This window comes from Macaca fascicularis, chromosome 1 (assembly GCF_037993035.2).
Source record: "Macaca fascicularis isolate 582-1 chromosome 1, T2T-MFA8v1.1".
NCBI lineage: Eukaryota > Metazoa > Chordata > Mammalia > Primates > Cercopithecidae > Macaca > Macaca fascicularis.
Window position 1 is genome coordinate 149329288 of NC_088375.1, and position 72089 is coordinate 149401376.

Below are 72089 nucleotides of genomic sequence, written 5' to 3' on the forward strand. Positions count from 1 at the left end.
ACTGAGAAACAAAAACAAGGGTGTCATTCAGAGAGAAGTGAGCCACATTTCCCTGCCCCCAACCCCCTAGATGATGGCTCAGAGATTTTCCCCAGGGGACAATCAGGCTGTGGAAGGAAGAGCGCTGAATCCCTCCCTAGAGAACTGACTTCATTTGCAACAGAGTGTGAAGTTCAAGTCTAAGTGTGCTCTCAAAAACAGTGGTGGTTGTGGTGAAAGGCAGTTGAGAGGAAATTGGTAGATTCTTTGGAGATAAAGGCTAAATTGGAGGCGTCCAGATCAGAGAGGAAGAGATAAAACTATCTCTATTTGACATGCTCGTCTATATGGAAAATCCTAAGAAATCCACTAAAAATATATTAATAAATGAGGCTGGGCACGGTGGCTCACGCCTGTAATCCCAGCACTTTGAGAGGCCGAGGTGAGCAGATCATCTGAGCTCAGGTTTTGAGACCAGCCTGGGCAACATGACGAAACCCTGTCTCTACTAAAAATACAAAAAATTAGCCTGGCATGATGGCGCATGCCTGTGGTCCAAGCTATTTGGGGGGCTGAGGTGGGAGGATGGCTTGAGCCCAGGAGGCAGAGGTTGCAGTGAGCCAAGATCACACCACTGCACTCCAATCTGGGTGACAGAGTGAGACCGCATCTCAAAAAAAAAAAAAAGATTTCAGCAAGATTTTAGGATAAAAGATCAATCAATATATTAAAAATTGTGTTTCTATACATTTGCAGTAAACAAATCCAAAAATAAGATTAAGAAAACAGTTCCATTTATAATAGCATCAGAAAGAATAAAACACTTAGCAATAAATTTAGTAAAAGTCCAAAACTTATTCTCTGATAATTACAAAACATTGTTGAAAGAAGTTTAATATCTAAATAGATGGAAAACCTGCTTATGTTCATGTATTAGAAGACTTAATATTGTTAGGATGACAACACTCCTCAACTTGATAAACATTAAATGCAAGCCCTATTAGAATCCCAGCTGGCTTCTTTGTAGAAGCTGACAGGCTTCTACATTTAGAAACTGAGATTCTACATTTCACATGGAATTACAAGGGGCCTCAAATAGCCAAAACAATATTGAAAAGAAGAATAAGCTTGGAGGACTCACACATCCCAATTTCAAAACTTTAAAAGCAACAGTAATCAAGACAATGCAGTACTGGTGTAAAGATAAACAGATAGATGAATGGAATAGAATTGAAAGTCCAGAAATAAGTCCGTGTCTCTAAGGTCAACTGATTTCAACAAGAGTACCACCACTATTCAGAGGGGAAAGGACAGTGTTCTCAACTGCTGCTGGGACAACTGGATACCCACATATCCAGCAAAAGAATGAATGAAGTTGGATCCTTTCTTCACACCATATACAAAAAGTAACTCAAAATGAATCAAAGACCTAAATATAAGAGCTAAAATATAAAACTCAGAAGAAAACTTAGTGATAAATTTTCATAACCTCAGAATTGACACTTAGATATGACACCAAAAGCACAAGCAACAAAAGAAAAACTAAATTGAACAACATCAAATTTTAAAACTTGTGCTTCGAAAGACACTATCAAGAAAGTGAAAGACAGGCACGGTAGCACATACCTGTAGTCTCAGCTTCCCCGGAGGGTGAGGCAGGAGGATCCCTTGAGCCCAGGAGTTCGAGGCTGCAGTGAGCTATGATCTCACCATTGCACTCCAGCCTGGGTGACAAAGTGAGACCCCATCTCTTAAAAAAACAAAAAAACTGAAAAGATAACCCACCGAACCAGAGAAAACATTTGCAAATTATATATCTGATAAGGGACTTCTATCTAAAATACATAAAGCTCTTACAGCTTGATAATAGAAAAGACAGTTTGAACATAGGCAAAGGATCAAGAGACATTTCTCCAAAGAACATATACAAATGGCCAAAAGCCACATGAAAAAGATCACGTCATACCCACTAGAATGGCTACAATCAAAGTCAGGTAACAGCAAACACTGGTAAGGAGGTGGGGAAATCAGAACCTTCATACCCTCCTGATGAGAATGTCAAATGCAGCCACTGTGGGAAACACTCTGACAGTTCCTCAGACACCTACACATTGAGTTACCATATGATCCAGCAATCCCAGTCCCTGGAATATACCTAAGAGAAATGAAAGCATATGCCCCCACAAACGCTTGCACATGAATGTTTACAGCAATTATTTAAAATAGCCAAAGGATGCAAACAACTCGTGTATACCAATGAATGAATGGATAAATGAAATGGATACCAACTGATGAACACATGAACAAAAATATCCATACAACGGGATATTATTCAGGTGTAAAAAGGAATGAAGTACTGAACATGACATGAATAAACCTTGAAAACATTATGCTAAGTGAAAGAAGCCAGTCGCAAAAGACTACATATTATACAATTCCATTTATGTGAAATATCCAGGGTAAGTAAATCTGTAGAGACAGAAAATAGAATAGTGATTGCTTTGGAGGGGAGAGTGCAAGAAGGGAGGAGAGGGAGGATAAGGGAGTGATACCTAAAGGGTAGGGGGTTCTTTTTGTGGTGATGAAAACTGACGTGATGATGGTTGCATATATCTGTGAACAAGCATGAAATCATTGAATTGCACATTTTAAATGGGTGATGTGTTTGGTATATGAATTATATCTCAATAAAACTGGTTTTTAAAATGACAGCAATAATTCTCCTTGTCCTCTTCATATCTCAAAGGGTGGTTGGGAACATCAAATGAGAGGATTTATATAAAAGTACTTGGCACTCTATGCAGTGCTATACAAATGTAGCCTATTATAGTATTGAATGGGATTAATCAGCTTTTCACCAGCACCTGTCAGTACAAAACTCGGAAGCTGCCATTCCTAAAACTACCTTCGCCCCCAATTAGAATTCCTTTTCTTTAGCGGTTAAAACTCATTGACAGAGCCCAACCCTTGAAATAGTGCTGCATAATAATTGCTTATGGAATGCTTCTTACCTTCATAGCCTTTAGAAATAAAGAAAATAACGTTTCTTTTATATGTTTGCCTAAGACTCAGCTCAAGTGTGTGTAATTACCACACATACCAAGCTCCTCATTATGTCAGCCCTGGAACCCACGTGGCCATTATAGTAATTTGCTAACTGGTAATTGTTCCTTTCCTTTCACAGTCCCAACCCCAGTCTTACATTTTGACCATTGCTCTGCCCTTCTGAGCTGGTGTGAGTAGCAGTGCGAAGCCAAAGGGTATGAGAACGAAATATGCTGCAAGTGGCAAGTTTGAGAGTAGTGTAGACAGAAGCTGGTCCTTGGCCAGGTGAGCCTATGAGCGCAACACCAACGCGGTACTTACACATAGGACAAGGAGGGGCAGAACAAGTCCCCTATACAAAACTGAGGCCCAGAGAGACTCAGTCACCAGGAAAAGTCACACCGCTAGTGGGTGTGGTACTGGGGCTCAAACTCTGATTGCAGCATTACTCTCTACTGCCCATTGAAAAACAGGTGCCCTGCGAAAGTTTCAAAATTACTGCACATCAAAGTATTTTCAAAATGCGTAAAATGTTTCCTACCTCTGCTTTTCCATATGAATGCCGATCTGACAGTGCGTGTTGCCCCTTTTCCCCAGAGGCATCCTTTGATTTAGCCACAAAAGCAAAGGAAATCCGAATATCCATGTTTGCCGACCTTAGTTTTTGCAGAAAAATTGTGGAGTAACAGCGCCCTCAGGTGGTCACTCGAGTTTTCTCAGTCTGCCTTAGAGCGCGAAGTGGGGCTAAGAATGCCACTGCTGCCCCCTGGTGGGCTTGGGACGCCTGGGACCTCCTCACTGAGTAAAGTGCGTCTTCCAGGACCCGTGGGCCTGCGGAGTCACCTCGGAGACCCATTCCCAGCCCTGGCCTGGGGCGATCCTGAGGCGTGGCCTCTCCCACCTCAGCTGAAACCAAAATTGGAATCAAAGCCCTTAGTAGGGGGTGTTTTAAGATCCACACACGCTGGGACCTGGAAGGGCCTGAAGGCTTCGTGGCCAGAAACCCCTGCTGCCACCTATCTCTGGGCCCAAGCCTACGTTTCCTCCCCTGGAGCAGCGGCTTATTAGCTAAGGGATTGTTCCCGTTTTGGAAAAAAAAAATCACCAAGCCCTAGGGTTGGGGTATGGATAGCAACACTCTAATTATTTCTATCTTCGTGTGAAATACGTTCATCTGACCCTTACCTGGTAGCAGGTGTTTCTGGGAAAAAGAAAGATCCTAAGAATAATGAGAGCCCGCGATAGGCGTGGAAGGCAAGAGGAGAGAAAGGGAGAAGAAAGGGAGGAAGGGCAATGGGGAGGGGAGGACAACGGAAGGGAAGTGAGGGGAAGGGAGGGGAGAGGAGGGAAGGAGAAAGGAAGGGAGGGAAGCAGAGGACAGAGGAGGAGAGAGGAAAGAGGTGGGGAGGAGGCCAGCTAGACCCTTCTGCAGTCTGACTCAGTCTTCATTGCCCTAGTCCAGGCTTCAAATGCATAAAGAATTTGCAAGTGCACTCTTGTTCAATTCGCAAGACATTTCAGGGCTCCCATGGACTCCCACCATTGCTTAGTGTATTACTCTGAGTTCTCCAGAGAAACAGAACCAGAACCAACAGAAAAAATATATATCATATATATATGAATTACTATATATGCTATATATATGACTTACTATAAGGAATTGACTCATGGGATTGTGGAGGCTGACAAGTCCCAGATCTGCCATCAACACACTGCGAATCCAGGAGAGATGATGGTGTAAGTTCCAGTTCGAATCCGAATGCAGAGGAAGACCAATGTCTCAACCCAAAGGCAGCCAGGCAGAGAAAGAAAATCCATCCTTACTCAGCCTCTCAGTCTATTCAGGCCTTCAACAGATGATGAAGTCCACTCACACTGGGAGTGGGAGGGCTCTGTTTTCCTCAGTCCACTCATTCACAGGTGATCTTAACCAGAAACACCCTCACAGACACACACAGAAATCACCTTAATCAAGTATCTGGGCACCCCGTGGTCCAATCAAGAGCACACGTGCAATTACCCTCCCATTTGGCAATGGCAGCACCTGTCGGCCACGCTGCCTTCTGGTTGCTTGTGCCAGGCTGCTCTCCTACTAGAGAGTAGAGGCTGAGGACAGAAACAGCCTCTTCTAGCACAAGATCCCAGGATCTAGCACAAGAACTAACACAGGAAATGGTAAGTGCTCAGGATATTTTAAAAGTGCAAAAATGGAGAAATGAACAAATGCACATACCTGGGTCCAATATAAAGAAAACATAGGCCAGGCACAGTGGCTCATGCCTGTAATCCCAGCACTTTGGGAGGCCAAGGTAAGCAGATCACTTGAGGTCAGGGGTTCAAGACCAGCCTGGCCAACATGGTGAAACCCTGTCTCTACTAAAAATACAAAAAATATGGGCATCATGGTGCATGCTTGTAATCTCAGTTACTTGGGAGGCTAAGGCAGGAGGATCACTTGAACCCAGGAGGCGGAGGCTGCAGTGAGCCAAGATCGTGCCATGCCATAGAGTAGTTGTCTCATTATACACCTATGTCCTTTATAGAGGACAGAGAGCTCCTTGAGTTAGGGGCCGAGTAGGTCACTGCATCCCCAGTGCTAAGCATGATGTCTGACACATAGTTGGTGCTCAGTAAATATTTGGTCACCCAGGGATGAATAGACCAGCCAATGAGGGAGAGAATGAAGCCAGCCGGCCATCTCCCCAGAGATGAAGCAGGCTCAGATTCTCATTTGGAACTGAGAATCACTCTTACCTGTGGTCAGGATCAGAGACAGGCTTTTACAAACTGGTATCCTGATATTCTCTTCAAACTGACTTGAGAAACCTTTGTAAAATTCCAACCTTGCTTCCTGTCACCACAGTTATCCAGAAACTGTCAAAACCAACAGGACTCCTTGGAGGAAAGCCAGGAAGGTTGTACAATTACTGCTGTCTGTCAGGAGACTATGACAGCACCTTGGGCCCTTCCAGGGGAGGATGAAAGTTCTGATTTCTTCCTACTGGGGATAAAAACAGGAAGAAAAAAAAAGTTCTGATTAGGTGGACTCTGTCACACCTAGCAAGCCTACTCTTCTGACTGGAGAGCTGCCCTAATGCTGGGAGGCAGGTTTCCAGAACAATCTGGAAGAGAGTGAAGAGATCCGGCTCGGCTTCATTGTACTTACCTGCTAAAAAGTCTCTGCTGCTCAGAAAATGCAAGAAAGAGAAATCCACCTTTTGGGTTTCTGTGCCTCCATTTTGCTTGTAAAAATGTTAACGATGGGCCAGGTGCGGTAACTCATGCCTGTAATCCCAGCACTTTGGGAGGCCAAGGCGGGCAGATCATGAGGTCAGAAGATCAAGACCATCCTGGCCAGCATGGTGAAACCCCGTCTCTACTAAAATACAAAAATTAGCCAGGCGTGGTGGCGGGCACCTGTAGTCCCAGCTACTCGGGAGGCTGAGGCAGAGGAATCACTTGAACCCGGGAGGCGGAGGTTGCAGTGAGCCAAGATCGCGCCACTGCACTCCAGCCTGTGCGACAGAGTGAGACTCCGTCTCAAAACAAACAAACAAACAAACAAACATTAACGATGGCCCCAGGGAGAGTCACAGGTGAGTGAAAAGAAGCTGTTAGGTAGGTACAGAGCTTTCACAGAAGTTTGGGGAGCACAGCAACCCCCAGCTCCTCAGGTCGGAGGGAAAAGCAAACCTGTGGTTAGCCAAGTCTTCTGCCAGCTCACAGAGACCATAGTGGGTAGCGATGAAGATGTGGGACCTAGGATCAGAACTGCTCTCCATCAGAGCTGCTGTCAAATCCTGGCTCTATCATTTACTTGCTTGGCCCATTACTGTGGTAGCACCAAAGGGAAGCTTGAGGGATGTTAGACAGCTGTGACCTCCATGAGTTCCCAAGCTGTCCCAAGTGATGATAACCATCATCATTGTGATGGACAGTTCTCACGCTTATATAAAGTATAAATATACCCACATGAGAATGTTTTGGTATTTTTTATCACAATCTAAGTTAATATGTGTGCTTTTTATGCAAACACAGCAGCAAGGCAGTTCCCTGAGCAGTGCCCCCACCACCCCATCACCACCATAAACCCCTCCTCTATGTGAATTCTGGAGCCAACACTGGCAAATCTCCATTCCTCTCTAAACCTTGGTTTTCTTCTCTGTTACAACAATAAAGACTAATACAGTTATTGAGTACTTTCTGTTTGCTGGGCACTGACCCAGATGTTTTTTACGTGAATTATCCCATGTAATCCTTACAACAACAGTATGAAGTAGGTCCTTACCATTCTGTGCCTCAGTTTCTCAAAAGATAGAGACAATAATACCTACTTCCTGGGATTGGAGTGGGGGCTAGAAACAGAAGATGCATGTGGAATATCGGGCCCTGGTGGTGCTCAATCAATGGTACAGTTCTAACAGTTGTAATGATTACAATGATGTTGGAGAGGTTGCAGGTGAGGAAGTGAAGCAGGAAGAGGAAGATGAGGAAATGAAATCATGGTTCCCGGTGGGCAGAGATGCCAGCTTATACTTAGACCCTCCCTCAAGTGCTCATCCACAGATGCTGTCCCTCCTGACCATGAGACCTGAAATGTCTCAGCAGTGTCACCATGCATGGTTTTATTCGTCCACACTCAGCTGAAGTAAAGAGGGGGCCTGCACAGATCTATAGAGTAAGTGGGTCTGGCCTTGATGTCCCTGGCCTTGGCTGTCAACATCTTATTTCTCTCTTGGTGACACCCCCTCCCCTCGGAAGGGCCCCTCCCTAAGCAAGTTACTTACAAGGAGTTAGAGGGAGAGGGAAAAAAAGGAACAATCCAAAGTAGCCCAGGTCTAGGACTCCAGAGAGAGCCACCAGGTCAGGGAACATGGGAATGAGGTATTAGGTCTGAAGCCCAATAATGTAAGGACACAACAGTCTGAGTCATGCGAAAAGGGACTAAAGGAGTGTGTGATCGAAACTGGTCATTGTCCAGCTATATCCATTCTCCCCTTCTTCCTTTTAGTAATAGGTTCTTGAAATTTTACCGTGCACTTGGCCACTCAGCTGAAGACTACATTTCCCAGCCTCCCTTAAAGCTAATTTATAGTTACAGCTGTAAGTTCTAGCCAATGAGATGTGAATGGAAATGACATGAACAGTTTATAGGACACATCCTTAAAACAGAAGCCACATGCCCTTCTTCTCCTTTCCAACCTTCCAATATGCAGAAACCCAGACCTGGTCCTGGTAAAGCAGCTTCCGCCAGGAAGACAAAGGCAATCCCATGGGGTTGGCGAAACCATAAGGAATCAGGCTTCCTAGTTCCCCTCACCTTGGGATGCTCACATATCTTGGAGTTTTTTCCTTTAGGATTTTATAAACATCGACATTGTTTGTTCTTGCATTAAAGCAGCATAACACATGCTCATTTGCCAATTGTCCAAAATGAGTCTAACGTCCAGTTTCAAGAATGAGAATACTCTGGCTAGAATCCCAGTCAGCACGTTACCAAATCCAGAGAAATCTTGAGGGCTTCTCTGAGGGGACATAGGACTGGTTTTCAGGGTTTCAGGGAAAAAACATAAAATTCTGAGGCTCAGATGCAATTTCTGGGCTGAGGTGCAAGGGGAGGTTAGCCACTCCCATGAGAAAGGGCAGAGAGACCCTCCCTCATCCCTCCCCAGATTGCTGGGATCAAGTTCAGGCCATGCAGAGGATTGGCCTGTACGTGATCCGGCTGAAGATCCAGTGTGGCAACCATGGGACAGCTCATTCCTGGAAAAAGCAAGACCCAGCTTTCTCACCATTGTATCCTGGCTTGCTCACCATCATGTGGCCTGGCACACAGAAGGAGCTCAATAAATATTGATTTGAATATTGACTGAATGAATAATAAGAATTGTACATTTTGAGCTCTTCAAAACAAGAACAGTTCTGGCAGCAAACACCAAGAGTTAGACACTCTAAAGGAAAGACAAGGGTTGGCTCTGCTTGGCCAGTTTCTTCATGGAACATCCCTCTGAAAACCAAGGGACCACAAAGGCTCTTTAAAAAACAGACCTCTCTCTCTCTCTCTCTCTCTCTCTCTCTCTCTCTGGGAATCCCTGGGCCACTTCCCAAACTGTAGCAAACAGGGAGTTTGAGTACTTCAAAAAGTCTGTGGCTTTGGAAAAACTGATTTAGAAAGACTGACTAAATGGAACTGCCTTCTTTCACCACTCATTCATTCACTCAAAAAAACTTTATTGAGGATGTACTATATGCCAGCACCCAACCAAGCTCTGGTGTTAAAGAAAAGATTATAGTTTACAACTCTCTCCCCATCCTGAACGAGCTTAGGTACTGTCCCGGGCTTTTCTCACAATCACAGCCTCTGCCTATCTCCTAGCCTCCACCTCAAAGAGCGGGTGGGCCATGGGGAGCACAGCCAGGATGCAACAGCTAGGAGCTACTTGAAGATGGAAGCAGAGACACAGTAATACCACCATCCAGGGATAGAATGAAAATGGATTTCCCCCTGCCAGAATTGTCCTCAGCTACAAACCAACCTTGCCCCTTAGGCCTCCACTCCCCTCCTTCCCATCTGCTGAAGGATGAGTGGGGCTGCCCTTAATCTGAGGTGGCACAATTCAGAGTCCAGGCTGCTGCAAACCCCTGCACATGCTGCTGGCTGGAAAGTGGATACAGAGATCAGATCAGAAGGCTTTCCTGGTAGGAGCCTGGACACAGGTGCTCATACTACCCACTGCCATTTGGAGTGTAGTGGTTGTCTCTCAAACCCTTCTTGATCTTGGGCAGATTGGAACTGGGCAGTGAGTGATCTGGGGACCCAGGAAGGGGAAAGACTGGAGGGCAGGGGGAACTAGCCCTGTGCCTGGGAGTTGGGAGAGGAGTGACAGAAGGGGTAGGAATGGGAAGTAGAATACCTAGGAAACCCTGCCTATTAGGGAATTGGGTCTGAAAACTTTTTATCAGAAAACCAGTGTATATGACGATGATGATGGTGACCACGAGCAGGATGTGGGGCCATGTGTGGTATCAGGAGAAAATGATCATGATCCATCCCTCAGGATAGCCAGCAATTAGGAAAGATGAACTAAAACCCTCACTGGTTGTTTAAAAAAATATGGATTTAGTTCTTGCTGGAGGAGCTGCTTATTTGTGGTTGACTTTATATTTGCAAAAACCAGGACACATATTAAAAGAACACGTCAGGCTTTTGTTAAAAAAAAAAAAAAAATATTTTGAACTTGTCTGAGACTTGCAGAAGAGTTTCAAAAATAGTACAAAGAGTTCTCTATATCCCTCATCATGTTCCACTAATGATAACATCTTACATGACCATAGGATAATGATTAAGAACGAGAAGCTAACATTGATATGGTATTATTGACTACACCACAGGCCTTATTTGAATTCCACCACTTTTTCTGCTAATGTCCTTATTTTGTTCCAGAATCCTAACCAGGACCCCACATTACATTTAGTTGTCATGTCTTCTCATCCACTCCAGTCTGGAACAGTTCCTCAGTCTTTCATGAACTTGACACTCTCAAAGAGTACTGGTCAATTCTTTTGTAGAATGTCTCTTCATTTTGTAGAATGTTTTCTTATGATTGGAATCATGTTATGCATTTTTGGCAAGAATACCACAAAATTGATATTATGTTCCTCTCATCACATCAAAGTGTTCATAATGTTGATGTGTCATTACTGGAAATGTTTACATTCATCACTTGGTTAAGCTGGTGTCTGCTGAGTTCTCCACTGTAAACCTAACTATCTTTCCATCTGTAGTTGGTAAGTAGTTTGGGTGCAATATTTAGATTTTTAAAAATCCATCATTTTCTATTGATCATCCCTTTTAACCTCTGCAGGTGTCTGATTCTCCAGGGTAGTAGTCTGGTTAGCTTGAGTAGGTCACAGCCCCTTGACCCCAGATTGTCTCGAGGTCAATGGTTTTATCAATGCCCAATAAATATTCAATGGGTATAGGTGGAAAGTTCCACATGAGACATAACCATCAAATGCAATGTGCAAGCCTTGTCTGGATCTTGATTCAAACAAACCAATTATAAAAAGACATTTATAGCAAATTTTAATATAGATAGGATATTGAATGATACTAAGAAATTATTGTTATTTGCGTTAGTGTGATCATGGCATTATGATTATATTAAAAACATCTTTTTCTCATAGAAATATATAGTGAAGTATTGATAGTAAAAGTGATGTGATAACAGGGGTTTAAAATAATCCAGGAAAAAAACATGTGGAGAGACACATGACGTGAGAGTGGCAAATGCCGATCGTTATTGAGGCAAATAATTGGCACATGGGGCTGGGCGCAGTGGCTCAAGCCTGTAATCCCAGCACTTTGGGAGGCCGAGATGGGCAGATCACGAGGTCAGGAGATCAAGACCATCCTGGCTAACACAGTGAAACCCCGTCTCTACTAAAAATACAAAAAAATTAGCCGGGCGTAGTACCGGGCGCCTGTAGTCCCAGCTACTCGGGAGGCTGAGGCAGGAGAATGGCGTGAACCAGGAGGCAGAGCTTGCAGTGAGCTGAGATCGCACCACTGCACTGCGGCCTGGGTGACAGAGCGAGACTCCACCTCAAAAAAATAAAAATAAAAAATATTTGGCACATGGAATTCCATTATATTTTTCTAGTTTTATATATTGTTTTAATTCCCAAAGTAAAAAGTAAAGGTTTAGATACATTAAAAAGTGATTTGTCTCAGTTAATCTGCCTCAGAAAATACCACACTCATATATTAGTGTAATTTTATTCTGCATTCTGTGAAAACTGGACACTTCCCATACTACAACAAAAGCAAAAAATGATCCTATTCTCAGGATCTGGGTGGTTGCTTGCTTTGGGTTCCCAGCCCAGATGACACTGCCCTCTTGGTGGCTTTTTCTCAGGGGCACTCTTTCATCCTTGTCTTCAGTAAGTATTCATCTTTCTTGCTGCTAACTCCTTTCTTTTTTACTTTTTTCTATTTTTATAGAGAAGTAAGGTCTTGCTCTGTCACCCAGGCTGGAGTACAGTGGCGCAATTATAGCTCCCTGCAGTCTCAATCTCCTGGGCTCAAGTGATCTTCCCACCTCAGCCTTCTGTGTAGCTGAGACTAGAGGCACGTGCCACCACACCCAGTGACTTTTTTTTCTGTATAGACAGTATCCTCCTACGTTGCCCAGGCTGGTCTCGAACTCCTGGCCTCAAAGAATCCTCTCACCTCAGTCTCCCAAATTGCTGGGATTGCAGGCGTGAGCCACTGCGACCATCCACCAACTTCTTTAATTCATCTTAATGCTTGTCCTGTTCCTTCTAGAGATTTTAGAGCCCATTTAACCCCAGAGTTGGATTGTTAGCCTCTTTGAGGCTCAACTTCTTTATTTATAAAATGAAGCTAGCATAGACCTACCACACGGGTCATGAAGAGAACTGAGAGGATAACACATGTGCTCCTATTCTGTGCAGGTGTGGTACATTGCGGGTGCTCAAGAAATGGAACTTTCCTTCCACTGCGGTTATGCCTGCCCCAGAAAACCCTAGGAGAGACCCAGTCCTGGCACAGCAAGACACTTAGAACCCAAAACCTGGGCATGAAACCTGAATAATGTGACTTTGCTGAGTGGCAGAATTGTTGCCTTACTCGGTAGCCTAAGTTGTTTTGGAATTTGATGTAGTTAGAGATATAAAACACAATAATCTGACAATTCTATGCTCTTTCTGACCTGGCAGATATCTCTGAGACCACCGTAGATGATTGTGCAGTACATATACTTGTGATACACAGTTACACATAGTCATCCCAGACATCTGCCCCAACAGATGTAACTCGCTTCCTGCCTTCCTCTCTCTATCCCCTTCTATTCCTTCCCATCCTTCTTCCTCTTTTCATTCTTTCATGTAAATGGAAATCATAGTAACACTCTGAGGTTGTGACGTAAGTCAAAGTAGATGTGTCTAAAAGTGCTTTAACTCTAAAATGCTATATAGAAAGTTATGCTTTATTGTTTTATTTTTCAGGACAAGAACTATTATATATGTGTTAGATACCATCAGTTAAAGTGCTGGGTTGGTTTATTTGGGGGGTGTTGGTTCTGGTTGCTGTGCGCATTCCAGTCCCTAAGGCAATCGGTGGTATTTTGAGAACCTAGCTGGCATCCCTATATGACTGGGATAGAGACATGACTCTCCCGAGCGGTGACCCTCCTCCTGGAGCATGCTACCTAGATCCACACAGGTGAGAAGTGGCTCAACTACAAATTAACACCTGGCACTCAGTGTGTCTGCCCTTGTAATTTCTGGCGTGGGGATTGTATCAGAAACCATATGTGTTTCCTTTGTCCTGACATACAAGACTTGTCTCTCCAGATTGGCAGGTACACAGGCCTCTGGCTGAACCTCAATTTCAACAACTCTGGAAGGCCCTTTAAGGTGCTCCCCAGGACCCTGTTGGAGTCTTAGTAATAGGGTTTCACTTCCCACCCTGATTTCTGAACCTATTGAGAAGTAAGATAAAAGACCAAGTGGTTAGAGGCCAAAATATCACATTCACCATTGATAAAGTTTAGGTTGGAAGGCCTAGCTCGTATCTCTTGGCAAATGGAACCTCAGTTTTAGGTGTGACCCTTTCATGGGAGTGCTGGGCCAGGGAAAGCTTCCACCCTGGCCAGAGCCTGCCTGGAGGAGCTGAGCAGAGCCTATGCTCACAGCAGACGAGTGCTCCCAGGAAGAGGACACAAGGTTTCGAGCCACATTCCCAGTTTTTCCCTCCCAAATTCACCAGTTACAGAAGGAACTCTGACTGGGACCAGTGCTAGCCAAGAACCGTTTCTCTCCCACAAAGTCTTCTCAGGGCAAAATGTTTATAGAGTGACAAGTTCCCTCAAGAGGAACATCTGGTCACCCTTGAATCTATGCTATTCTGACAGAATAACTAAAACATGCTCTTCCATGCCCTGTCTGGTGTTTACCACAAACCAAAGCTATGTGCTGGCATTCACACCTCCCACCACCGCAGTCTCTTCTTCCATTTACCTAGCATCCAGCACCCACTCACCACCCGCTCTAGTCTGAGGCCCCACAGGGTATCGTGGCTTGAGCCTAGCATTTCCAACTGTTTAAGGGATGCAACCTGCTTCTCTTTTGTTCTTACACAGACACATTCTGTTGGCAGCTTCCACATCTTTGGACCTCAGTGTCATTAAGCATCACATGGCCCCACAACAACAATAAATGGAAAACCTAATCCTCGTGTGTGTGTTTTTAAAAGTCCGTTCCATTTAAATGAGTCATACCATTAAGTCAACACACAGTTTCGCTTTAAACCCTAAGGCACTTACATAAATCCCCAGGGGTTCACTGTGACCCTGTGTAAGGCTTCTTCCTTTTCTGTAAACTTTCGTTCTTGGATTACACATTTCCAGGGATGATTGCCAACTCCTCCTTTTGCCTTCTGTCCTCTGAGTGTGTGTGCGTGTGTGTGTGTGCGCGCGCGTGTGCACAAGCCCATGTGTATTTTATGTCCGCATCCTGGTCCTGCAAATAAAAGTCACCTTTCCTATTTTCTCAGCAACTTGAATCAATTCCACTTTCCCATTTTCCCATTAGTGTTTGGTGTGTGTGCTTTGCTGGATTGGTCAAAGAAGCTCCCCACTCTGCAGAATTTTCGAAGGCTCCTAAGGTAGAGAGCATTATATTGGAAAGAAATGGAACTTTCTGATTCTTCAGAGACTCAGCCTTCTCCTGTGAGGACCCAGTTGCTGGTCAGATGTTTAGGAGAACCCGGCAGGCAGTCTATGCTTCATGGTCTTCCTAATAACACTTTATGCTTCCTTCTACTAAGTACAACCACTATATTTTAATGACTTCTCTTTCTCCTTCCCTGCTCTGTGAATTTCTCCATGGCAAAAACTCTGTCCTAGCCAGTTATGATGGCTCGCGCCTATGATCTGAGCTACTCAAGAGGCCAATCACTTGAGGCCAAGAATTCAAAACCAGCCTCGGCAACATAGTGGGGCCTTCATCTCAAAAAAAGAAGAGAAAAAAAGTCCTGTGTTCTATTCTTCTTTTGATCCATTTCAGTTAGCTCCTGACTCTTAGTGCCAGCTCAGTTAATATTTGAGAAAAGGTAAAGGAAAAGAAAGAAGCAAGGGAGGCCAGAAGGGAAAGAGGTCCCAGCGCCCTTGAATATGCTGGCACTCCCTCTAGAAAGCTGCTCCTACATGTTTCCCTGTGGCCGGCTCCTTCTCTCTCTGTCATTCCTATGTCCATTCAGCATCACCCCCTCAGAATGTCCTTTCCTGACATCCTTCTTAAAGGAGCCACCACACAGTCACTCTCTATGTTACTTTCCTGTTATATCTACTTCACAGCTGTTTGTGATCTGAAATTATTTAACTGTATGTTTATTTATTACCTGACTCGCTCCACTCTGATGTAAGCTCCATGAGGTACAATAACTTTAGGATCTTAAACAGTGCCTAGCACATAAGTGCCTAACAAGAGTCAATTAAGGCTGGGCACAGTGGCTTACTTCTGTAATCCCAGCAATTTGGGAGACCGAGGCCAGTGGATCACCTGAGGACAGGAGTTCGAGACGAGCCTAACCAACATGGTGAAACCCCATCTCTACTAAAAATACAAAATTAGCCAAGTGTGGTGTCAGGTGCCTGTAATCCCAGCTACTTGGGAGGCTGAGGCGGGAGAATCGCTTGAATCCAGGAGGCGGAGGTTGCAGTGAGCCAAGGTCATGCCATTGCACTGCAGCCTGGGCAACAAGAGTGAAACTCAGTCTCAAAAAAAAAAAAAAAAAAAAAAAAGACCAGGCACGGTGGCTTACGCCTGTAATCCCAGCACTTTGGGAGGCCGAGGCGGGTGGATCACCTGAGGTCGGGAGTTCAAAACCAGCCTCACCAACATGGAGAAACCCTGTCTCTACTAAAAATACAAAATTAGCTGGGCATGGTGGTGCATGCCTGTAATCCCAGCTACTCGGGAGGCTGAGGCCAGAGAATAGCTTGAACCCAGGAGGTGGAGTTTGCAATGAGCTGAGATCATACCATTGCCCTCCAGCTTGGGCAACAAGAGCGAAACTCCATCTCAAAAAAAAAAAAAGTCACTTGAATGAATAAACAGAGAAAGAGAGAAAGGCAGGCAGGCTCTCCTCTCCTTTTGCCCACTTGAATTGACACCTTAAAATATAGACCACCACAGACAAAAAGAAGCTGTTCTTCTGTCCGTTGCTGACATGTCCACCCGGCTCTTTAACATGGACCGCAGGGCCCAGAAGGCATCTTTATTGGGAGAACAGTTCAAGATGCAAAAGAACACCGTCGGGAATGTGGTGGCGCTCGGGTGCAGAGCCCTTCTGGAAATGGTTCCAGCCACACCACCTGTGTTCACCATACAGACTGAGCGTCTGAAACTGTTCCCTTGGGAGGGAACACAGGTTTCACAGACACCCACAGGTATTTAAGCAGAGGTGAGGGCTACTGTTGATATGTCATGGCACGTGGGAACATGTGGCACTACAAGACCTCAGGGGAGAGCCAGACTTGGCCAGCCAGGGGCCAGGGGCTGCCGCGCTGCTGCTCTGCCAGCTGCACTGTCCTCATCCCTCCTCTGGGCATCCATTTCCTGCTCTCTCACTGCAGACCTGTGCACAGGAGCCAAACACGCTGCTCAAGAACCTCGGAGGCCCATTTCGCAATTCCACAGGGGAAAATCTGGTGAGTCCAGCTTGGGTCCAGTGTTTACATCTTGTCCACTCAACTATGAAGGGAAGAGGGTCACACTGTATGGGTGTGGCAGCTGGTACAGGGTTCACAAAAAGGGGTATGTAGTTGGGGATCACCCCAAAAACATCTTTACCTTAGTCAACAGATGGTGTGCACAGTCTCCAATATCTGAGAAGCAGTTTATGGTCATTGCCCTTTAAATGTCCAGATGTTTTCCATTTGTCTTTCCTGTCATTAGCCAACAATCACCTGGCAGTGGAAGCATAAAATATAAGAGGCTGCCCTCTGAAATATTTTCTGGGTCACTAAGGGCATTAAACACTTGTTTCCAGTGTTAGGGAAGCTAAAACAGAGGTCGTGGGTCAATGACAGAGAAATGTTTTAATGTCTACATTGGCCTGAGGAAGCCAAATGCTGCAGAAATCCTGTGGGCAGCTTTCCATCTTCCTCTTTCATCAATGTCAGGGCCTGAGAAAACAACTCTTGGAATGTATCCACTTGAGTCCAACCATTTCAACAAAACAAGATAGAGTATATTCTGAATGCAACGCAAACACACCTCTCTGTGGGTAATTATGAAACCAGCTCATGCAGCCTTATGCCTCCTGCGATGACTATTTCTGACTCATTCCATTGGTTTTTCTGGCTTTACAGCCCAGTTGCATGTGTTATAAGATGACACTAGGTGAGATCATACCCTTTTTTTGTTTGTTTGTTTTTAATACTTGGTAATTTTCAACCAAATTTATGTTTAAGAAACCGTTCCCTTGGAAGGCCGAGGCAGGCAGATCATGAGGTCAGGAGATCGAGACCATCCCGGCTAACACGGCGAAACCCCATCTCTACTAAAAATACAAAAAATTAGCTGGGCGTGATGGAGGCCACCTGTAGTCCCAGCTACTCCGGAGGCTGAGGCAGGAGAATGGCGTGAACCTGGGAGGCAGAGCTTGCTGTGAGCCGAGATTGAGCCACTGCACTCCAGCCTGGGCAACAGAGCAAGACTCCGTCTCAAAAAAAAAAAAAAAAAAAACTGTTCCTCTGTTGAGGGAATCCTGTTGATAGACTGGAAGAGAGACGGGAGGAAGAGGGGCATAAAATAATGTGGCTTCAAAGACAGATGCAGCTCTGCACAGTAAAGTAAGAAATTGGTTTAACTATGGACAGAGACACATTTCCAAAGATGATGTCTCCTTTGGAGGCATATTCCTACCCGAAGAATATAAGAATATGTAACCCAGTGTGTCCACCACTGCCTTGATTTATTGAGAGGTCTGGGGCCAGTTCTGTCTGGTCCCTTCTTGCCTGGGTACTATTCCATGAAGACCCTCTAGGAGACCAAGTCTTCAATCCTGGGGCTTCTAAGTGCCCTGGACCGCTGGGAGCAGGGACTTTTCACATGGTGTGCGAGGGGCAGAGGGCTGGACAAAGCCCTAGGGCACAGGGTTGTCTCTGGGCCTTGCTAGTAATCACTGTGACTGCAGGCCATGAGCAACGTTCACCACAAGCACATGGACATCTAATCTAGGTCCTGAGGACCAGTGGGGGTCTCCAGGAGTAGGGAGCTGATGGGCCACAGTCCATGTTTCAGTAGAGGACAACTATCTCTCCTTCTGCCCTTGGGGTCCTTACCATCTCCCTATCCCCAGCCTGTGGAATCCTCAGTCTGGAGAGCAAAGCTCTCTTTGCAGTTTTGCAGTTATGCAGCATGCTGTTTCTGTCTTCTACCTGCACTGGTGACTTTTGAACTGAAACGCTACAAATTTGGCTAATTCTCTGCTTCAAAAGCAACATCCTTCCCCTAAAGCAATGATAACTCATATCTCGTCTGGCCTGGGAGGAAGATCATCAGAGTGCAAGTGAAGAAAATCAGAGAACACAAAGCTGGAAGAGGTGTGCGGGGGGGAGGGTGGGTAAGAACACAGAGTGAATTATTTAAAACATTAACCCACTTCATACATAGGATCAGGCATTGTGCCTGTATATAAGCCTTGTTATTGTGGAGTTGTGTGTTCTCGTTCACACGGTTTCTTGCAGGGCTACAGGACAGACATGTGGACCTCACATGGAGGAGAAAGCAGAAAAAGTAGCTGGACTGGCTTAGTTCAGCAGAGTCTGGGCTGAACTGTGGATGTCCTCCTGTAGAGTTGAGTGGGGAACCTGGATCTTGGGACATGTACCAGGGTGAGACAATTCTGAGGCATGTTCTATACCAGCTCTGTCTGCTAGGAATATACTGAGAGTCACATATGTAATTTCACATTTTCTAGTAGCCACAGTTTGAAAAAGCAAAACGAAACAGATGAAATTAATTTTAATATTAATATATTTATTGAACCTTGTCTACCTAAAATACTATATCAATGTGGTAATCAATATAAAAAATAATACGTTTTACATTTTATATATATATATACTGTCATAAATCCAATGTGTATTTTACATTTGGAGCGCAACTCAATTCTTACTAGCTACATTTCAAATGCTCAGGAGTCACAAGTGGCTAGTGGCTACCATATTATAGGTCAGGGAAGCTCTATACTCTTTCTCACAGGTTCCCAGTGGGATTGAGCCCCAGTTGCCCACAGTGGTAATCTTCTGATTGATGTCCCCTTTCTAGATTTCCTTTCCTTCCCCGAAGGCCTCCATTCCCCTGCCAATGCTTCCTGGGATCATCCATCCATCAAATGAACTACTTGCTGTCAACTCCTTCCCTCAAAGTCAGCTTCTGGGAAATCCAACCTAAGATATGATTGTTCTAAGCCCATAAGCACTAAGGATAGCCACATCTTCTGTTAATTAACTTCTTCTCATTGTTGAACTTTCTATTACTTTTACATGGAGTAAATACTTGCTAAAGGTTACAGCAGGGTGTATTCTGTGTTATGACAACCTAGCGGAAAGGTCTGCCCATTCTGGAGCCTGAATAGCAAAGAAGAGAACAATGTCCCCTTCCCTCAGGCCAGAGTGGTGGGAGCAGTAGCAGTGCCCAAGGAGACAGCTGTGCTTAGCAGGGGGGTGACCTCTCGAGTGTCACCAACAGCAATGTGCCTGGGCAACAAGGAGACTGGGGCAGCAGAACACAAAGGACTCATCTTGCTTTCATATAAGATGGCCCTGGGGACCCTCAGATAGGCCAGAGGACAGTTTCCAATCACCAGACCAAGGGAAGGAAGTACTGGCTACCACAATTTTATATTTAAAAGGAAATTTAAAATTTTGTAGGTATAGATGGTAAGGTCAGGACACCCAGTCACAAGTGAATTAATTCTCTTTTTTGTTTTGTTTTGTTTTTTGAGACGGAGTCTCGCTCTGTTGCCCAGGCTGGAATGCAGTGGTGCACTCTCCACTCACTGCAATCTTTGCATCCTAGGTTCAAGAGAGTCTCGTGCCTCAGCCTCCTGAGTAGCTGGGACTACAGGTGCACACCACCACACCTGGCTAATTTTTTTGTATTTTTTTGTTGAGACAGAGTTTCACCATGTTGGCCAGGTTGGTCTCGAACTCCTGGCCTCAAGCGATCCATCCACCCGCCTCGACCTCCCAAAGTGTTGGGATTACAGGCGTGAGCCGCCCCGCCCAGTCACAAGTGAATTAATTCTCAATCTGCTGTTTCAGTCAGGATGACTTCAAAGAATCCTCTGTCCATGCCTCTGAGAACAACAAAGAAAAACAATAACCAGTTGAGATACAGATCAGCTCTGGCACTGTTCATAAATTCTCCTAGAAGTGCTTTCCAAGGAGTGGGAACCTGACTTATAATGATGCCAAACAACACCTGACAACACAGCCCTGAGGGGGTGTGGAGCAAAGATGAAAGAGCAGTTTCACGTCAGCAAGCACTAAAATATTTCTAGAAGAAACCTGACCCCAAAATGCTACATCTACATATATTAACAAAATATTCTGTGATTTATTTATCCAATGAAACTGGAAATTTCCTTCCTGCTCATTTGCACTTTGTCTCCATTTCTCTTATGCAAAATGGAATACCTTTTGAGAATCTAGATGATTATTGCCAGGCACATTTTCACTGGAGCCATCATCTCACCAAATAAAGACCAGTATATTTCAACCTCCATCAGCTAACATAATAAATGGACAAAACATTATACAGAAGATGAGTCTAACCTTGTGGCCTTATTTCCTTACCTTCCAAAACCATATGCCTCATCATCTTTTCCAAAAAGTGAATTTAAAATAACAATACTAACATTTCATTTTGGCTTCCACAACACACTCTACTGAAATTACTCTCTCTAAAGTCACCAGCAATTCCCTACCCTAATACCAGGGGTCTGCTCTCAGTTATCTTCCTACTTGAATTTTCTGCAGCATGCAACATATTGAACAATCTTTTCTTTGTTCACTCCATTGCAATAAATATTTATTAGTACCTACTATAAGCCAAGCACTGTTGTAAACATCTTCAGTATATTAGAAAATAAAACAAAGACCTCTTCCCTTCTGGAGCTTACATTGTGGCATAAGAAGACATCATAAACCATAACCCTAAGGAAACGATAATGTTAGAAGGTGGAGACCAAACTGCCCTGTGGTGTAGCAAGGAAGGTCTTGAGCTTTGAAAGCAGGAAAGCATGATTCAGAGACTGGAGATAACAGAAAGCTGTGGGGTAACATGAGATTTTCTGCAAAAATATTCCCAAACAGTCTGTGACTTCCTAAGCATCACAAAATGCCAATGTGACTAGATCTCTTATAGAAAACAGAGTTGGGGTGTTGCTTCCCAGCTGGCTCTGGCAAGTTCTATGGATTCCCTCAAATCCACCTCTCTGGGCTCTCTCACTCCTGCCACTGCATTGAGTTTGGGTCCTGAGTTCTGCCTGGATGACCGCCTTAGCCTTCAAGTTGCAGTCCTTTCTGGAGCCCCAGTCTTACTATCATCCACTTCACTCCCCATAGTGCTGCCTGGTGGACTGATTGTCCCCTAAAATACAAATCAAATCCTGGCACTAGCTTTTTCCTGAAGTGGACATCCTAAATTGGCAATATGCTTTCCAAAGAGCCCCTGATAATATAGACACTGAGAGACACACGCTCATCTGCTGAAAGAAGCATACCTAGAAAAAGCACAATGGAATCCATTTTTCTCACGAAACTAGAACAAAATGCTACTCCTATTAAAGAGGGTTGACATGCTTTTCATTGCTTTAGGAACTACCCGTAGTTGAAATCAACAGCAAAGATTCTAAGGAACTGCAGGTCATTGACAGAGGTAAACTAATTTCAACAGCAATCCAGATAATCACGAGTGGTTGGTTTGGGGGCTTTAGAGGTGTCACCAAGCAGTTTAAAGCACAGGAAGCAAGCTCACTGCCTGGAAGCTGAGGAGCTGCAGATTAATCCCTAAATTTAGCATCTTGATATGGGTGAAAGCAAACTAGGTACACGATTGCCCGATCAGAAACACAGAATCAACTCACTTAGCAATAGCGAGTTATGTTTCTGCTCTGAAGGTAGGTCAGCAGTGTACAGGCATTGCCCAGAGGAAACTCACCCAGGGAGGCAGTCTGGGGCTGAGTTTCCTCAAGGAAGCATGGTTGAAGGAAGAAACTGCAGTGTAGCTGAAATAAATCAAGGTTATCATCAAGAAGATGGTGCTGACAAGTTTCAGATCTAAAGGATGAATTAATAATGATACTAAGTCTCAAGAATAGTGAAATCCTGATCATTACTCCCATCTCCTGCCTGCATGGTATATGCAGAAACTAAGCACTCTCTAACCTTTACATGAATCAACGAGATAAGATGTTGCTATTTCTTTTTCTTTAAATGTCAGTGTTTCCCAATACTCCACCTTTACCCCTCTTCTCCTATTTAAGCTTTTTCCTAGGTGGATGAGGAACCTGGGGCATGGAGCATTCAGGTAACTTGCCTGAACCCAAACAGTGAGTAACAGGACTACAAGGAGTGACTCAACCCCAGGTAAAGTAAGTCTGAAAACCAGTGAATGAGGCGTGAGTCAGAAATGATAAAGACGGAGGTCAGGATGGAGAATGGGGCAAGGAATGGGTTGGTGCAAGCAGGTTAGAACCAAGGCCAGGAGGAACTACAGAACACTGAATTTTCCTTTGGCTGTTTCCTGGTGTATCCCAGAAGTAAGAATGGCTGTTGAGAGGAACCACGAATGTAATGAAAAAAGTATGCTGACATAAAAGGGGTTAAGAATGACCTCCAATTGAGGCCAGGTGCGGTGGCTCACGCCTATAATCCTGGGACTTTGGGAGGCCAAGAGGGGCGGATTACCTGAAGTCAGGAGTTCGAGACCAGTCTGGCTGACGTGGCAAAACCCCGTCTCTACCAAAAATACAAAAAAATTAGCTGGGCATGATGATGGGTGCCTGCAATCCCAGCTATTTCGGAGGCTGAAGCAGGAGGATCGCTTGAACCCATGAGACAGATGTTGCAGTGAGCCAAGATCACACCATTGCACTCCAGCCTGGGTGAAAAGAGCAAAACTCCAGCTAAAAAAAAAAAAAAGAATGACCTCTCAGTCACTCATTCAACACGTGTTTACAGAACACCTAGCATATGTCAGGCTCTGTTCTAGAAGCAGCATTGAAAAAGTAAATAAAATACTGGCCTCACTGGAGTTACACCCTAGTTGAATAATAATAGATTAAATATGAAACACTAAAAATAATAGATTGCATATGCCCTGTTGTCATAGCCAGCCCTTTCCAAGTCAAAACCCCAGTAAAACCAGATTAGCAAATTAGAGGAAGAATAAAGGAGAAAAATAACAACTTCTGACCCTTCAGGCCAAGCTCTTCCTCATCTAGCAGAGATGCCCAAGATACAAGTGGCTCTGGCAGTGTGAATAGCGGCTTAGAGTTGGGCACACTCAAAATCACTAGGCCAAGCCAAGCACCATGGCTCATGCCTATAATCCCAGCACTTTGGAAGGCCAAGGCAGAAGGATTGCTTGAGCCCAGGAGTTCAAGACCAGCCAAGGCAACAAAGTGAGACCCCCATCTCTAAAAAAATTAAAAAATTACCTGGGCATGGTGGTGTGCACCTGTGGTCCCAGCTACATGGGAGGTTGAGGCAGGAGAATCGCTGGAGCCAGGAGGTCGAGGCTGCAGTGAGCCTTATTCACACCACTGCACTCCAGCCTGGGTGACAGAGTGAGACCTTGTCTCAAAGAAAAATAAAAATCACTAGGCCAATCACATCACCTTCTGGTTTTGGGGGGTTTTTTTAAGAGACAGAGTCTTGCCCTGTAGCCCAGGTGGGAGTGCAGTGGCACAATCATAATCACTGTAGCCTTTAACTCCTAGGCTCAAGGAACCTTCCCGCTTCAGCCTGCCAAGTAGCTAGGACTACAGGTGCAGATACGGTCTCATTATGTTGCCAAGGCTGGTCTCAAACTCCTGGCCTCAAGTGATTCTCCTGCCTTGGCCTCCCAAAGCACTGGGATTACAGGCATGAGCCACTATGCCCAGCCAACTTCTCATTTTTTAATTACCTTCTATGACTCCCTCACCAAAAAAAAAAAAAAAAAATACACACACACACACACACACACACACACACACACACATATATACATACACACACACATACCCACACACATATATATAGAGTTTGGGTTATGCTTGCTTGAATACCTTGCAGGAAAGAAACATTACTTCCCAATGCAGCTCACTCTAGAGGAGTTTAGGTTTGGTTTGGTTTTGTTAACCTTATACTGACTCTGACATTAAATTTTTTTATAACTTAGGTGATAGGTCAACAGGTGCAGCAAACCACCATGGCACGTTTACCTATGTAACAAACCTATACATTTGGCACATGTATCCTGGAACTTAAAATAAAATTAATTTTTAAAAAATCATTTTATATTTTCAGTTTGGGGTTATCCACAAATTAATAAAAATGCTTTCTGGATAAGTGGCTTTCAAACAATGCTCTGTAAAGCCCTTGGTGCTTTGAGGAAGTTGCTCAGAAGTACTGGGGCAAGGTGGGTGGGCAAGAGAGAAAACTTCTACCGACCCAGTAGACAGGGCCTTGAGTTTAGTTTCCACAGAGAATTTTATTGGAAGAAAGGGTTGCATAGTTAGAAAAACATTTGAAAACCCCTGTTCCAGATATTCATCCCACAAGTCACTATTATAAATGTTGAATCGAATAGAGTTGAGAGCAGAGCATTAAGATACATTTCCCTGCATGCGGATGGCAATCACTGTGTCTTGGGTATGGCAGGAAAGCCAGGTGCGAATCAATCTCATTGTTCCACATGGACCCCCAAGGCTTATGAAAGACCCTGTAAATGTCTCCCTGAAGCTGTCAGAGTGTGCCCTTTTAAGTTTCATCATTCATCGGGATCATTGCTTTTCAGCCCTGGCTCTGCATTAGAATCAACTGGGAAGTTTTAAAACTACCACTGCTCCTCAAGAAATTAAATATCGTTACCACGCAACCCAGCCATTTCACTCCTAGATATATACCCAAGAAAAATGAAAACCCAAGTTCAAATGTCTGAAGGCCACATCCCTATATACCAGCTGGTGAATACTGGGGGAGGGATTAGATGTCCCAATTTGCAAATGAATTTTTATAATATTATTCATAACAGCCATATAGCCATACGAATAGCATTATTCATAATGGCCAAAATATGTGGAAATAATCCAAATGTCTCTCAAATGATGATTGCATAAATAAAATGTGACATATTTATACAATGGAATATTATCCAGTCATAAAAAGAAATGAAGTACTGATTTGTGCTATAGCATGGATGAACCTTGAAAACATTGTTAAGTGAAAGAAGCCAGACACAAAAGGCCACATATTGTATCATTCCATTTATATTAAATGTTCAGTATGGCAAATCTATAGCAATAAAAAGTAGACTAATGGTTGTCTAGGGCTAAGAAAGATGAGAGGATTAGGGGTGGCTACAGATACAACTATCCTTTTGGAGTGATTAAATATTCTGAAATTGATTGTGGTGATGGTTGTAGAACTGTGAATATACTTAAAACCACTGAATTGTATACTTTAAATTGTATATGTATAAACATATACTTAAATTGTATGGTATGTATATTATACCTCAATAAAACTGTTACCACAAAGATAGTAACTACCACTGCTTTGGCATCCACAGAATTTTTGTTAGGTAAAGTATTTTATTAAAGAACAATTTAAATATATATAAAACAAGTGTTATGGTTTGAATAGGTAGCCTTCAAAATTCAGGTGTTGCCAATATGACAGTATTAAGAGGTGGGGCTTTTAAAAGGTGATTAGGCCATGAGGGCTCCTCACTTAGCAATAGAACTGGTGCTTTTATAGAATGGCTTCATGTAAGGAATTCATTCCTCTTGCTCTTCTACCTTCCACCATATGAAAACTTAGCATTTCTCCTCTCTGAAGAATGCTGGCAATAAGGCATCATCTTAGAAGCAGAGCGCAGCCCTCATCAGACACCAAATGCTGGTGCTTTGATCTTGGACTTCCAGCCTTCAGAACTGCTTGAAGAAATTTTCTCTGACCCCACACCCTTGGGGCTAGTCTGGAATATAGGCCTTTCCTTCATATTTCCAAGACACAGCTCTGTTTGCTTCTGTGATCTTTGAGAGTGGAGGCACCTTTTCTTATTCATATTCATATTCCATTCTTGGTCTTTCTATATACAGTGTCCCCTTGGCAGTAAATACCTCCTTTAAATAGAGGAAATTCTCTAGCACATACACTAAAATCATGGCTTCTCCCTAGTGAGAGGGATGGACTCTGGAAAGCAATAGAGACGATGGTGGAAATAACAGCTCAGTACTCCTTCCATTCACTTTGGATTTTTCCAAAGAATTGTTTTAATTGCTCTAGGTGGGACTTGGATGTCCATTCCCAAGTGATTCTATTAAATAGCCTAGACTGAGGACCACTGACTCCAGTCATGGGAATGGGAAGGGAAATGACTGATTTTGAGGGATGTCACCCGCAAAGAATATTAAAGGAGTAAGTAGCTCCTGAAAGCCTAGACGCTCCCACTCTAGGCTTTCAAGAGCTGCTCCTTCAATATTCTTTTCTGAGGCTGGGCACGGTGGCTCATGCCTGTAATCCCAGCACTTTGAGGGACCAAGGCAGATGGATCACTTGAGCCCAAGAGTTCAAGACTAGCCTGGGCAATATGGTGAAACCCCATCTCTACAAAAAATACAAAAATTAGCTGGGCATGGTGGTGCATGCCTGTAGTCCCAGCACCTTGGGAGGCTGAGGCAGGAGGATCACTTGAGCCTAGGAGGTTGAAGCTGCAGTGAGCTGATGTCATGGGGTGGGTGTCACTTCACCAGCCAGAAACCTGTGTGGCCAGTGGGGCTTTTGTCTGAGCTTTTACTCGGGCCTGCTGGGCTTGTCCCACCCAATCAGCCTGGCAGGCTGTGCACAGCTTGCACTACTGGCCTGAATCTCATGCCTGCCAAGGGGCAGCCAGGCAGGCACAGAGCAGCGAGGGGTGTGTGAGTGAGCAAGTATGGGGCCCAGCCACTGAGCACAGCCAGGCACACTGGCTGCGGTGGGGCAGGCAGCTCCAAGCACCAGCACAGGTGCCAGCTCCCTGTGAGGCTGTGATGGGACCAGGTGTACTGCAGGCAGCTTCCATGGCTGGCACTGAGGAATGCAGTGGCACCCGGAAGCCTGGAGATGCCAGGAACCACAGAGTCCCATAGAGGGTGTCACAGCCCTGGCTTGGGGAGCTCCTAGGTCTGGGCTCCCAGAAGGGCTGCAGCTCTTCTCTCCTTCTTGTTGCCCACAACATGGTGAGCAAGGGGCGTATTTCAGACCCATTTGTGTTACAGCTTTTTTAGCCTAGGCATTCAGCATGTCCCAAGTTCTTGTCCTGTGTCTAGGAAGAATGAGGTACACAGACAGGTGGAGGGTGAGCAAGTCAAAGAGGAGCTTTACTGAGTGACAGAACAGCTTAGAGGAAACCACAGTGGGTAGCTCCTCTCCACAGGCAGATTGTCCCAACAGTGTTCAGCTCTCAGCAGAGGAGACCCTAGAGTGGGCAGCTCCTCTCTGCAGCTGGTAGTCCCAACTTATGCCCAGCTCTCAGCAGAGAGGAAATCCTGGAGCACATAGCTCCTCTCCAAAGGTAGGTCATCTGGTCATCGGAGTCTGGCTGAATCTAGGGATTTTTATGGGCTTCAGAGGGGAGGAAGTACATGCTGATTGGTTCATGGGTGGCCATGGGCGGGCCTGAAAACAGCACCCTAAGTTCCCATTCTGGCCCATCAGCCCCACCACCAGGCTTTAGGCCATCCCTGGCTTGAAGGTGAGGCTTCACCAGGGACCTGCCCCTTTCTGCCCAGGAGCCTGTTTGCCTCCTTCCACTGCCCAAGCTATTTGTGCTGAGGGGTGCCTGCAGGCCCACGCTGAGCCACCCTCAGTGCTCCCTCAGTCTCCCTCCTATGCTCATCAGTGCCCAAAGCCTGGAGGGGAGGCAAGGCGGCAGGGGGCTGGCATCTCAGTGCTGCTCTGAGCATGCGTACACCCAGCTGGGTTGCAACAGGGCCTGGGCTTGGCCTCAACTTTGCTCTAAAATCAGAGTGGGCACCGGGAGTTGGGGAGAAGCCAGGCAGCAGGAGCAGGCACTTCTGAGCCTCCAGGGGCAGGGTCAGAAGTCATCCCCCAAGAGATGCCTGGGTCCACAGCCGTGGCTGGATGGCTGCAGCTGTGCCTGGGAGGGCAGGGGACCTGCCTGATTCTGGCCCCCAAGAGCACAGGGATGTCCAGGTTTGGAGCTGTGCCTGGGCAGCTGAAGCTGCACTGGGGGAGCAAAAGGCTCCCACCCTGCCAGCTCAGAAGTGGGCAGGGCTTCCACAGTTCCCAGCTCCTCCCAGCTCTGTCGACCTCGCAGCCCTGGCCACGCCCCTCCCCACCCCAGCCACTGCAGCCAGTGTCATGACAGCAGTCACTCCAGATGGGCCACCCATGCCATCACTAAGATTGCAACACTGCACTCCAGCCTGGGCAACAGAGCAAGACCCTGTCTCAAAAAAAAAAAAAAAAAAAAAAGTTATTTTCTGGAATTATGCTTGCCATCAAACCCCACCTGGAGTTTGCAAATATCATCTTCCTCTTTCTGAGACTTGCATTAGTTAACATTGCCGGTCTTCAGCTACTCTCATTGTTGCACATTGCCCTTCATGAATCCTAAGCTGGAGCAGATACACCCATTTGTGAGGCTCAGGATATAATGATTCAGAGAATGCTCAAGCATCCTAGCTTCTTCTGAATCATTATGTCCTGAAGCACTTAGCTCAGTCTACAGCTAATAATTAAGAACACTGGCCTTATTATCAAGGCTGAACTGGAATCCCAGTTCTGCTACTTGGTGGGAGAAGGAACTTGGGCAAATCTTGTTTCTAAGCTTCAGATTTCTCATCTCTAAAGTGAGGATAATAAAGCCTACCTGTAATGACTGTTATAGGCATTAAATTCCCACCACAGATGTAAAGCGCTTGGCTCAGAGTGAATGTGAAATAAACTGCTAGTGATTATTTCTTCCCAGGGAGTTGTAAGACTGGGAGATCTAGCCCCTCCTCCAATATCCCCCTGCTGGTATATTGGTATACAACCTCCAAACATTCAGGATTCATAGCAGGTGCCTGCCTGCACTCTTCAAACTAGTCTTCTAGGGGGAAGGCAAAGGGAATGATCACTTATCTCTGGTTCCCTCATCAGCCCCAGCAATGTCCTAGTGTTGGGGTGCACTAGCAAATATTGTCAGAGCATTTTCTCAGGTCCACGCCCACCACCCTACACTTTCCTGGTCTTTCCTTCCCAAGCCGAGAGCCATTCCTAGAGACAGGACCCCCAGGAGTCTTCACAAAGTCCCTGTGCTGAACATCTGAATTTCACCACATAGTATCTTGCCATTAAAACCTAAGAGTGTCTGTCTCGGAATTGGCCACTTTTTTCTTCCAACCATTTACAGAAAATGGATAATCCATAATTTACAATTCCACAACCACCTGGAATAGAATTTGTTGCTCAATACAGCATCTGACATCTGACAGGAAGTATGGAATAAATAATCAACAAGCAGTTAAAGCTCCACGTGTTAAAATCCTCCCACCCAGCTTAAATACTGGGTGAACTCCTCTTTCATGTTGTTTTATCAGTCAGAATGGTTTCCTCTTCCCTACCTCTGAATTCTTATTATCACTATCTTTATTGCATACTTACTAATTGATCCAAGATCCTACAGCTAATAATCGGCAAATGTAGAATTCAGCTGTACTGACTTGAATAGCATCTCCCCAAAATTCACATCTACTGGAACCTGGAATGTGAACTTATTTCAAAATAGTCTTTGGCTGGCATGGTGGCTTATGCCTATAATCCCAGCATTTTGGGAGGCTGAGGCAGGAGGATCATTTGAGCCCAGGAATTGGAAACCAGCCTGGCCAACATAACAAGACACTGTCTCTACAAAAGTAAAAATTAAAAAAAAAATAGCTAAGCATGGTGGCACATGTCTGTATTCTCAGCTACTTGGGAGGCTAAGGAGGAGGACTGCTTGAGCCCAGAAATTTGAGGCTGCCATGAGCCATGACTGTGCCATTGTACTCCAGTCTGGGTGACAGAGAAAGACCGTCTCAAAAGAATAAAAAAATGTGTCTTTACAGATGTAATCAAGTTAAGGTAAGGTCATACTGAATTAGGGTGGGCCCTAAATCCAGTGACTGGAGTTTTAAAAAGAAGGAAACGTGGACACAGAAACACAGGAGGAGACACAGAGAGGAAGGTCATGTGAAGATGGAGGCTGGGGTGGGAGTGATGCCACCACAAGCTGAGGAATGCCAAGGATTTCCAGAAGCCACCAGAAGTGAGGAAGAGGCAAGGAAAGAATCCTCCCTCATGGCTTCAGAGAGAGCATGGCACTGCCAATTTTGGACTTCCAGCCTCCAGAACTGTGAGGGAATAAATATCTGTTAAGCCACCTTGTTTTTGGTAATTTGGTATGATGGCCCTAGGAAACTAATACACTGTCTGTCAGGGATCAGACATCCTCATTCTTAATGATATCTCATCTGTACCACGATGTTATGCAGCCTTATGCTTGTAGCACCTAAACCGTATCCCTCATAGCACATTTCTCAGGTGCCTTCTATTTCACAGTAGCAGGCAGATGGAGTACCGAGAAGTTGAGGTGGTATGGAGGCTGTGTTAAGGGATGAGGAAGAAGTAGGATTATTGCAAGGTAGTGGATGGGCAGGGCTGTTTTCTTGAAACTATGCCCAAACTTCATTGTTAGACAGACCCTGTGATTTAGCAGAAAGAGGAAAATTAGTTTACTAATGAAAGAATTGTGATGCATTAGAAAGCAAGAAGGATGGGGAGTTGCAAAGCCTGCCACAAACGAGCTCTGTGATTAAGCACGTGGTATTCAGATGTGGCTTTTTAAGCTAGGCAATCCATCTTGGGAACATTGACACATAGTCTGAAAAGCAAAATATTACTCTTTCAGCTATAAAAAACTCCTGTAATCCTCATTCAGTCCCACCCAATCCCTGATACTCATTCTGTAACTCCCAATTCTTACACAGAGCAGACACTTAACTTTTTAGTTGACTAAATAAATAAGGGAATGAATACTGAGAATAGAAAAGGGTTGGAGGTGTCAGAAATGAAATGATGGTCAAGGAAAGAGAAAGACTCAGATGTATAGTAAGGGCATGGAAGAATGTTCATGAATCAAAGATGTCTGCCACTAACATTTGATAATCAAAAGCCATAACAAGCAAATGTGGCAATATATCAATATCTGTTCAATCTTGGCAGTGAGCGTAGGGTGTTTGTAATATTCTTTATAGTTTGGTGGGCTTAAAATGTTTCCTTTAAAAAAGAACAACAGTGCAGTAGCAACCTCAAAATGAGTGCATTAAACTGGCAGCATTCAATTCACTTGCTTTGATGAGTGAATCCTCTCCTTCATCAGCAGAACTGATCTGACTGTGGTAAAAACAGTTCATTCCCACACACAGATAGATCAATACAACCCTTTTGGAGAGCACCTGCAAAAATATATACGAAAAGCCATAAAATATTCATTTCCTTGGGCTTTGTACTCCTGGTTCTGGGAACTTATGCAAAGGCAATGATAATTTGAAAGGAAAACTGATGAAAATATGTAAATTCTATGACAATTTTTTAGTAACAATGAACACTTGGGAACAATTTAAGGTGTCAGTGGTGAGTGCTCACCACTGCCCCAACCCCGGTCACGCCACCCTAAGCTGTGCCTGGATGGCTGTGTGTAAGGAACATGGCTGTGGTTTGGTCAAGGACAGGCCAAGGTAAACATCCACAGGGACTCAGCGAGTTTACAGCGCAGGCGTATAACTCCACTTGTTATCAGAGCTATGCAGTCATTACATGGGAAGGCCATCCCTTGGCTCTAAGCCACTATTGTCTGTAAAAGGTATAATTGCCCATTGACACTGTGCAGACGTGCTGGCACCCAGAGAGAGAGAGAGAGCCAGAGCTGTCCATCTTGGAGACTGACAGTGGGGAGCCAGGACACAGCTCGGCTTGCTTGTGCCCAGAGGGAGAAAGAGTTAAGCTGCTGACCCTGAAGGCAAGGGAGAGTCAGCCACGCAGCTGTGTAGGGGAGCCGCCAGACTAAGCAGCTGAGACAAGGTGGACAGTGTAGAGAGCTAGTGTAAGAAAGCTGTTGACGAGAGCTGCTGCTGAGTAAAATCATCTTTCACCTGCCTATAGTCCCCTGAGTGTTCTTTCTGCTCATCCACCCACTCCCCTTAGACCTCAGCATGGGCTGGAACCTGACCCCAAGCATGACATTTGGTGCAGTCATGAACCTGACATTGTGGTAGCCTCCACCCAGTCTCTGGTTCTGCCCTTGCCCCTGCCATCTACTCTCCACTTAGCAGCCAGGGTGATCCTTTCAAAATGAAATCAAACTGCTTCCTTGCTTCATTTCAAAATGCTCCCACCACCCTCACTGCTCCACCCTGGTCTGAACCACAACCTCTGGGGCCTGGATAAAGCAATAACTCCCTAAATGGTTTTCCCTCTTCCATCTTCTTTCCCCTTAGCACAAAAGTAAAACTGCTTCCTTTCAAATCACAAATCAGATCATGTCACTCTGCTCAGAACCTTCCAGTGGCTTCCCGTCTGACTCAGCACACTCATGACTCAGCACACAAGGAGTTCATCTCCTTCCAGTTACACTGAGCATTTTTGTTGGTTGCCGGCTGTACTCATAATGCTCTCTCCTTATATCCACACAGCTTACTCCCTCACTTCCTTTAAGCATAAATGAAATCCCTTATCTTGGTATTGACAAGCCGAGAGCAGACTCTCCCAAAGTGAGCAGTGAGGTCATGACCACTCTAGTTTAAATTTTAACCAATCCATACAGTCTCATCCTGCTTCCCTGTTTTATTTTTTCCTCTTAGCATTTATCATCTTCTAATAAATTAAATAACTTACATATAGGCAAGCATGGGGGATCACGCCTGTAATCCCAGCACTTTGGGAGGCTGAGGTGGGCAGATCACCTGAGGTCAGGAGTTTAAAACAAACTTGGCCAACGTGATGAAACCTCATCTCTACTAAAAGTACAACAATTAGCCGGATGTGGTGGCATGCGCCTGTAGTCCCAGCTACTCAAGAGGCTGAAGCAGGAGAATTGCTTGAACCCGGGAGGCAGAGGTTGCAGTAAGCCGAGATGGTGCCATTGCACTCCAGCCTGGGCAACAGAGTGAGGCTCCGTCTCAAAAAAATAAATAAATTAATTTTTTAAAATAACTTAGATAGAGCCGGGCATGGTGGCACATGCCTGTAATCCCAGCTACTCGGGAGGCTGAGGCAGGAGAATCACTTGAACCTGGGAGGCAGAGGTTGCAGTGAGCCGAGATCGTGCCACTGCACTCCAGCCTGTGTGACAGAGTGAGATTCTGTCTCCAAATAAATAAATAAATAAACTTAGATAAAATTTTTCAGGTGCCTACCTCTTCTGCCCCAAACACACATACGCTAGAATATAAATTCCATGAGGAAAGGGATTTTTATTGGTTTTGTTCACAGCTGTTTTCCTAGCACCTAGAACAGTGTCTGGCACATAGTGGACATTCAAAAAACATTTGTTAAATGAAAGGATGAATGGTTAAGCAAATCAGATGGAAGATGATGAACAATTAAGCAATCAGAAAAAATACTGTCCTTGTATAATGTGTCAACATGGAAACAGGACATAATGTAAACATCAGAATCCCTGTGCTGAGATTCCAGTTTTTGTGGCTCTGGTTACATTGTGTGTGTGTGTGTGTGTGTGTGTGTGTGTGTGTGTGTGTGTGTGTGTGTGTGTTTGCTTTCCCTTTCCTTAAACATTGGCTTTCCCAAGTTTGTCCTTGGTCCTCCTGTCATTTTTATCTACTCTTGTGGCTTCAAATACCATCGAGTTTATTTATAGTTTATTTAGCATGTTGTCCAAGCGACCATCTTGGGCCCAGGGCCCTACCTGTAGCTTGTCATCCACACTTCTCAGGTTGCTTTTTACACAGCACCATAGTAGTTAGAATATGGTCTGGGGATAGTCGTGTCTTCATCAGTCTCCCCCTATAAAATGGAGGACTCATAGTATAAGTTGCCTAGAACATATTAGTGAGGACTCAATAAATGTTTGAGTAGGATGAGCCGGGTGGCTTATGCCTATAGTCCCTGCACTTTGGGAAGCCAAGGCGGGTGGATGGCTTAAGCCCAGGAGTTTGAGACCAGCCTGGGCAACATGGCGAAACTCCATCTCTATAAAAAATACAAAAAAATTACCTGGGCTGGTTGGTGGTGCACGCCTGGAGTCCCTGCTACTTGGTGGCTGAGGTGGAAGGATCGCTTGAGCCGTGGAAGCGGAGGCTGCAGTGAGCCGAGATCGCACCACTACACTCCAGGCTGGGCAACAGAGTGAGATCCTGTCTCCATAAATAAATAAATAATCAGTTGAGTGCATACTGTGTGCCAACTATCTTTAAGAACTTTATATATGATCCCAGCAGCCCTAAAATGTAAGCATATCTATCTCCATTACACAGATTAACTAATGAGGAAAAATTACGTTTACAATGAACAGTGACCAAAAAGTATGCAAACATTAAACTAGGTGTTAAAGTGGTGGGATTGTAGGTGCTTTCTTTTTTTCTTTCAAAAATTTCTTTAGTAGTTAGGCTGTTTGTGTGTATGCACGTGTATGTGTATATGAGTGCGTTCGTGTGTGACCGAAACAGTAACCGGCAAACATAGCAACAGGACATTGTAGGGCAGGGTCTGGGAAAAGGGGAGGAACCCGAAGGTACTGACAAGCCCAGACCAGACTCCCCCGAAGTGAGCAGGCAGCAAAGGCTGAAAGTGCCAGCTGCCTGGGCACTCACGGACCCCACCCACGGAAACGATGCCTTATGAGGAAGCTAACCTGGGCCACTTACCGACGACCTGCGCAGGCGTGGCTTGAGGAACCGCCCATTGTGGGTGGAGCCACCCGAAAGGCTCCGATCGGGGGCGGGAACAGGATCGGCCCGCGGGCTGGCGCCAATAGGCTGCCGCAGAGACAGGGCGGGCTCTGCCAAGGGACGCGCTGCGGGGCGGTCCTGCGCCTGAGGCTCTAAGAGAGGGAAGGAACACTCCTCCGAGCTCCGCGTCGCGACGCGTAGGTTTGCGGCGCCGTCTACCCCAGGGGCGGGGCCGGAAGCGCTACGTTTTGACCCCCCGAGTCCCTCTGTTCCCGAAGGGGCTGCCGTCTTTCTCCCGACCCGCTCTGCCTCCTCTTTTCCCCCATTACCGGGAGACCGAAGCCCCCAGCCAGGGCGGGGCGGCGCAGCTCGAGCTCCCGGACCCGGAAGAAGCGCCATCTCCCGCCTCCACCATGGAGCCCACCGCGCCGTCCCTCACCGAGGAGGACCTCACTGAAGTGAAGAAGGACGTGAGTAACGCAACTGTGCCCAGGGTGGGCGGGTGCGGGCTGCAGCCCAGCGGGCGAGGGAAGCGGAAGCCTGGAGTCCGAGGACAAAGAGGATCCTCCAGGTCCGAGGAGCGGAAAGTCCTAGCACAGGAAGACTGTGGCGAGCCCTGTATCCGAGGGACCTTGGTGGCAGTGGTCCTCCAGTGACCTGTCAATCCAGGTTTTACGTCGCTAAACGCAGAGCTTGGGCTTTGTTGCCCAGTGGAGTTTTGATTCTTGCCCACTCCTCACCCATCCCCTCCTGCTTTTCCCCACACTGTGTTCTTGGAGCTGCTTCGTCATGGACCGGTGGCTCAGATTCATCCTTGAGTCAGGCTGCCTAGGCTGCTCTCTCAGCCTGGAGCGAAGGCTGTACCAGGTGAAGGATCCCAAGCAGTGGACCAAAAATGTGAAGCTCTTTTGCATAGGGGGCTTGAGGAAGCTCAACAGCTGAAAGCACAACCTGGAATTCCCCTAGTAAGCAGACGCCCACATATTTAAATTGGGGTTGGGGGAGTGAATACACGTAGCTGAGAATTAATGTACAGGTAAACGTCGACAATACTCAGTAGCTAAATTATGCTCTTCTCGGATGGTGCAGAACTACATAAACCTTCATATTTATTTGTAACGAATGGCTTTGTTGAGATAGGACATTCTTTTTCCTTTGCGTTTACTTGTTTTACCAGATGAGACCTGTATGAGTATCACTAAAATACTTTATGTGAATTCAAATTAAAAACAGAAACTCAACATGAAACGTGTTCTTACTGAACACTGCAGTACTTTCACAAAGTCATTTTGGTGAACTGGGCAGGATGGCAACTTTTTAAATGTTCATCCACTTCAAATCCCTTCCTCTTCCCTGTAAGCTTTATTACACTGTACTCACAATTGGTGTGACTCACCAGCAGAAGGAAACTGGATGTGACTGGGAGTTGTGCTTAGTTTCCTTATTCAACAGAGATTTATGGAGCACTTACTATATGGAAAGCACTGGCCTTGGGTCTGGAAGGATACAGAAAAATGAAGATCAGTTTCCTACTTTACATTCTAGTAGAGATAAGAATGGAACATAAATAACTACTGTAGAATAAATGTTGTCTTATTCATGGTGAGTGCCAGTAGAACCTTGAACTTCCAATAGCTAGTCCTCCTATGTTCCAGATGCTGTGTCACACAGTTTACAATGTTCCCACTTAACCTTCACAACAACCTCTAAAGAAGATAATTGCCATTCCCATTTTACAGCTAATAAAACAGGAACTGAGAAATTACAAGTGGAAGGAAATAAGATCTGTATATAAGTACAGATGTGAAGAGGGGCTTCCAGGTCTTTGTTTTTCTCTGTCAGTTCATTGATGTTATCTGTCTTCAGGATTTCATTTTACGCCTATATTAGAAATGCGTAACCTTGAGGAAACCATGGATGGGTTTCAAAAGGTCTATAAAAAAAAACTACGTGCATGCTTTTTTCTTTGAGATTTTTTTCATGATATTTTCAAAATGTTTTCTGATCTTAGTTTTAAAATTATCCACATATTTGGACTTCTCTCTCTCTCCACTCTAGGTCCTTATTTCCAAATGTCTACCGGAAATCTACTTTTACATCCTACAGATTGCTCACCTTGTCAAAAAATTGAGTTTTTTATTATCCTTTTCCCAAAGTTGCTTGCTATTGCTGCTGCATTGCCTTTCCTGATGAATGGTGTGCTACCACCCTTCGCCTTGGGACCTCCCACTTCTTTAGTGTCTCCCCCTTCTATCTAGTTATTTGTCTCATTGTGTTGGTTGGATTTAGTTCAGTTTAATAAATATGGATTACATGCTACTGTGAAGCTGATACTGTGGTTGGTTCTAACAGTTCAAAAATTAAAAATGAAGACACAATCCTAACTTGAAAAGAGCTCAGTTTCTTGAGGGGAATCGTTTTAAATCACAAAGTAAGTGCAGTGAGTTTTACATTCATCTGAAACATTAACCGCTTGGTGCTCTGGTAAGGACGGAATATACAGTGTTGGCTAAAACATACCTTGTAGCTGTCTGCTTCAAACAGAGATGTTAGAGTTTAAAACAAATAAATATATTTGTTTTTATTATGGCAATTACTATGAAGGAATCAAACAGTGCTAAGACAATAGTAGGGGAAATCGACTTGAGATGGGATGGTCAGGAGAGGTTACATTTAAACTGATTCCTGAAAGATTTGACAGAACTGAGGGAAGAGCATTCTAGGCAGAATAGAATTTGTCAAGGACCTAAGACATACAAGACCTTGGTGACTTGGGGAAATCGGAGGAAGGCAGAGGGTAATCTGAAGTGAAGTTAGGAAGGTGGGCTAGAGCCATTTTCATGAAGAGCCTTTTAGTAAATAAAGTATTTGGCGTCCCCCCCCCCCCCGCCAAGTAATGTAGAGACATGTTGAAGAATTATGTTGTTTAAAGATCCCTCTGCCTGTTTCATGGACTGAGGAGAACAAGAATAAGAACAGGGAAGCCAGTGAGCAGGCTTTTGGAATCTATAGAGATGAAAGATGATGATGATTTGGATCAGGGTGAAGGTAGTGGAGATGGATGGAGCAGGAGAATTCCAGATGCAATTTCTGAACTAGAAAGGATAGGACCTGGTGATGGATTGAACGTGGGAGTTGAGGAAGAGGATATAATTAGATTAGTACATGGAAATGTCCTATCAGCAATTACATCTGCAAAGTTAAAGATCAGAAGAGAGATCTGAGCTAGAAATGTAAGTGTGGGATGGAATGATTTTACCTAGAAAGCTGAGAGCTAGAAGAGAAAAATGATTTAAAAACCTTTAAAGAAAAGAGTTTAAAAAAGTGAATTGTTAGCTTGAAAGTAGGGTAACAAAAAAGAAGAAGAGAAAGTGATTGAAAACTTGTGTCCACAGAGATGGGAAGAAAACCAGGAGAGTGTGGTATTCATGTAACAATTTTATTGTTTCAGGGAGGGAGTAGTCAACTGTGTTTATGCAGCTGAAAAATAAAATGCAGATGGAAAAGATTTGTCAATAAGGGGGTCATTGGTGACTTCAAGAATAATACTGGGACAGGATAGAAGTATCTGGAAATGAATTTTGAGATAAGGTGAAATAAGTGGAGTCCTGGTGTATAGAAAGGTGAAATGTATACACAAGGTGCTACAAGGACAGAAGAGGGGGTGCCTAACTCATTCTGGGAAGTTAGGTAAACCTTTCCAAAGAAGATGACCACTGACCTAAATCTTAAAGGATGAATAGGGGCTTTAGGGTCTGATAAAAGAAAAGAAGACAAAAAATACCTAAGGAAATGTAGAGAGACAGATAGTTTTAGGTAGAGCATAAATTTTCAAGACAAAGGTAATGATAGATTAAGTTGGAGAGGTAGGCAGGAGCCATATTATCAATGAACCTTGTCTTCACTAATTAGTTATTATTACTTACTGTGTACAGAGACTATGCGTGACCTTCATATATAGTATTTGCATTTAGTCCTCCTTTATGTCCTGTGAGTTAAGTTTTTAATTCTTATTTTATCAATAACATACCTGAAGCTTAGAGTGGTGAAGTAACTTGGGCCAGCTCTCACAAGGGTGAGTACTAGATTCAAGATTTGAACTGAGGTTGGTCCAACTTTAGAGCCATGCTCTTAACTTCTCTACTATTCTGCCACGTAAAGGAACTTTATCCTTTAAGACAGGGCAGAACATTGTTTTTAAAATTGTTTTTAAATTAACAAAATTTCAATATTAGAATTTGCTGGGCACAGTGGCCCACCCATGTAATCCCAACAACTCAGGAGGATAAGGTGGGAGGATCACTTAAGGCCAGGAGTTCAAGACCAGCCTAGGTAATGTAGCAAAGATCCCTCCTCTACAAAAAAATAAAAATAAAAATTAGCTGGGCATGGTAGCTCACACCTTTAGTCCTAGCTACTCAAGAGGCTGAGATGGGGATCACTTGAGTCTAGGGATTCCAGGCTGCAGTGAGCTATGATCAAGCCACTTCTCTCCAGCCTAGGTGACAGAGTGAGATCCTTAAAACAAGTTTAGTAAAATTCATATAATACTCCAGATTTCCATTTTCTCTTGAAGGAGAAATGTTGAGGAGGGGGAAGGAGGTAGTAAGTGCAGCTAGGTTTCTATTGTTAATAATCCATGCCAGATATGATAAGGACCAGGTCCTGGACATAGTTATTTGCTTACTCTGTGCTTTTCCAGTATTTGACCTACAATCTTTTTTTTCTGGGCCCTATCTCGTTGTTTTATAATTATTGCCTGTGATATTTATCGTTTTCCCACCTAGACCATGAGCCCTTTGCATGTAGGATTCAAATCTTGTTCATCTTTGTATACTCAGTGCTCAACACTCGGCATATTAGGAATTAAGATATGTAAAATGTTTGTCATGTGAATAAACAAGTAAATGTTGAACTTCAGTAGACCAAGAACCACAGGAACCCTTCACTTAGCCTACTTTCCTGACATCATGTACTAGGGTACTTGGCCTTCCATTACCTTTGTCATCATTACTAACATATATTGATCACTTACTGTGTACCAAGCACTTTTCTAAGCACTTTGCCTATCTTTATTCCTCATATAACAGTCAGCGGAGGAAACAAGCACAGAGGAGTTAATTACCTGCCCAAGATCGTATATCTAGTCAATCGAGGAGCTCAAATACAGTCACCGATATCAAGTTATTAATGCCATTTATTGAGATCAACATGGGTTTTCTGCTAATTAAGCTCTCAGGCACTTCTCAAGTCTAGGTTTGCTTTTTTGTGGTGTCCTTTTTCTTTATTTCTTTCATTTTTCCAACACTATTCCCCACACATCTTTCCATCTCCCTTCCACCAAGGCCGGTTCACTGAGTTAGAGTGTAGTCTTTCCAGCGGACTCCAAAGACAGATACATATGGGCTCTTTCAATTTAGGGTTTTGTTTTTTGTTTTTAATAGTTTTACTCTAAGGAAATGGAGTAATTAATAACAAACATGAGAAAGTTACAGACTGTGAGACCTCTCACTTAGTTACTGGTCCTGACTAATTCTGGACTCGTTGCTAACTGATAGCTAAAATGTACAGTAGTCGTTGCCCTCATCTTTACTCCCGAAGATGGCCCTCAACAGACCTCCCTGTTTCCAAGGACCCAGGCCCTCTAGATTCAGCCGGTCCCTCCTCACAACAGCCTGGTCTTGGTTTTTAGGTTTGAAGGTGAGATCAAAGCAGTGAGGAATGTCTAGGACCTACTTGTGTCTACTTGGACCTTCATCTTAATTAGCATGCATTTTAGAAGGCCTGAGCCGCCTGACTTTAGGACATTATCTCACACCAGTTAAGATTGCCAACTAATAGTCACCTATGTGATTTTCTTAGATGTTATAAAATAACATTGAACCATATTTTATGTCTTTTAGGCCTTAGAAAATTTACGTGTATACTTGTGTGAGAAAATCATAGCTGAGAGACATTTTGATCATCTACGTGCAAAAAAAATACTCAGTAGAGAAGACACTGAAGAAATTTCTTGTCGAACATCAAGTAGAAAAAGGGCTGGAAAATTGTTAGACTACTTACAGGAAAACCCAAAAGGTCTAGACACCCTTGTTGAATCTATTCGGCGAGAAAAAACACAGAACTTCCTGATACAGAAGATTACAGATGAAGTGCTGAAACTTAGAAATATAAAACTAGAACATCTGAAAGGTAAGATATCTTACTTATCTAAGAGTTAATTTAAATGTAACAATGCTTTTTAAAAATGCAGAGCAGGCCAGGTGCCTACATTTTAGGAGGCCAAGGCGGGAGGATTGCTTGAGGTCAGGAGTTTGAGACCAGCCTGGGCAACATAGCGAGACCTTGTCTCTACAAAAAATAAAAAAAATTTGCCAGGCATGGTGGTGCATACCTGTGTTTCCAGCTACTCAGGAGGCTGAGGTGGGAGGATCACTTGAGTCTGGGACATTGAGGCTATAGTGAGCCATGATTGTGCTACTGCACTCCAGTCTGGGCAACAGAGCAAGACCCTGTCTCAAAAAAGCAAAACAAAAAAAACCAGAAATGATCATTTGGCTTTCAAAGAGTTTAAACTTCAAAATTATATTCAATTTGCATTTATTTTACCTTATATGACCTTACTACATTGAAAAAGTGGAATATCTGTCAATATACTGCATTTATATTCATTTAATACCATTTATGGAAAACGTAACTATTATGAAATCCCTGTATACATAAGGATTTGTTTCTAAAGTCAGCAGAATATAAAATTATTCAAGAGTAACCTCTGAAAATACTGTACATCGCACATAAAGAACAGTATTTAGGCAAAGTATTTTAAAAGTCCAACTCTGCTAGTTTTTCTTGTGATCACCAGTTGATCGATCACAAGATGAAGTAATCGGCACTTGTTTATAGGAATCACGTTGCATAAAATATTCGTGACTTGAAACTAGTCTGGCAGGATGTGAAAGCATGGAAACATTAAGAGAATAGCAAATTCACCTGTCCCATTTGACTCTCACTCCAGAATATACACTCATTGATTGGAATATTGTGTGGAATTGCCTACACAATTTAAATCCCCAACCCCCTCCTTTCTCTGTTCCTTGCTGTCTCTCTCTCTCTCTCCAGAACACATAAATGTGCATGTGACGTTCTACAGCTGTTCTAGGCATTAGGGATACAGAAAAGAATAATTTAGGGTTCTGCCCTTAAGGAACTCATAGTCTGTAAGTGTCCCCTTGCTGGGACACATTACAAGTTTTCCCTTTTGAGCCATATCTAAGAAAGTAGTTTCTATAGCATGGAATAGACATGCTGACTGTAAGGTTGAAAAACTAGTGGAAGAAGTGACATGTAAGTGTCCTTTATAGACTATGCAAGTTTTACCTAAAAATTGTCAACTCAGGGTTTCTGTGCCTGTAAGTTGAATATTTGCTAAGCCTAACAGAAGGGTAAATTGTATTTGTGTTTATTCTTTCAATCCTGTGGATAATGGTTAACTATACCCCTTGGATGTGATAAAATTCTTTGATGGTATCTAAGTTGTTTTCTGCTGTAGCAATACCTGAGACTGGGTAACTCATAAAGAAAAGAAATGTATTCATTTCTTACAGTTCTGGAGGCTGGTTAAGTCCAAGTCCATGGTGCCAGCATCTGGCAAGGGTCATCCATGGTGGAAGGGCAGAAGATGGAAGAGTGAGGGAGGGCAAGAGTGTGAAAGGGAAGAAAAAGGAGTCGAACTCCCAAAATAAGTAACCCATTCCCATGATAATGGCATTAGTCCAGGGCAGAGCCCTCATGACCCTGTTGCCTCCCAAAGGCCTCAGCTCCTAACACTGCTGCAGTGGCAACCAAGTTTCCAACATGTGAAATTTTGGCAGATACATTCATACCATAGCTGTTGGGAACAACCACTGTCATTTGAGTAAACTATGAGGTTGAGAAACAGGACATTATCTATTGAATTGTAGTTCTCAATTTCCCACAAAGTAGTCCTGGAATGTTGGACATGACTTAACTGTCCTGTGCCTTTTTTTTTTTCTATTTTTTTTTTTTTTAAAGACCGTCTTGCTCTTGTTGCCCAGGCTGGAGTGCAATGGCACGATCTAGGCTCACTGCAACCTCCACCTCCCAGGTTCAAGCGATTCTCCTGTTTCAGGCTCCAGAGTAGCTGGGATTACAGGCACCTGCCAACACGCCTGGCTAATTTTTGTATTTTTAGTAGAGACGGGGTTTCGCCGTGTTGGCCAGGCTGATCTCGAACTCCTGACCTCATGTTCCGCCCACCTCGGCCTCCCAAAGTGCTGGGATTACAACTGTGAGCCACCATGCTCCGCCCTTTTTTCTCATTTTTAATAATAAGAGACTATCCTAGGTGACCTCTGAAATTCCTTTTAGTTCTAATATCCTATTATTCAAGAACTAGCCATTGCCATTGATCAACAGATAGAATTTTAGCATCTGCCCTGTTTACATTTTGTTTTTATTGGCTAATATTTTTTGTACCAGAATACTAAAGAATATTTATTGTGAAAGCTATTTCTTATTTTATAAAAAATTTTAGATGGTTAAGTTTATATGTACACTGTACCTTAAATAAGAATTATAACATGTCGTTTAACTTCCATGAGACTATTTTCTTATCTAGAAAATGCAAATAATAGTATACTTCATGGTTGTTGAGAAAAGCAAATTAGATTTGAAATAGATTATGACAGAAATTATAAATTGCTATTTAAATTTTGATTGTGGGGTAACTAGCTTGTAATCTTTAACAAGTCACAAGATGGACAGTGACTCCATTTTTTTTAGTTACTTTTTCATTTACATATGAATAATTTTATTGTAGGACTAAAATGTAGCAGCTGTGAACCTTTTCCAGATGGAGCCACGAACAACCTCTCCAGATCAAATTCAAATGAGAGTAATTTCTCTGAAAAACTGAGGGCATCCACTGTCATGTACCATCCAGAAGGAGAATCCAGCACGACGCCCTTTTTTTCCACTAATTCTTCTCTGAATTTGCCTGTTCTAGAAGTAGGCAGAACTGAAAATACCATCTTCTCTTCAACTACACTTCCCAGACCTGGGGACCCAGGGGCTCCTCCTTTGCCGCCAGACCTGCAGTTAGAAGAAGAAGGAACTTGTGGAAACTCTAGTGAGATGTTTCTTCCCTTAAGATCACGTACTGTTTCACGACAATGACACTTTATTGCCTTTTAATTTTTAATGATGACAAAAAATGTTTTAAAAAATATGAATCTTTTTATAAAATGGCTGTAATGATTTGTTTACATTTGATACATGTCTTTTAAAATGCGATGTAAGCATACTTTGTAAATAGGATTTTTAGAATTAAAAAAGCATGCTTTTAAGATAGCTAATTGTAAATCATGTTGATCATGTACTTTTTAGTAATTTCTTTTTTTCCTTTTTAAGGTCTTTCACTATTTTTTAAAATATTTTCTATTTTAAGACTGATTTTAATAGGGAATATATCTCTATTTGAGAATAGACTCTTACTGGGAAGAACATTTTTTCCTCAGTGCATTTGTGCTTGAAATTTTCAGTCTAATAGTCTTTGCCAGTCATTCAGCAGCAAATTTTCAGCATTAAGCTGTTCCTGTTCAGTAATAAAACCAATCACTGATGGGAAAACTGCCAATATAGAAAAATAAAAATAAAAAATCTCTTTTCCACTCCATATAGGCACTTAAACAGCCTTTTTTTGAGACCGGAGGAACACTTGATGGAGTATGAGCCACCTCAGATCTCAGTTTGCCAACATTCATTTCTAATTAACATTACTAATTATACTACTTTGTTAGGATTTTCACATTCTTGGTTTAATCATTTTCATTCTTAAAGACAAATATCTTGGCCTAAACCTCAGTTATTAGATGTAATTTGATGAGGTATTTTTCTCTCTCTTTTTTTTTTTTTTTTTTTGAGACAGAGTCTTGCCCTATCGCCCAGGCTGGAGTGCAGTGGCTTAACCTGGGCTCACTTCTACTTCTGCCTCCCATGCTCACGTGATCCTCCCTCCTCAGCCTCTCAAGTAATATAGCTGGGACTACAAGTGCGTGCCACCATGCCTTACTAATTTTTGTGTTTTTTTATAGAGATGGGGTTTTGCCATGTTGTCCAGGCTGGTCTTGAACTCCTGGGCTCAAGAAATCTACCCAGCTTGGCCTCCCAAAGTCCTGGGATTACAGACTTGAGCCACCTCGCCTAGCCTGATGAGATTTTTAAAAAAATATTTTCTCTGTACTTTTCATTCTCTTTTAATGAGGACCAATGTACAGTTGAAATAACTAGAAAAAATTATTTTTGGTGTGTGTGACAATTCTGTTTTTAATGCTATAAGTGGGCCATTAGCCAGATTTGTCTTTTTGTTATATAACAAAATTTGACTAATTTTACACATTTATAAATCTTATGTTCTCACTGTTTTTATTTAAATTACAATTTATCTGTTTCCTGGCATCTGTCTCCTATATATTTCCATTATTAATTGCAAAAATGTAGAAATTGAAATTTTCCTATTAACAATAAAATTTTTTTAAAGTAGTGCTATTTTGGAGTTACAAATTTTCAATAGGAAGTATCTAAAAGTTTTTTTAATATGTGCCAATATTTATAGAAAACATTACTTAAGATTGTGAGATCGAGTTCTATTTCTGGATGGACTGATGAATTTATCCATCATGAAGAAGATTGGCATATTAGCTTTAAAATTTTTTAAAGATTGGGTTTTTTTAGTGTAAGCATTTTCTAAGGATTATAGAGAAATGTTTCACCTCCAATGCATAGCAAAAATAGTGGTGTTAGAAAGAAAATAGGTTACATTTAAGGAAGGTGATTTAAAAAGCAGAAGCAGACTTTAAAATTCAATTCCTGGACACCTTTTTAAAAATTGAATCAAAGATTATAATTTAGATATACAATAACACCTATATATAGATTAGTTTTAACACTGAGTTTTCTTTCAGACTGTTTTCTAACTACATAGACAATAAGATTAAGGTTGGCATAAAGCTAGGTTTGTGGGTTTTTGACTTCTACAAAATCTTCTTTTTTTCCTTTTAGCCCTGAAAACTAGCCATTGCCAAAAGTGTGTAATTTAGGATAACTGACGGGATGCAATTTGTTAACTAAGTTCATTAATGCAGCAGTGAAAAAGTTACTTTTCAGGGATACCATATTTATCATAATACAAAAATGTTATGTATATGTATATATTATTAATACTTTATTTTTGGAGCAGTTGTAGGTTTATAAAAAAGCAGAAAATACAGAGTGTTTCCAAATACCCCTTTCTCAGTCAGTTTCCCATATTATCTTGCACTGATGTGGCACATTTGTTATAATTGATGAGTCAGTCTTTTTGTTTGTTTGTTTGTTTGTTTTGGAGACGGAGTCTCACTCTGTCACCCAGGCTGGAGTGCAGTGGCGTGATCTCGGCTCACTGCAAGCTCCATCTCCCAGGTTCATGCCATTCTCCTGCCTCAGCCTCCCAAGTAGCTAGGACTACAGGCACCCGCCACCACGCCCGGCTAATTTTTTGTATTTTTAGTGGAGACAGGGTTTCACTGTGTTAGCCAGGATGGTCTCGATCTCCTGATGTCATGATCCACCCACCTCGGCCTCCCAAAGTGCTGGGATTACAGGCATGAGCCACCAATCTTTTTTTTTTTTTTTTTTTTTGAGATGGAGTCTGGCTGTCACCCAGGCTGGAGTGCAGTGGTGCAATGTCAGCTCACTGCAACCTCCACTTCCCAGGTTCAAGGGATTCTCCTGCCTTAGCCTCTAAAGTAGCTGGGATTATAGGCGTGTGCTCCCACGCCTGGCTAATTTTTGTATTTTTAGTGGAGACAGGGTTTCACCATGTTGGCCAGGCTGGTCTTGAACTCCTGACCTCAGGTGATCCACCCGCCTCAGCCTCCCAAACTGCTAGGATTACAGGTGTGTGCCACCACGCCCAGCCTGATGAGTGAATCTTGATACTATTGTTAACCCAAAGTCCATTGTTCATATTAGGGTTCACTCTTTGTGTTATACAGTCCTGTGGGTTTTGACAAATGTGTAATATCATGTATCTGCCATTATGCAGAATAATTTCACTGCCTTCAAAAGCTCATGTGCTCTGCATATTCATACCTTCCTCCCTCTCGTCTCACTCCCAACCCTGGCAACCACTGATCTTTTTATTGTCTCTGTAGTTTCATCTTTCCCAGAATGTTATACAGTTGGAATCAAAGTATGTAGCTTTTTTCAGACTGGCTTCTTTGTCTTATCAATGTGCATCAGAATTCTTCCAGGTCTTTTCATGATGAGTTCACTTTGTTTGTTTACTTTTAAAAACTTGCCAAGTTCACTGGTGAGAGGGGGAGAAAGAGTAGAGCAAGGACTGTGACTGCCTGTGACTGAACAATCAATTGAGATAATTCACTACTTTCAGGGGAGGGAGAGTTCACTTTTGAAGAGGTGATTTGTCTTTAGTCAGCATATCACTCATTGTGTGCAATGTCAAACACTGGTAAAATACGGGCAGGCCAAGATAATGGCAGTTTTTTGTTTATTTGTTTTCATAGATAGTTTTTTATTTTAAATCCAATTTATCACATTTTTTTCTCATGGCTAGTGATTTTTGTTTCTTGTTTAAGAAATTTTTGCCATCTCAACATCCTGATAATATTCTACGCTTTCTTTTGGAAGTTGTTTTAGTTCCTCATTTAGCGCTATAATCCATTTCAAAGTAATTTTTGTGTATGGTATGAGGTAGAAGTCAAGTCTTAACAGCTACCATCTTTTTACCTAAGCAATGTAAAAAGGAGGTGGAAGTTTCACATTCTAGTATTATATTGTATCACTGGATAAATATATCCACTGTTGACTTTGGAGAAAAAGCAAACCAAGAAGCAAACTCATCTACAGTTTTTAAATGTAATCTTATGAGGGCTTTCTGAAAGGAGAACTGAATTTAAGGACAGATAATATGCAAAAAACTTGAGTGCTGCGGCTAAAATCTTCATACTGAATTTACCATACTATTTAATTACCAGAAATATTTCTTTATTTCAATGGCTCCCAAATTTTGTTGTCCATTTTAGAATCAACTGAGGAGCACTTAAAGATCCCAATCTCCAGCCATACCCAATAAATCACAATGTTTGGTTGTGGAAGCCAGGCATCAGATTTCCGGGTGATTTTCAGCAGGCAACAAAGTTTGGAATCCACAGCCTTACTAGATGCCAAATAATGAGTTTAGTGTTTCCACATGTGTGATCTTGTTTCTTGTTTTTTAATCCTAATAACAACCTGCAAGGAAGGTTTTATTGTCTTTTTTTTTTTTTTTTTTTTTTTTACAGATGAGATACTCAAGATAAAGTCAATGATTTAAAATCACACAGCTCTTTAGGATTAAAATCTAGGGCTGTTTGACTCTTAAGCCTGTGTTCTTACACAACACATGTGGGAGAGTCCAAAAATAAAGAAAATGAAGATAATTCTAGTTACCATGGAGACAAAATAAGGCATGAGTTAAAAAGTAACTTGGAAGATACTTGATAATAATATTGTAGAAGGCTTCTCAGAGCAGGTGAGGCTTTGAGCAGAGACCTAACTCATAAAAAGGAGCCAGCCATGGGAAGTTCTAAAGGGAAGAGTTCCAGGCAGAAGTAACATTGAGGTCAGAAGCCCTGAGGTAGGAATGAATTAGTGAGAGAACCTGGAAACATTAACATCTTATTAGCAATGAGCTCACCTAGCACCCAGACCTTGGCTTCTAAATACCATTCTCCATTAAAAGGAATCAAAGTTCCTTGGAAATGGCTAATTTCAGTGCAAAGTATAAGATGAGCCTGAAACATCTTGTTTCAGGAAGCAGACCAAGTGATCAAAGAATTTTGGGGAGGACATGTCCAAAGAATGCAGAAGCCTGCTTGGAGGGGCTCCCACTGGCCAAATCAGAGAGAATTTCAACATCAAAATAAATAATAATGGATTATAACTCATTTGATAAGAAACCATTAGTTAATGCTAATATAAATAAATGAACAGACTGGGCATAGTGGCTCATGCATGTAATCCCAACGCTTTGGGAGGCTGAGGTGGGCAGATCACTTGAGCCCAGGAGTTCGAGACCAGCTTGGCCAACATGGGGAAACCCTGTCTCTACTAAAAATACAAAAATTAGCCAGGCGTGGTGGCAGGTGCCTTAATCTCAGCTACTCAAGAGGCTGAGGCACAAGAATCATTTGAACCTGGGAGGTGGAGGTTGCAGTGAGCTGAGATTGTGATACTGCATTCCAGCTGAGTGATGGAGTGACACTCTGTCTCAAGCAAAATGAATAAATAGACAAATAATTTGGAGGAGAATGTGATGTTGACAAAGTCTCTAAATACCTCACTACAAAAATACAAAGGAGGAAAAAAGTAACTACAGTGGAGAAGCCTGGGAGATACAACCTTAAACAAATCAAAGGTAAAGTCATCAGTGCCAGGACAAACTGAAATCATGTGCCTTCTGGTAGAAGGCAGTGAGAAGACCATAATACCACTTTCATAATATTCTTGCCAAAGATTCATAACCTGACTCAAATCATTAGGAAACATGAGACAAGAGGAATTGTTGGCAGCTATCTTTGTAGATAATCTGCTACAAAAATGCTAAGTTTAAGGAGCTTATGAGACATTGAAGTAGGAAACTGCATATAGGAGTTTGGTGTTCAGGAAGACTTTTGGACCAGTTATGTAAATGTGGGAGTTATTAGCATAAACCAGTATTTAAAACCTTGGAACTTGGTGAGTTTGCCTTGAAATGGAGGGTAGACAAAAAAGAGGAAGGCTCAGAAGTGAGCCTGAGATGCTTCTGCATCTAGAGGTGATACAGAGAAGACAACAGAGAAAACTGAAAAGGGCCCTGTGAAATAGGAAGAGAACTAAAGTGTATGATCTAGTGAAAGGCAAGAGAAAAGCATTTCAAGAAGGCAAGTATCTTGTTGAAAGGTCAAGTAAGAAGTGGTCTTTGGACCAAGTCTCACAGAGACCACCGATGGTTTGATAACAAGGACTCATGTTGCTCAAACTGAGTACCTCAGTCTCCGAGGCATTCAACAGTGAGTCCGTTTTAAAAGTTACTCAGAGTGTCAGTTTTACTCAGTAATAAGTAATTCTAAATATTTTTGTCTATTAAAAGAAAGCTTTATTAAACACAACCATGCAAAATTTCCATACATTTTCAAGATCTTGTATTAAAAAAAAATACATATGCCCATGGGACTTTGGGCCACAAGTATCAGCTCAGTTTCTGGAGGAACTGGAGACCCAGGTCACTCTTGGGCAATTAACTGTGTCTATATGGCCAAGCCCCAATAAAAACTCTGGACAACAAAGCTCCGGTGAGTTTCTCTGGATGGCAGTATTCCATGCATACCATCACGTGTCTCTGCCAGGAGAAGTGCATACTGTTCACAATTCCACTAGGAGAGGACAACTGGAAGCTTTGAATGTGGAACTCTGCACTATATGCCTCTTCCCTTAGTTGTTTGGTTCCCCCGCCCCCCCCTCCCCCGTGTTCTTTTGCTGTAATAAACTGTAACCATGAGTATAATGGCTTGCAGTGAGTTCTGTGAGTCCTTCTAGTAAATTACCAAACCTGAGGGTAGTCTGAAGTTTGCAAAACCTGAAATTGGTGTCAGGAGTGAGGATGGTTTTGGGGACTCCCAAACTTTGCACTTTGAGACCATCATTTTCCTCTGCCAACATAGGAACCTGGATGAGAAAACTTGAGAAACACTTATCTAGACCCACACCATCATAAATTATTATAATCAAAAAATATTTATTAACCACCTGCTCTGTGACAAGCACTGCGCTGCGTACTAGGAATCTAAAAATGAGCAAAGCACGGTCCAGCTTCTCCCCTCAAGGAGCTCATAGACATTGTACCACAGGAAAGAGGGAGTGAACAAGATAGTTATATAACTCTGCCCTGGAGCCTACTTCCAGGGAGGAATGGCAAGTTATGTGTACGTGTGAGTATCTAAACAGGCAGGCATCCTTAAGTGAAATCTAAATTTTTACACTGATAACTTCATTTGGGTATCATTCCTATTTAGTTCACCAGAAGGAGTCAAAGAGTTCTAGTTTCCCTGAATACTAGTCATATGGTTACACGATTTACCAAAAGAAGGAACAAAAATGCAGAGAAAAATTATATGAAAAGACAGGTTACGGTTCCAGTAAGTGGTTGTTTGAGGCCCCAGAAAGATACCATATGGAAAATTTAAGATCCACATGGTGGTTGGGTCTAGAATTTGGGTGGAAAGATTGGGGTTGAACACTCAGATTTGGGAATCATAGCATAGTTAATGCGGTGGAAAGGGATGGGCTGAGTTGCAACTTTGTAACGCCCTTTAAAATGTTAGAAGCATCACCGAAAGATAGTACAATATGTTGGGAAACACCAACATTTAAGGGCCATATGGAGCAAAGCAGGCGGAGAAGAGGCTGACAATGAGAAGCCAGAGAGTTTGGATGACCCAAGTGGTGGGCTATGATCCAAGAGTTTTATCAAAGCTGTTCAGAGCTCACTTGAATGACGTCAAGCAGGAAAGGATTTAGTTCTTGGCTTGGGGGAAGTCCACCACCCCTAGAGGTCTTCCATGACAACCTAAGGAATCACACTGAGAGTAATTTTTATTTGGAAGACGAGATGCAGTGGATCAGGAAAAAATCCTACCCTCTCTGGGCAAGGGCTAAAGTGGAGTGACAGCGAAAAGACAAAATTCTTAGCTTTTCTATGCCTTTAGTAAATGCTATCGAATGCGGGAAGTTTGGCTGGGATCCCTGGCTCATGAGCATACTTCGTCTCTTCTCAGAGCTCTTCAGAAATGAGCAAAAGCAGCCCCGCCCCTGCTTGGCAACGTGCCGGGCCCGCCTCCAGCCTCAGCCCCTTCGCTAGGAAACAGGAGCGAGGCGCAGCCGCCAGGGGGCGCAGAGAGCAGGCTTATTTGTAAGACTTGGGGCGGGGCCACGCGCTGGGCGGGCCCTGGCTTGACTTCCGGTTTCCGGCTTCCGGCAGAGTGCTGGGTCGTCGCTGGCAGCCGTCATGGCAGCGGAGGAGAAGGACCCTCTGAGCTATTTCGCGGCATACGGGAGCAGCAGCTCAGACTCCTCGGACGAGGAGGATAACATCGAGCCGGAGGAGACGAGTCGCAGAACCCCGGATCTGGCGAAGTCGGCGGGCGGCTGTAGGAACAAGGCGGAGAAGCGGCTCCCGGGACCCGACGAGCTGTTTAGGAGCGTGACTCGCCCGGCCTTTCTCTACAATCCGCTCAACAAGCAGATAGACTGGGAGAGGCACGTCGTCAAGGCGCCTGAGGAGGTGAGGTCCCCGACCCCGTTTCCCGGTCTCGGCCCCGGCCTGCGCCCCCTTCCTCCTGAGCCCTCTGCTGGGGACCTGCTGTCCGTTCCCCCACACGCAGTCACCCCCGCGGGATGCCGCACCACCCCCTTCCACCTCAAGCCCTGGGAAACCTGGCCCCCTCCCCCAGCCTGGTGGGTGTCAGACCGGACCCGCAGCCCCGCCCCCTTGTGAGGAGACCCAAACCTCCGCGCTCGGTGCCCCGACCCCGCGCGGCGAGGACTAACGGTGGTGACTCCCCCGCCCCCCCCGCTGCAGCTTCTCCCTGAGACCCCTTCCCTTTGACGCCGAAGTGCCTGCGGTGCTGCCTCCAAGACAGTGTCTGCTGCAGCCTCCTGAAGGGGTCAGCCTTGGCGTAGTATCTCTGAGACTGGATTCTTCTTTGGTAACTAAAAGTTATTAGCTTTATTCATATAGGGAACCCTTTGGCTTTTCACTTAACAGTATTGTGATTTTGATGGAAAAATGTGTCTTTCAACCTTAAAGAAAAAAAAAAGCCTGAACGATAAGCGAACGGCAGGGAGTTGCATGTGCCCACGTCCATCATAGGAACCTCGGTTCGTCACAGTGCTTCTTAATGTGCTTGCTTAACAGCCTCCAAAGGAATTCAAAATATGGAAGTCAAATTATGTACCACCTCCTGAGACCTACACCACTGAGAAGAAGCCTCCTCCTCCAGAGCTTGACATGGCAATAAAATGGTCTAACATATATGAGGACAATGGTGATGATGCCCCACAGAATGCTAAGAAAGCTAGGCTTCTACCGGAAGGGGAGGAGACGTTGGAATCAGGTAAGGAAAGTCAGAATCCCGTGGTAATCTATTTTGATCCCCGTGATGGGCTTTAAAAAATGAGATATTTAATGAATGAAAATTAAATCTAGCAAATTAGCAAACTAATTTGATGGTCTTTGGATACTTCTTGCTCTGCTTTTGAGAAAGATCATATATATTTGGCTTTAACATGAAGTCTCTGATAGCTAATAGTTGCTGTGTTATTAATGAAAGATCATAATGTTCAGGCTTTAAAGTGAAATATCTGGTATCTCATCCAGTAGTCTGTGTTTTATGAGGCCTTATTATTAGAACACAAATCAATTCATGGATTCTTGTGACTGGCTGCAAAGTGCCGAAGGCTTAATTTTCTTTTTTTTTTTTTTTTTTTTTTTTTTTTTTTGCGTCAGCGTTTCGCTCTTGTTGCCCAGGCTGGAGTGCAGTGTCGCGATCTCGGCTCACTGCACTCTCCACCTCCCAAGTTCAAGTGATTCTTCTGCCTCAGCCTCCAAGCAGCTAGGATTACAGGCGCCTGCCACCATTCCTGGCTTTTTTTTTTTTTTTTTTTGGGTGGGAGGGTTAGAGATGGGGTTTTACCATGTTGGTCAGGCTGGTCTTGAATTCCTGACTTCATGTGATCCATCTGCCTCGGCCTCCTAAAGTGTTGGGATTACAGGCGTGAGCCACCGCGCCCGGCCGAAAGCTTCTTTTTCTATTAAAGCAGTTGTGCTTCAGAGCTAAAATTATTATGACAAAATGAATTTAACTGAGCATTACTACATAGTAATAGGAAGATAATGACTTAGTTGTTTTACTTTAGTTCGTAACAGCATAATTTTATCTCTTACTTGGACTGTCACAGTAATCTTTGCCTACACACTCTTATCCAATCTGTTCCATCCTTCACACTGCAGCTAGTGTTGAGTTTCTAAAAGTCATATCTGATTATATAACTTGCCTGCTTAAAACCCTTCAATGGGATAGAGTCAAGGCCTTCTATTGATAGGCCCTTTCTCCCTGTCCACAGTCATTTTTAATGGCCCCTTTCTAGCGCTTGAAGATCTTGAAATCCAGAACTGAATTTTATGGTTCCCTGCCTTTCAGTATATATTGCACCTTATTCTGGAGTGTTCTTTCTTATCTCTGGCTAGTAAACTCATTCATCTTTCAAAATCCAACTCAAAAGAAGAAATCTGAGGTATCACCTCTAATAATTATTTGCTCCTCTGTACCTTGTTTATGCTAATGCTGTTGATTGCCCTCATCACTTGTATGTGGTTTTTTAAAAGTCTGTCTGTTTTATGATGAGTTCCTCAAACAGCAGGATTTGAAGTGTTTATGTTTGTATCAAGTACATTGTAAGTATTCAGTAGATAATTGTTGAATCGAACTAATGTTTTGGACCATTATTTTTAAGAAAGAGTATGCCATTTTTGTTAAACAGATTTCTGATCTTCTAACAATACAGGGGCTACTTAGCCACTTTTTACAGTCATGCAGGGAGTGATGTTTTAAGAGAAAGGAGAACTGACTAGCGGGAGTTCTTTCTTTAATTTTGATTCTACCTAACTTTTCCATTACTTTTGCTGACTTTCAATATGTATTAGAAGTCAACAATGAAGGAGCCTCTTCAGTAAGTGGCATCTTTTTGCAGACCTAAAATGATGTGAACATTTATAATACCTCACATTGTACAATCTTTTTCTTTTCTTTTTTTTTTTTTTTTTTGAGAGGAGTCTCGCTTGGTCACCCAGGCTGGAGTGCAGTGGCACTCCATCTTGGCTCACTGCAAGCTCCACCTTCTGGGTTCACACCATTCTCCCGCCTCAGCCTCCCAAGTTGCTAGGACTACAGGCGCCCACCACCACGCCCGGCCAATTTTTTTGTATTTTTAGTGGAGACGGGGTTTCACCATGTTAGGCAGGGTGGTCTCCATCTCCTGACCTCATGATCTGCCCGCCTTGGCCTATCAAAGTGCTGGGATTACAGATGTGAGCCACCGTGCCCAGCCAATCTTTTTCATAATTAGTAAAAATATATTTGCTTAAGTAATCTGTAATTATTACAACACCTTGTGAAATAAGAGAAATGTGGAAATGATAGCTTACATCACTTGTCCAAGGTCACAAAACTAGAAAATGCCAAGTTCTAAAATACACACTTTCTCACAGTTTTCTTATTACTCCCAGCAACCTGATACAGAAGTGCTACATGACTCACTATTACTATTTTACAGATGATAGAACAATCTCAAATTAGAGAATTTTCCCAAATTCATTCACACAGCTAAAAAAGAGGCAGAGTAGTAGGCATTCAAATCCAGACCTTTAAATATAAATTATGCCTTATTAAACTGGTATTTGGTCTCCTGCTGAATAGCTATTTCTCAACAGTGTTTGAGATACAGATATTCTTCTGTAGGGAGAATGGCAGTAAAGATACTAGGGTTGATACTCAAACTAGATTTCCATAGGCTGGTGCTCTCACATTTTTGTCATTATGTGGAAAAAACCAGGATTATACACCAGGGCAAGCAAGCAAGAATTATCTTTCTTCCAGCTTAGCTTTTAAGTTAGAAGGAGTTCCAAATATATGATAAGTAACACTGCTATTTACATAGATAATTTCTGTCTTTTTGATCACATGATGATGTGATGGTCCTTTGTCAGAAAACAAATACAGGCAACATCAAATGACAAAAAGACCCACTTTTAGAAGTGATTTTTGCCATTTCAGATTCCTATATCATAAACCCACTGTAAAATCAATTTATGTCATAATTTTTTAGCCTTTTTTTTTTCATTCATAAAATATGTATCAGAAACTCTACACTCTAATCCAAATTTTAGATTATCAAGTTACTTTTTTATTTTGCTTCCCCATTCTGCCCTTTGGCCTTTTATTGCTGGTTAACATCTGTCTTCCAGTTACGTTAGAGGAAGAGCTGGGAAAGGTTCAGAACTCATCACTGAGTCTTGCTGCTTATCAGCACTTCTGGTTTTAGTGGTTGTAAAACGTAAGTAAGCAAAGCTTAGTTATTAGTTGTAGCTTTGTTGACATGTATAATTAATTGTAAAAGCATAATTAATACAGTGATTTTTAGTTTACGTTTTTAGAATTTAGAAAGTTTGTTTATTGATGAGTTAAACTTACTTAACTTGAGTGATTTGAGTTCCATAATAAAAAAAACTGTTTCCTCACCAGTACATCTATACTATATGAGACGGAGTAAAAAAGCTCAGTAAAGTTGATAAATGAACATTGCTCAGATTTTTTCCCCCTACTCTAGTTTATAAAGCAATGCCTTGTCATGACACTAGATGGCATAGCACTTCTGCTCAAATCACTGATGGCCAGTTATTTTTCAACTTCAGTAGTTTGTGGTTTTGTTATTCAGTTAATTTATTTGTAATAAGTGGCAAATTAAAAGCAAAAATATCTCAGTATCTTCTAAATGTATGTTAATGCATAGTGAATATTGTAAACTTAATACTTTCCATTTCTATATTATCACTACTGAAAATCTCAAAGGACGAGCTTAGTGATAATTCACTCCAGTTAAAAAGCAAAAGGTGCTGGGTGCGGTGGCTCACGCCTGTAATCCAGCACTTTGGGAGGCCAGGGCGGGTGGATCACGAGGTCAGGAGATCGAGACCATCCTGGCTAACACGGTGAAACCCCGTCTCTACTACAAATACAAAAAATTAACTGGGCGTGATGGCAGGTACCTGTAGTCCCAGCTACTTGAGAGGCTGAGGCAGGAGAATGGCGTGAAGCTGGGAGGCGGAGCTTGCAGTGAGCCGAGATTGCGCCACTGCCCTCCAGCCTGGGCAACAGAGCGAGACTGCGTCTCAAAAAAAAAAAGTAAAAGGTTTGGCTTGTTTTAGTGGTATACTATGTTACTTGGTTTGTAGAGCCAGTGCTTTTGTGTGAACATGATAAACTACTGATTAAAACTTTGATTTGTAAATTCCTGGGGTGCGTTGTTGATCTGAATTGTATTTTATTATTTTATTACACTGCCTACGTAAATCCATAGTGCTCTGTGAAGCATATGAATAACATCACCATGCTGTGCTTGAAGAAGAGTGAAGATGAATGGTACTGATTGTTATCTGTGTCAATAAATGAGATATTCTGATTATGGTACAGTTAGCAGAAGGGAATTAAAGGCTTAAGACTTTAAGTATATTTCCTTCAAGGAATGTGTGATTTGATGTCAGTAGTTCCCCACATTTTTTAATATGAAGGCCCCTTTCAATATCAAAATATTTTATAAATCTCCACTTGAGGACCTGTTGAACTTTTTGAGTATCTGTTGATCAAGAAAATAAAGTCAAAAGCAACAATTAATTAGTAATGTGCTCAAAATAAATTTGTATTTTATAAATCATGACATCTTTTCCATGTTACTCTGTCTATTTGGAGTTCTTAATACCACACATTTGTTTAGGGAGATGGAATTAGCAACTAGTCTGTGCTACCCTGTATTTTTTTTTAACCATGTAGTTGGATATTTTAAAACATTGGATTAAAAAAAATTTTTTATTCTATTTTAATTTTTTAAATACTAGTTTTAAATATTCGTTTTAAAATACTAATAAGATTTTGGAAAGGTGTAAAGGACATTGTTTTAATGTAAGGCTCTTCTCTAACCTCCCTCCCCTCTCCAAATTCTCCATAATATGAAGTAGCAAGATACATATTTTTCTGTTGCTGTTAGAATGTTCTGGCTGTCCTAGGAATGGGAGGGGGAGGGGGGCGGAAATTAGAACTTAGTACGTGATAAAATTCCAAATAGAGATTTGGAGAAACCTGTTTGTGAGTGCTTTTTAACCTCAAAATAAGGATTTGGGGTGGGTGGAGAAGGTGATGGGGAAAAAAGTTGTTTTTGGAGGAGAGAAAGCAGATTGAAAGGAGAAGGACAGCTGATAGCCACTTAAATAATGTCATGGTTAGATTGATACCTATTTTTTGTAAAAAGAAAACAATATGTTCCATTATTACAAAGCATTGATTGTATTTGAATATACACAATGTAAATACTATTATGTAGTGGTATCCAAGGGAGAGAATACAGTCATGAGTTCTTAGTTTCTGTTTTTGGTTTGGCCAATAAAGCCCCTTCATCATCCTCCTTTTCTGCTTATCACTAGAGACAGAAACTAAAAACCATGGCTTCAGGCTGCTAAAAGCCTAAAACAAAACAGCACAACAACAACAAATAAGGCAGGTTGGATAAGCTTGCTGAGTATTTGGGAGCCTTTTTCAAAAGTCTGATTTGGGGGAAGTCAAGTCACTTATTTTAAGCTACCTTAATATAGTGCTAAAGAGTCACTTTGTGAATTTTGTATGGCTGCAATTGAAAAAAAAATTGCTCACTTTCATTTGCATTTAAAAATCAGAGCTCTAAAAGTTAATTCTTGTTTTTTATTGGGAAACTCTGAGAGAAACATTAGTTGATGAGGGTAATAATTTTGGTATAAAGCCAGTGAAATTTTAATGCTTAACATGTTGGGTTTTTTTAAATTACTGATCGAAACTCTTCCTTTTCTATTTAAAGATGATGAAAAAGATGAGCATACTTCTAAAAAGCGCAAAGTAGAGCCAGGAGAACCAGCAAAGAAGAAAAAGTAGAAACAAATGACCAGAATTTCTGGACTGCTAAACTTGTTGAAATGTTTCTTTGGACAGATTAAGTTGATATTGTGGGTTATTATGCCACATCTCCATGAAAGTGCATACGTTAATGAACTAATAAGTATTGCCTCAAGAACTTTCCACTGTAGAATTCTTTTTTAATTTAAAACATGTATGTATTTAAAACTCAAATGGTGACTTGTGATTGTGAAATTGATAACACTTGGATGCATTCTTGCTCTCACAGAATTGGTGACATGCTTTTGAGAGTTTTGTCACATGTTGACATGCCAATGTTCTATAAACCTTTTATAAAGGAATATCTTTTTAAAGTAAATATATTGTAATGTACTGTGAACTTGTAGGGTGCTTTTCAACAGTCTTTGTACAGTGTAAATAGATCATGGAAATAAAATTACTTATTCAATATTACTATTACTGCATAACATTAACATTTGAATGTTTGTCTGTGACAAGTACCCTATTTGTTATGTGACATTTTAAGTTGTAATAAGTATTACCATTTAAAGAGTGCCTCCCGTGTTCCAGGTGCTTTGTGCATATGTTTTCTCTGATCCTTAAACCTAGCAAGGTATTATTAGTATTCTCATTTTTTAATAAAGAGTGCTTGAGTAGCTTGTCTAATGTTACACAGCTAGTGAGTGATTCATTTGGAATTTAACTTGGGACACTTGACCTCCAAAATCCTCACATTAAACCACCTGTCCATCAGTCAAAATGTAGTCATCTTTCAAGAATGACATCAGTTATCATCTCTTCCAGGTACCTTTCTGTTGTACCTGGAGATCTGTTAGTGGAGGTCTTTTCCTCTCCTGATTGTATGACTGTACTTGTCATCTGTGCTTTATGGTTATTCATTAATTTCTTTATTAAATTGTAAGTTTACAGGACATTCAGTTAAATTTGAATTTCAGATAAATAATGTTTTAGTGTGTTTAGTATTCAGGACATATACAAAAAATGGGTTTATCTGAAATTCAAATTTCACTGAACATCTTTTATTTGGTAACCCTACTTCTGCATGTTTTCTCTACCCAGCTTCTTCTGTTTTAATGCTTTGCGTATAGTAATAATAAAATGAACAAGAAGTAGTTGGGAAGGTGTAATCTTTTGAGTTCCAAAATGCAGTTATCTGTAGCATTTTGAACAATAAAAAGGTTACACACTGCATCAATCTTTCCATGTATCTCAAGCCCTTAAGAGATAAGAATTACAGAACACTGCACATTCAGTGTATAAGAACAAGACAGCCAAGCACGGTGGCTTATGCTTGTAATCCCAGCACTTTGGGAGGGCAAGGTGGGAGGATAGCTTGAGGCCAAGAGTTTGAGACCAGCCTGGACAACATGACAAGACCCCATCTCTACAAAAAATGAAAATTTAGAAAAAGAAAAATACATAATCTGAGTATTTTTTTAAACTGTTTTTCCCCATTGTGGAAGACAAAATTTGAACAATTGTGCAAGATTTGTTTACTTAGGCATGTGTATCAAGTAGATTAAAATTTATAAAAGTCATTAAGAGTGATTGCAACAGTCATGGTGCTTTGTGGAATGAAGAAGGTCCGTAACAGTATGATGGCTTCCAGTACATGTTGAGTTTAGAAAAACCAATTCTATAGCTGCCCATCCTCCAGGTTTGCAAATACATGAATCGCACAATTGAAGTAATTGCTAAAGCAAGAGTATGTTTTTTTAAGATTGTAGTCTTCGTAATGAATTTGGAAATTTGTGGTATCATACACTAGGGAGTGGCATCAAGTGATAAAGCAAGACCCTAGTATGACATGACACCAAACCAAGTTATATTTGTGAAGTTGTAATTCCCAGGCTCTGGAGAAATCTAAAATTTGGATGCATGTGTTGGTGGAGAAATATCTCAGAAGTTAACTGAAAACATTGCAAGGTTCTTAAGTTAGCATGAAAGCAAACTTCTCTCTTTCCTGGAAGACGTGCAGAGTATGTTTTATGAGGGGGAAGACAGGACTTAGGAGGGAAGAGGCTAAATATTTTGGAGCAAGTCTGATGCAGCCATTTGTATCTCCTGGTTGGAAAATGGACTTTCATATCACTCTACGTTCATCATCACATTAGAGAATAGATTATTTTCCCCTTTAGAGATGTCCTGGGAGCGTGTTTGCACAAGCGTCCCTGTGGGTACTGAGGTAAAGTTTGGTTGAGCTAGTGGAAACCTAGTGGGGAAAAGTCTTAAAAATCCATATACATAAGAAAAATCATCCATCCAAGTATCTTTCATTTTAGAGAATCGAGTCAGTTGCTATTTCTGATTGTTTCCTCCTGTTTAAGGAAGTTAAGCCTGGGCAACATGTTGTGATCCTGATCTGGTTTGGCTGTGTCCCCACCCAAATCTCATCTTGAATTTTAATTCCCACAATTCCCATGTGTCATGGGTGGTGACTGAATTATGGGAGTGGGTCTTTCCTGTGCTGTTCTCATGATAGTGAATGAGTCTTATGAGATCTGATGGTTTTAAAAACCATCAGTGCCGGGAGTGACCCTGCACAAGCTCTCTTTGCCTGCTGCCCTTCACGTAAGATGTGTCTTGCACCTCCTTGCCTTCTGCCATGATTGTGAGACTTCCCCAGCCACATGGAACCGTAAGTCCAATTAAACCTGTTTCTTTTGCAAAGTGCCCAGTCTCTGGTATGTCTTTATCAGCAGCATGAAAATGGACTAATACAGTTAATTGGTACCAGTAGAGTGGGGTGCTGCTGAAAAGATACCCAAAAATGTGGAAGTGACTTTAGAATTGAGTAACAGGCAGAGGTTGGAACGTTTGGAGGGCTCAGAAGAAGACAGGAAAATGTGGGACAGTTTGGAACTCCCTAGAGAATTGTTGAATGGCTTTGACCAAAATGCTGATAATGATATGGACAATGAAATCCAGGCTGAGGTGGTCTCAGATGGAGATGAGGAACTTGTTGAGAACTAGAGCAAAGGTGACTCTTGTTATGTTTTAGCAAAGAGACTAGTGGCATTTTGCCCCTGCCCTAGAGATTTGTGGAACTTTGAACTTGAGAGAGATAATTTAGGGTATTTGGTGGAGGAAATTTTTAAGCAGCAAAGCATTGAAGAAGTAATTTGCATGCAGTTAAAGGCATTCAGTTTTATAAGGGAAGCAGAGCATGAAAGTTCAGAAAATTTGCAGCCTGACAATGTGATAGAAAAGAAAATACCATTTTCTGAGAAGAAATTTAACCTGGCTGCAGAAATTTGCTTAAGTAATGAAAAGTCAAATGTTAATCCCCAAGACAATGGGGAAAATGTCTCCAGGACAGGTTAGAGGTCTTCACAGCAGCCCCTCCCATTACAGGCCCAGAGGTCTAGGAGGAAAAAGTGGTTTTGTGGGCTGGACCCAGGATTCCTGTGCTGTGTGCAGCCCAGGGACTTGGTGCCCTGTGTCCCAGCCACTCCAGCCATGGCTGAAAGGGGCCAACGTAGCACCCAGGCCATGGCTTCAGAGCGTGCAAGCCCCAAGCCTTGGCAGCTTCCACATGGTGTTGAGCCTGCAGGTACACAGAAGTCAAGAATTGGGCTTTGGGAACCTTGCCTAGATTTCAAAAGATGTATAGAAACAACTGGATTCCCAGGCAGAAGTTTGTTGCAGGGATGGGGCCCTCATGGAGAACCTCTGATAGAGCAGTGCAGAAGGGAAATGTGGAGTTGAAACCCCCACAAAGAGTCCCTGCTGTGGCACCACCTAGTGGAGCTGTTAAGAAAAAGGCCACCATCCTCCAGACCCCAGAATGGTAGATCTACTGGCAGCTTGCATCATGCGCCTGGAAAAGTCACTGACAACACCAGCCTATTAAGGCAGTGGGGAGGGAGGCTGTACCCTGCAAGGCCACAGGGGCAGAGCTGCCCAAGACCATGGGAACCCACCTCTTGCATTAGCGTGACCCAAATGAGAGACATGGAGTCAAAGGAGATCATTTTGGAGCTTTAAGATTTGACTGCCTTGCTGGATTACAGACCTGCATGGGGCCTGTAGCCCCTTTGTTTTGGTCAAATCTCCCATTTGGAATGGCTGTATTTACCCAATACCCGTACCCCCATTGTATCTAGGAAGTAAATAACTTGCTTTTGATTCTCCAGGCTCATAGATGGAAGGGACTTGCCTTGTCTCAGATAAGACATGGGACTGGACTTTTGGGTTAATGTTGAAGTGAGTTAAGACTTTGGGGGACTGTTGGGAAGACATGACTGGTTTTGAAACGTGAGGACATGAGATTTGGGAGGGGCCAAGGGTGGAATGATATGGTTTGGCTGTGTCCCCACCCAAATTTCATCTTGAATTGTAACTCCCACAATTCCCATGTGTCATGGGAGGAACCCATTGGGAGGTGACTGAATTATGAGGGCAGATCTTTCCTGTGCTGTTCTCATTATAATGAATGAGTCTCACGAGACCTGATGGTTTTAAAAATGGGGGTTGCCCTGCACAAGCTCTTTTTGTCTGCTGCCATCCACATAAGATGTGACTTGCTCCTTCTTGCCTTATGCTATGATTGTGAGGTTTCCCCAGCCACATGGAACTATATGGCCAATTCAACCTCTTTCTTTTGTTAATTGCCCAGTTTTGGGTATGTCTTTATCAGCAGCATGAAAATGGACTAATACAGAACTCATCTCTACAAAAAAATTTTAAAAATTAGCCAGGCATGGTGGTGCACTAGCTACTGGGAAAGGCTGAAGCAGGAGGATCGCTTGAGCCCAGGAGTTAAAGGGTGCAGTGAGCTATGATGCACCACTGTACCCTGGCATGGGTGACAGAGCAAGATCCAGTCTCTAAAAAAAAGAAATAAACTATATCAGGCATGAATGGCTTTTTGTACAGGGTAATTTGAGAAAAGAACTAAGCATATGGGGGCCATGTTTTAAAATTTGAAGTGCAAATAGCTTCATAGAGTTTTATGGGAAACATTCCAACTGGAATCAGAAAAATATTACTGAGTCAACTGCTTTGGCCAAAAAAAATTACTGAGAAAATTGGCAATGCATTTTCACCATCAAAACAGTAAGATTCTGGACTCAGTTGTAAACTTGCAACTTTCTAATCTTAAAATTTAATGCTGTGTAGTGCTTTTGAATTCACAAAGTTTAGTCACATAATATTTTAGTTTCCAAAAATCCAATTAGGTAGGTTTCATCATTTTCAAATTGTGAAATGGAAAATAGGCCCAGTGAGCTGACACAGTTTACCCATGGATGTACAGTGTGTTAGCTTCAGAGAAGAGAGGGATGGAGAAACTGGTAGTGCTTAGTTGGATATAATGGCTGAGCATGAGGCTTTCATTGCAAATTATATTTTTAAATTTAAAACATGAACAGATTAATACAGGTTTGAACATAATCTACATATAAAATATGTCACACAAGTTAGGTACAAAGCTCTACCAGAGACATTTGAAACCTCTAAGTATTTTTACAGGTCTATATAATCTGAATAAACTCCACAACTCAGTTTGATTAAGTCAAAAACTGACTAATCTGAATTCATAACTGGACTTGAAAACATATGATGGGTGGTATTTTGGATTTTTAGAATTTTTACCACACTGAACTGCTTCCCTATGTCACCCCTCCATTTCATAATAGTACAGAAGTTTCACATATTCCTACAAAATCATGTTAAAATTCCCATCAAATGTTTTGGAATTTTCATTACATTCTAAAGTTTTCTCTCTCCATCGTCCTCCACATAGATAATTTTCCAAATTTTTTGAAGCATTGCATTTCAATGAAAAGAGAGTGGGGAGACACCAAGAGGCACTTATGTGTTCTGTCCACAGATGAGGGACTTTTTGCCTGTTTTTTTCATTGACTAGAACAATGCCTGGCACATAGTAGGCACTCAATATGACTGCTAAATGTTGCAGGTAAGCTGAATTCCTCATGTCATTTGTCTTGGTATAATGCTATCCCCCCATCCAGAGGCTTATGTTTTCAGTTATATGGGCCAATATGTCTTATTAACAATGTAAACAAGTTTGAATTGGGTTTTCTGTCATTTTCCACTAAAACCATCAATTAGTGCAAAACTGATTTTATTCCTTTGGTTTCTTCCGGGGCTCCATGCTATTCTGGTTCTATTTTCTCTGCTTCCTTCTCTTCCAACTGCCCCTGGTTGCCAGTGTAGTCTACATTGTTATTCTTCTCATTCTCTACCCTTATTCTTGAAGATTTCAGTCAAGTTCATGGCTACCACAATCAGTAACACTTTGATGATCCCTTACACTGTATGGCTTGCCAAAGTGCTCTTATAAAGGCTAGATTTGTGTATCCAATTGTACATCTCCACTTGGGTCTTAAAGGTCCCTACCATACTGTATGTCCAAACACATTGTGTCAAAGGTCACACCATGTACCATATTTTGTTTCTGATTGATGGCATCACCATAAACCCAGAAACCTGCCCTACCTCACTTCCCATCACATAGGTTTAGTCAGTAAATCCTGTGGTTTCTACTCCCTCATTCCCATGTGCCTCTATTTTTTCTCTCTCTTTTTTAAAATCTTTGCTTTTGAATGGCAGCAGCATATGTCACATGCCTCTTAATCTAGCTCTAACGAATCATTTACAATTCCCCAGATATGCTATTTAGTTTCGTAGCTCTGTGCCTTCACTCACATCATTTGCTTGACCTGGCCCTTTTTTGTCTTCCATGTGAACTCCACGTTTTCTCCAAGAACCAGTTCGAATATTCCGTCTTTAATGCACTTTGTTTTATCTCCATATCCACTTCTACATTGCTTTCCCTCATACTCGGCACTAAATGAATAGCCAACGTTTATTGAATGCTTGCTATGTGCCTGGCATTTTTCTAGGTGCTTTACATGTATTGACTCATTTAGTTTGATGAGGTAGGTGCTATTACTAACCCTACTTCTCAGGGGAGAGAACTGGTACAGAGAGGTTAAGTAATTTGTTCAAGGCACCGGAGCTGGGAAACCCAGGCATTCTGACTCCAGGGCCAGTACACTAAGCTGGAGGAGGGAGGAATGCCTGCATTAACCAATAGATTGGCTTAGTTCTTTGTGTGTGTTTGTTTCAAAGAATGTCTTACCCTTAGAACGCACTCAGAATACAAATATTTGGAGAATTAATGAATCCAAAACCATTTCACTAATCAGAGGAGCAGCATTGGTTGAATACACCAGAAACATCTTTTACGTGGATTAAAGTCAATATGCAAATGTTTTAGGACGATCAATACATATTTTAAGGACTTAGTAACTTATTACATATTTGGAGTATCTATAATTGAAAGCCTTAAAAGATAGTAATAGGTCTGAGAATATTACTTCTTTCCCCCAAAATATATTTTTTACCTTTTCAGTTTCTTTTAAAAATTTTTGCTGCTTATAAAGAACAGTTTTTCAACGTCTACATTTTTTAAAGCAAAATGAGTTTTAAGCTACAAATTTTGCCTCAAATTCCATTGACTATCCTCTAACATTTCATTTTATGGCTCGAGTTTAGGATCATAGCACCTGGCATGGAAAGGCCTCCAGAGGTACTCCAGTCCAGCCAGCCCCAAACAGGAAAGTCTTCAGTGTGATCTTTGTCTCGCTTTTCTAGAGCCACAGACAAGCCCACAAAATGACAGGTTTACAGCCTGGATTTGAAGAGTCATTTCCTGTGTGTCTGTAATATTTTGGTATGCAGGGTCTGGAACTCCTCTTTCTTTCCCTTGTTTACCATTTTCTGAAAGGGAGAAACAGAGGATTTGGTGCATGGCATTGAAGTAAAAGTGTAGCCCTTTTCCTGGTATAATTACCTGTCTCTGTTCCTAAATGGGACCCAGATCCTAGCAACCTTCCCTCGCATAACATGCTAGGAAGTTTGCATTCACATTTTAAATTTAGAATTCCTCAGGGAAACTGCAGTGAATTAACAGAGCAATCACTTCCAACTGAGGAGGTGACTTATCTGCCAGAAAATCTCCAAACAAGCCAACTCAGAAATCACTCCTCCAAGGCCTTCCCCCGACACCCCCAGCCTAGGGGCATTTTAAGACCCTGCTGCTAGTTTTCAGTTTGGAGATATATACCGGTACACATACATACACCCTGAAGTGTTCGGTAACCATCAATAGGATATTTCCCTCATTTTTTAGCCTGTTTTGCCTTGAGGCCTTCCTTCCAACCCTATCCTTAACTACAAAAAGTGGCCTAAAAGCCTTAGCAGTAAAATTTCTTCCATAACATCTGGAATCCATATGTCAAATCTGTAAGGCATAAGCTCTTTTTTCTTTTCTTTTTATTTTGGCTTAATTATTTGAGCTCCAAATCCCCTACTCCAGCCTCTTTTCATACCAAACTAATTAGGGCAATTATCTGAGCCATCCGTGGCTACAGATCAGTTAAACCCTGTTATTGAGGTTAACAAATGAGAGGGTTAATTTTTCTTGACTGCTCCATAGTTGGTGAAGAAAGATAATAAGCCCTTATATTTGTCGGGTGCTTTTGAGTTTTCAAACTCTCTATTCTCTACACCAAGCTGCCACGTGGGAAAAGGGCTTACTTTGGGGTTCCAGACTGTCTGGAACCCTGAGGTAAATGATTTAATTCTGAATGAAGCACTGGAATTTCCTGCTCTACATGAAAGCGGCCCCTCCAGCTTTGCTGCTGCTCAATACGCAAAAAAAATTTGATGCTGTTCTAAAGAAACAGGATTGCCATTTCTTTAATGCCTCTGGCATCAACTTGGAAATGTTTACTTAAAATCTTAGACAGTAAAGTGGCTTTTTCTAGATAATAGGACAATGTCTTCTGTGTTTCTAACTTACTTAGAAGTTGCTGAATTCATCCAATTGCTCTGGCTAATTATGAACTACTTAGGTTTTTCTATTCTTTTTCCACTTTTGTTTCCATTGCAACAGTAAGAAGACTATCCTGTCAGTCTTGCTGGGCAGCAAACCAGTCCCTAATTTAATCTTTTGCCCTGGAGGTTTATTTTAGATCATGCAGCCCAGCATTGAACGTTTTTTTTTAAGCCCAGGAGAGTAGGTGAAGGAGGATTAGGGTTTCTTAGCATTACCATGATTTCAACTAGTTTTTCCAAGTGGGATTTGTGAAAATTTGGTAAACAGTGATGGAGAACAGCTTTTCAATTGCCTCACAGAAATGCCAACGGTAAGCCATATGTCATAGAAGCACAGAAAAAAAAAAAAAAAACCTCTACATGCTTTTATTACTACAAATATACTTAGCCTTTTCAAGGACAGGATCAATGTTTACAACAAAAACACAGTAACAATTCATTCTACTTAAGTCACATTGTTTTAATTCTCATAACATCAGTGTTATATAGTTACATATAAGTTATTTGTAAAAGTAATACTCATTAAATTTTTTTCTGATGATGAAGATAAGATACATTCTTACTATAGAAGTTCTGAAAGAAAAATTTAAAAATAGAAATCATTATTAGTAGAGAAATCCACTGTTAACATGTTAATAGTATTTTCTTATAGTGTTTTTTTCTATGCACATGTATACATATTCTAAACAATACAGATAAGAATCAAAGGCCGGGCGCGGTGGCTCACGCCTGTAATCCCAGCACTTTGGGAGGCCGAAGCAGGTGGATCACGAGGTCAGGAGATCGAGACCATCCTGGCCAACGTGGCGAAACTCCGTCTCTACTAAAAATACAAAAAATTAGCCGGGCGTGGTGGTGCCCGCTTGTAGTCCTACCTACTCGGGGGGCTGAGGCAGGGGAATCGCTTGAACCCAGGGGTGAAGATTGCAGTGAGCCGAGATTGCACCACTGCACTCCAGCCTGGTGACAGAGTGAGACTCCGTCTCAAAAAAAAAAAAAAAAAAAAAAAAATTCTTGGCCGGGTATGGCGTCTCATGTCTGTAATCCCAGCACTTTAGGAGGCCGAGGTGGGCGGATCACCTCAGGTCAGGAGTTCGAGACCAGCCTGGCCAACATGGTGAAACCCCATCTCTACAAAAGTATAGAAATCAGCCGGGCATGATGGCAGGTGACTGTAATCCCAGCTATGCGAGAGGCTGAGGCGGAAGAATCACTTGAACCTGGGAGACGGCGGTCGCAGTGAGCTGAGTTCATGCCATTTCACTGCAGCCTGGTCGGGGGTGAGTGAGACTCCACCTCAAAAAAAAAAAAAGAATTCTTTAAAAACCCAATTTTTGGCCTGGCACGATGGCTCACACCTGTAATCCTAGTGCTTGGGAGGTTGAGGCAAGAAGATCCCTTGAGGCCAGGAGTTCAAGACCAGCCTGGGCAACGTAGTGAGAGCCCATTTCTACAAAAAAAAAAAAAAGAAAAAATTAGCCAGGTGTTGGCCAACGTGGTGAAACCCCGTCTCTACTGAAAATACAAAAAATTAGCTGGGCGTGGTGGCACGTGCCTGTAATCCCAGCTACTCGGGAGGCTGAGGCAGGAGCTTGAATCAGGGAGTCGGAGGTTGCAGTGAGCCGAGATCATGCCACTACACTCCAGCCTGGCGACAGAGCAAGAGACTATCACACACACACACACACACACACACACACACACACACACACACACACAAAACATTAGTCAGGTGTTATAGTGCTTGCCTGTAATCCCAGCTACTTAGGAGGCCAATGTGAGAGAATCACTTGTGCCTAGGACTTCGAGGGTACAGTGAGCTATGACTGTACCATTGCACTCCAGCTGGGTGACTGTGTTAGGCCTTGTTTTGTTGCTATAAAGAAATACCTGAGATTGGGTAATTTATAAAGAAGAGTTTAATTGGTTCACGGTTCTTTAAGCTCTACGGGGAGCATGGTGCTGGCATCTGCCTGGCTTTTGGGGAGGCCTCGGGAAGCCCATAATCATGGCAGAAGACAAAGTGGGAGCGGGCATGTCACATGGCAAGAGCAGGAGCAAGAGAGAGGAGGGAGGTAAAGTGCCACACACTTTTAAACAACCAGATCTCACAATAACTCCTTCATTATCATGAGGACAGCACCAAGGAGATGGTGCTAAACGATTCATGAAATATTATCCTTCATGATCCAATCACCTCCCATCAGGCCCCACCTCCAACACAGGGGATTATATTTCAATATGAGATTTGGGGGGACAAATATCCAAACTATATCAGTGACAGAATGAGACTTTGTCTTTCATAATTTTTATGCCTGTTTGACTTTATTTAATCAACAATTTATCCACTGGACATTAAAATGGTTTTCAAATTTTTCACCACTATAAATAATGTTGAGACAAACATCTTTGTAAATAAGCATTTGGATGTAGTATTTGATTATAAAACTACTTTTTGTGAGTAAGATTTCAAGATGAAGTCGTGTGCATTTAAAGTTTATCTAGTTGGCTTGACCTGCTTCTAACTTCTTGAGATCATATTTAAACAAGAACTTTCAAAACATTTCTACATATCCTTGAAGTCCGAATTGTTCAGTCCCTTGCCAGAAGCCAGCTCTTTATAACAGCAATTTGGCATTTCTAATATGTCCTCTTTTTAACTGCTGTCAAAAACCACATTTCTTTTTAGACTGCTCCAAGAAACTACTCATCAGTGCTCAAATTGAGAACCTACTTATTTTGCCTTCTGCAAAAGGAATTTGTGGCCACAATGCACTAAAGACAAATTTGGAGGTGAAAAGAGGACTGGGACAAAAAAATAAAGCAGACTGGGCCTTTTCTCCTTCATTTATATATTATCGACAAGATTATTGCAATTAGCAGAGATACACCTTAGGTGGAGCTAAAGGCTACTGAAGCATTACACATGGTGGCCCGGCAGGCAGCCCTCTCTGATGCCCCAAAGTAGCTGGCTGGCCTCACTGTGGCAGTCACCCAGAGCCAACTATAAGGGAACACCTGCTCACCCAAAAAAGAAAAGAAGGAAAATTCCTCCTTATCTTTGCTTGTAGAATTGAGGAAATTCCACAACTGGAGTTCCCAATAAAGCATTAACCAGAGGGTTAAAAAGCAGACTCTCAAGAGATGAGCTACTGGGGAGAAGTAACATTATTCTAAGTCTCATCTTGCTACTTAATCACACTTACATTGTTAGCTCACTGCTGGGCATATTTTACCCTCCTAAGGAGATCAGGGGCTGCTGGAGAGTGCACTGGAGCCTTATATTTCTTCTGGGACTACCTCAGGGACCCAGCACAAAGCAGTAAAGTTAGAAATTGTTCAATAAGTAACAATTTGTTCAATTGAGCAAATGAACAAACACCATCTTAGAGCAAATGAGTTTTCAGGTCTTTTCCTGCCAGCTTGTTTGTGATAGGGGCACTAAGCAAACCAGCCAAGGAGAAAAGAGGCCTAAGACACAGCAGTTTGCCCATGTCTTCATTTCCTTGGGCTGGCCCTGAGCGACGCTAATCAAGGCTGGATTCTGACTCCTGTACCTCAGGTAATCCAACTAATAAAAACCTTCCATTAACCAAGATCCTCCCCTTTTCTCTATTATTAGAAAAAAAAAAAAAAAAACAAGTTATGAGAAAACAATAGGGATTTTATCTTAAAGAAAATGACTTCGCAGGCTTGGCCTTTAACTGGGTATAAATTCAACCCAACCTCCCAAACCTTCTCAATCAATGTTTCCCAAAATGTGTTCCAGGGAAAAAATGGAAGAGTCTCTGAGAAAAGGGTCCGTTAAAGTCCAAAATTCTCCCCTCCTAGCGATCCATTTTAAAAAAAAAAGAAAAGTTTTAAAAGCTTTGAGGAGTCATTAAATAAAGAAGCCTCTTTAACTTCTTGGCAAAGTGTCCCAGTGTCTCAAACTTCGTAAAATGTGCAGAACAAACTCTGAGACATGCTACTGTCCACCAATGATAATACTCTTTCCTGTGGAATGGCAATGCTCACTTGGGCTTACACAGGTGGGGATGAGAAACTGATCATTGATTATTCAAAGGGTTAGTGTCTTCTGTAGAGTGTATTTTCTTTCTTTCTTTCTCTCTTTTTTTAGA

General features: G+C 42.5%; 2 protein-coding genes across 5 annotated transcripts; both read left to right on the forward strand.

Annotated features, from left to right (window-relative positions):
• Positions 1-35436: 35436 nt before the first annotated feature.
• On the forward strand, positions 35437-45824 carry BCL10 (BCL10 immune signaling adaptor). The gene is made up of 3 exons (XM_005542846.5): positions 35437-35736; positions 41170-41458; positions 44106-45824. Exons 1-3 carry the CDS (start codon positions 35680-35682, stop codon positions 44459-44461), a joined length of 702 nt encoding a protein of 233 aa, XP_005542903.1. The 5' UTR covers positions 35437-35679; the 3' UTR covers positions 44462-45824.
• Positions 45825-52341: 6517 nt separating this feature from the next.
• On the forward strand, positions 52342-59750 carry C1H1orf52 (chromosome 1 C1orf52 homolog). 4 transcript variants are annotated; one of them, XR_012418204.1, is made up of 5 exons: positions 52342-52646; positions 52944-53070; positions 53280-53478; positions 57500-57561; positions 59024-59750. XR_012418204.1 is itself a non-coding variant. In XM_045368026.2 (4 exons), exons 1-3 carry the CDS (start codon positions 52371-52373, stop codon positions 57520-57522), a joined length of 498 nt encoding a protein of 165 aa, XP_045223961.1. In that variant the 5' UTR covers positions 52342-52370; the 3' UTR covers positions 57523-57561; positions 59024-59750. The 4 variants fall into 4 exon arrangements, 2 of the variants coding, with proteins under 2 accessions (XP_045223961.1, XP_005542904.2); XR_012418203.1 differs by lacking the exon at positions 57500-57561; XM_045368026.2 differs by lacking the exon at positions 52944-53070.
• The last annotated feature ends 12339 nt before the right edge of the window (positions 59751-72089 follow it).

Bases quoted from the DNA above. Each gene is read 5' to 3' on its own strand.
- BCL10 (XM_005542846.5), top strand. From the start codon at position 35,680: ATGGAGCCCACCGCGCCGTCCCTCACCGAGGAGGACCTCACTGAAGTG. The intron at 35,737-41,169 runs GTGAGTAACGCA...TATGTCTTTTAG, and splicing joins TCACTGAAGTGAAGAAGGAC to GCCTTAGAAAATTTACGTGT. The intron at 41,459-44,105 runs GTAAGATATCTT...ATTTTATTGTAG, and splicing joins AAAACTAGAACATCTGAAAG to GACTAAAATGTAGCAGCTGT.
- C1H1orf52 (XM_005542847.3), top strand. From the start codon at position 52,371: ATGGCAGCGGAGGAGAAGGACCCTCTGAGCTATTTCGCGGCATACGGG. The intron at 52,647-53,279 runs GTGAGGTCCCCG...CTTGCTTAACAG, and splicing joins TCGTCAAGGCGCCTGAGGAG to CCTCCAAAGGAATTCAAAAT. The intron at 53,479-59,023 runs GTAAGGAAAGTC...TTCTATTTAAAG, and splicing joins GGAGGAGACGTTGGAATCAG to ATGATGAAAAAGATGAGCAT.